Genomic DNA, 72,089 nt, shown 5'->3' with positions numbered 1-72,089 from the left:
GGAAGCAGACTAAGAAACCAGAATAAAAGTTTCTCCTGCAACCCGTTCCCTATGTGTTAGATGATCGAACGTCTCATCAGATGCTCAGTTCTGATAGATAAGTGTGTGTGAAAGAGTCCTTCAACTAGCTTGTTGGGAAGATAAAGTTTCTTTTCAGTTGCAAACTATACTCCATACATTTGTATGGGGAAGTACTAGCTCCAACTAGGTTTTACAGTGAAACTGTAGGAAATTCAAACCGGCAATAGGAAACAGACTGAGAAACCAGAGAAAATTTTCTCCTGCAACCGGTTCCCTTTGTGCTAGATGAACGAACGTCTTTCCACATGCTCAGTTCTGAGTGATAATTCTGTGAGAAAGACGTACTTCACCTAGCTTGTTGGGAACACAAAGTTTCTTTTCAGTTTGAAAACTATACTCCATACATATATATGGCCGGTACTAGCCCCAAAAATTTATTAAAATGAATACTGCAGGATCTCCATACCGGCACTACGAAGCAGAGTGAGAAACAAGAGTAATAGTTTCTCCTTCAACCCATTCTGTTTGTGCTAGATGAATGAACGTCTCTCCACATGCTCAGTTGTGAAATCCGAACTATACCTAGATTGTTGGGAACACAGAGTTTCTTTTCAGTTGCAAACTACTATCCATATATATATATGGGTTGGTACTAGATCCACCTTGGATTTAGAGTAAAAACTGCAGGAACATCTAACCAGCAGTAGGAAGCCGACTGAGAACCCAGAGTAAAATTTTCTCCAGCAACCCGTTCCCTTTGTGCTAGATGAACGAACGTCTCTCCACATGCTCAATACTGAGAGTTAAGTGTGTGTTATAGTCTTCCTTCACCTAGCTTGTTTTGAACACAAAGTTTCTTTTCAGTTGCAAACAACACTCCATAAACATTTATGGGGAGGTACAAGCTCCAATTTGGTTTTACAGATAAAACAACAGGAACATCAAACCGGCACTAGGAAGCCGACTGAGAAAGCAGAGTAAAAGTTTCTTTTGCAACCCGTTCCTTTTGCGCTAGATGAACGAACGTCTCTCCACATGCTCAGTTCTGAGATATATGTGTGTGTGAATGCTGCCCTTCACCTAGCTTGTTGGGAACCCAAAGATTCTTTTCAGTTGCAAACTACAGTCCATACATATATATTGGGAAGTACTAGCTCCAACTCTCTTTTACAGTGAAAACTGCAAGAAATTCTAACCGAAATTACTAAACACACTTCTACCCCAGAGTATAATTTCATCCTGCCACCTTTCCCTTTTTGCTAGATGAACGAACGTCTCTACACATGCTCAGTTCTGAGAGATATGTGTGTGTGAAGGCCTTCCTTCAACAAGCTTGTTGGGAACAAAGAGTTTCTTTTCAGTTGCAAACAACAATCCATACATATATATGGGTTGGTACTAGCTCCAACACGGTTTTACAGTGAAAACTGCAGGAACATCAAACCGGCACTAGGAAGCTGACTGAGAAACCAGAGTACAAGTTTCTCCTGCAACCCGTTCCCTTTGTGCGAGATGAATGAACGTCTCTCCACATGCTCAGTTCAGAGAGGTAATTGTGTGTGAAAGCCGTCATTCACCTAGCTTGTTGGGAACACTAAGTTTTACTTTTCAGTTTCAAACTACACTCCATACATATATATGGGAGGTACTAGCACCGACTCGGTTTTACAGTGAAAACTGCAGGAACTTCAACCCTGCACTAGGAAGCAGACTAAGAAACCAGAATAAAAGTTTCTCCTGCAAACCGTTCCCTATGTGTTAGATGATCGAACGTCTCTTCAGATTCTCAGTTCTGATAGATAAATGTGTGTGAAAGAGCCCTTCAACTAGCTTGTTGGGAAGATAAAGTTTCTTTTCAGTTGCAATCTATACTCCATACATTTGTATGGGGAGGTACTAGCTCCAACTAGGTTTTACAGTGAAAACTGCAGGAAATTCATACCGGCACTAGGAAACAGACTGAGAAACCAGAGAAAATTTTCTCCTGCAACCCGTTCCCTTTGTGCTAGATGAACGAACGTCTCTCCACATGCTCATTTCTGAGTGATAAGTCTGTGTGAAAGCCGTACTTCACCTAGCTTGTTGGGAACACAAAGTTTCTTTTCAGTTTGAAAACTATACTCCATACATATATATGGCCGGTAGTAGCCACAAAAAGTTATTAAAGTGAATACTGCAGGATCTCCATACCGGCACTATGAAGCAGAGTGAGAAACCAGAGTAAAAGTTTCTCCTTCAACCCATTCTGTTTGTGCTAGATGAACGAACGTCTCTCCACATATTCAGTTCTGAGAGATAAGTGTATGTGAAAGCCGTTGTTCACCTAGCTCGTTGGGAACACATAGATTTTCTTCAGTTGCAAACTACAATCCATATATATATATGGGTTGATACTAGCTCCAACACTGTTTACAATGAAAACTGCCGGAACTTCAAACCGGCACTAGAGAAGACGAATGTGAAACCAGAGTAAAAGTTTCTCCTGCAACCCGTTCCCTTTGTGCTAGATGAACGAACGTCACTCCACATGCTCTTTTCTGAGAGATAATTGTGTGTGAAATCCGTTCTTCACCATGCTTTTTGGGAACACACAGTTTCTATTAAGAGACAAATTTCACTCCATACATATATATGGGGAATTACTAGTTCCAACTCGGTTTTACAGTGAAAACTGCAGGAAATTCCAACGGGCATAAGGAAACAGACTGCTACCACAGGGTACAAGTTCATCCTGCCACCGTTCCCTTTGTGCTACATGAACGAACGTCTCTCCATATGCTCAGTTCTGAGAGATAAGTGTGTGGAAAAGACGTCCTTCACCTAGCTATGTGGGAACACAAAGTTTCTTTTAAGTTGCAAAATACCCTCCATACATATATATGGGTTGGAACCTACTCCAACTCGGTTTTACAGTGAAAACTGCAGGAACATCAAACCGGCACTCGTAAGCCGACTGAGAATGCAGAGTACAAGTATCTCCTGCAACCCTTTCCCTTTTTGTTAGATGAATGAACGTCTCTCCACATGCTCAGTTCAGAGAGATAATTGTGTGTGAAAGCCGTCATTCACCTAGCTTGTTGAGAACTCAAAGTTTTACTTTTCAGTTGCAAACTACACTCCATACATATATATGGGGGGTACTAGCAACAACTCTGTTTTACAGTGAAAACTGCAGGAACTTCAACCCTGCACTAGGAAGCAGACTAAGAAACCAGAATAAAAGTTTCTCCTGCAACCCGTTCCCTATGTGTTAGATGATCGAACGTCTCCTCAGATGCTCAGTTCTGATAGATAAGTGTGTGTGAAAGAGTACTTTCAACTAGCTTGTTGCGTACATAAAGTTTCTTTTCAGTTGAAAACTATACTCCATACATTTGTATGGGGAGGTACTAGCTCCAACTAGGTTTTACAGTGAAAACTGCAGGAAATTCAAACCGGCACTAGGAAACAGACTGAGAAACCAGAGAATATTTTCTCCTGCAACCCGTTCCCTTTGTGCTATATGAACGAACGTCTCTCCACATGCTCAGTTCTGAGTGATAAGTCTGTGTGAAAGCCGTACTTCACCTAGCTTGTTGGGAACACAAAGTTTCTTTTCAGTTTGAAAACTATACTCCATACATATATATGGCCGGTACTAGCCCCAAAAATTTATTAAAATGAATACTGCAGGATCTCCATACCGGCACTACGAAGCAGAGTGAGAAACAAGAGTAATAGTTTCTACTTCAACCCATTCTGTTTGTGCTAGATGAATGAACGTCTCTCCACATGCTCAGTTGTGAAATCCGAACTATACCTAGATTGTTGGGAACACAGAGTTTCTTTTCAGTTGCAAACTACTATCCATATATATATATGGGTTGGTACTAGATCCACCTTGGATTTAGAGTAAAAACTGCAGGAACATCTAACCAGCAGTAGGAAGCCGACTGAGAACCCAGAGTAAAATTTTCTCCAGCAATTCGTTCCCTTTGTGCTAGATGAACGAACGTCTCTCCACATGCTCAATACTGAGAGTTAAGTGTGTGTTATAGTCTTCCTTCACCTAGCTTGTTTTGAACACAAAGTTTCTTTTCAGTTGCAAACAACACTCCATAAACATTTATGGGGAGGTACAAGCTCCAATTCGGTTTTACAGATAAAACAACAGGAACATCAAACCGGCACTAGGAAGCCGACTGAGAAAGCAGAGTAAAAGTTTCTTTTGCAACCCGTTCCTTTTGCGCTAGATGAACGAACGTCTCTCCACATGCTCAGTTCTGAGATATATGTGTGTGTGAATGCTGCCCTTCACCTAGCTTGTTGGGAACCCAAAGATTCTTTTCAGTTGCAAACTACAGTCCATACATATATATTGGGAAGTACTAGCTCCAACTCTCTTTTACAGTGAAAACTGCAAGAAATTCTAACCGAAATTACTAAACACACTTCTACCCCAGAGTATAATTTCATCCTGCCACCTTTCCCTTTTTGCTAGATGAACGAACGTCTCTACACATGCTCAGTTCTGAGAGATATGTGTGTGTGAAGGCCTTCCTTCAACAAGCTTGTTGGGAACAAAGAGTTTCTTTTCAGTTGCAAACAACAATCCATACATATATATGGGTTGGTACTAGCTCCAACACGGTTTTACAGTGAAAACTGCAGGAACATCAAACCGGCACTAGGAAGCTGACTGAGAAACCAGAGTACAAGTTTCTCCTGCAACCCGTTCCCTTTGTGCGAGATGAATGAACGTCTCTCCACATGCTCAGTTCAGAGAGGTAATTGTGTGTGAAAGCCGTCATTCACCTAGCTTGTTGGGAACACTAAGTTTTACTTTTCAGTTTCAAACTACACTCCATACATATATATGGGAGGTACTAGCACCAACTCGGTTTTACAGTGAAAACTGCAGGAACTTCAACCCTGCACTAGGAAGCAGACTAAGAAACCAGAATAAAAGTTTCTCCTGCAAACCGTTCCCTATGTGTTAGATGATCGAACGTCTCTTCAGATTCTCAGTTCTGATAGATAAATGTGTGTGAAAGAGCCCTTCAACTAGCTTGTTGGGAAGATAAAGTTTCTTTTCAGTTGCAATCTATACTCCATACATTTGTATGGGGAGGTACTAGCTCCAACTAGGTTTTACAGTGAAAACTGCAGGAAATTCATACCGGCACTAGGAAACAGACTGAGAAACCAAAGAAAATTTTCTCCTGCAACCCGTTCCCTTTGTGCTAGATGAACGAACGTCTCTGCACATGCTCATTTCTGAGTGATAAGTCTGTGTGAAAGCCGTACTTCACCTAGCTTGTTGGGAACACAAAGTTTCTTTTCAGTTTGAAAACTATACTCCATACATATATATGGCCGGTAGTAGCCCCAAAAAGTTATTAAAGTGAATACTGCAGGATCTCCATACCGGCACTACGAAGCAGAGTGAGAAACCAGAGTAAAAGTTTCTCCTTCAACCCATTCTGTTTGTGCTAGATGAATGAACGTCTCTCCACATGCTCAGTTGTGAAATCCAACCTACACCTAGATTGTTGGGAACACAGAGTTTCTTTTCAGTTGCAAACTACTATCCATATATATATATGGGTTGTTACTAGATCCACTTTGGATTTAGAGTGAAAATTGCAGGAACATCTAACCAGCAGTAGGAAGCCGACTGAGAACCCAGAGTAAAATTTTCTCCAGCAACCCGTTCCCTTTGTGCTAGATGAACGAACGTCTCTCCACATGCTCAATACTGAGAGTTAAGTGTGTGTTATAGTCTTCCTTCACCTAGCTTGTTTTGAACACAAAGTTTCTTTTCAGTTGCAAAATACAGTCCATACATATATATTGGGAGGTACTAGCTCCAACTCTCTTTTACAGTGAAAACTGCAAGAAATTCTAACCGAAAATAGGAAACACACTGCTACCCCAGAATATAATTTCATCCTGCCACCTTTCCCTTTTTGCTAGATGAACGAACGTCTCTACACATGCTCAGTTCTGAGAGATATGTGTGTGTGAAGGCCTTCCTTCAACTAGCTTGTTGGGAACAAAGAGTTTCTTTTCAGTTGCAAACAACAATCCATACATATATATGGGTTGGTACTAGCTCCAACACTGTTTTACAGTGAAAACTGCAGGAACATCAACCCTGCACTAGGAAGCAGACTAAGAAACCAGAATAAAATTTCTCCTGCAAACCTTTCCCTATGTGTTAGATGATCGAACGTCTCCTCAGATGCTCAGTTCTGATAGATAAGTGTGTGTGAAAGAGTCCTTCAACTAGCTTGTTGGGAAGATAAAGTTTCTTTTCAGTTGCAAACTATACTCCATACATTTGTATGGGGAGGTACTAGCTCCAACTAGGTTTTACAGTGAAACTGTAGGAAATTGAAACCGGCACTAGGAAACAGACTGAGAAACCAGAGGAAATTTTCTCCTGCAACCGGTTCCCTTTGTGCTAGATGAACGAACGTCTCTCCACATGCTCAGTTCTGAGTGATAAGTCTGTGTGAAAGCCGTACTTCAACTAGCTTGTTGGGAACACAAAGTTTCTTTTCAGTTTGAAAACTATACTCCATACATATATATGGCCGGTACTAGCCCCAAAAAGTTATTAAAGTGAATACTGCAGGATCTCCATACCGGCACTACGAAGCAGAGTGAGAAACCAGAGTAAAAGTTTCTACTTCAACCCATTCTGTTTGTGCTAGATGAATGAACGTCTCTCCACATACTCAGTTGTGAAATCCGACCTACACCTAGATTGTTGGGAACACAGAGTTTCTTTTCAGTTGCAAACTACTATCCATATATATATATGGGTTTGTACTAGATCCACCTTGCATTTAGAGTGAAAACTGCAGGAACATCTAACCAGCAGTAGGAAGCCGACTGAGAACCCAGAGTAAAATTTTCTCCAGCAACCCGTTCCCTTTGTGCTAGATGAACGAACGTCTCTCCACATGCTCAATACTGAGAGTTAAGTGTGTGTTATAGTCTTCCTTCACCTAGCTTGTTTTGAACACAAAGTTTCTTTTCAGGTGCAAACAACACTCCATAAACATTTATGGGGAGGTACAATCTCAAATTCGGTTTTACAGACAAAAAAACAGGAACATCAAACCGGCACTAGGAAGCCGACTGAGAAAGCAGAGTAAAAGCTTCTTTTGCAACCCGTTCTCTTTGTGCTAGATGAACGAACGTCTCTCCACATGCTCAGTTCTGAGAGATATGTGTGTGTGTAAGCTGTCGTTCACCTAGCTTGTTGGAAACCCAAAGATTCTTTTCAGTTGCAAACTACAATCCATACATATATATTGGGAGGTTCTAGCTCCAACTCTCTTTACAGTGAAAACTGCAAGAAATTCTAACCGAAAACAGGAAACACACTGCTACCCCAGAGTATAATTTCATCCTGCCACCTTTCCCTTTTTGCTAGATGAACGAACGTCTCTACACATGCTCAGTTCTGAGAGATAAGTATGTGTGAAAGCCGTCCTTCACCTAGCTTGTTGGGAACCCAAGTTTCTTTTCAGTTGCAAACTACACTCCATACATATATATGGGGAGGCACTAGCTCCAACTCGGTTTTAAATTGAATACTGCAGGAACTTCAAACCGGCATTAGGAAGCTGAGTGTGAAACCAGAGTAAAAGTTTCACCTTTAACCCGTTCCTTTTGTGATAGATGAACGAACGTCTCTCCACATGCTCAGTTCTGAGAGATAAGTGTGTGTGAAATCAATCATTCAACAAGCTTGTTGGGAACACAAAGGTTCTTTCAATTGCAAACTACACTCCATACATATATATGGGGAGGTACTATTCCAACCCTGTTTTACAGTGAAAACTGCAGGAACTTCAAACCGGCAGTAGGAAACACACTGAGAAACCAGAGTATACTTTCTCCTGCAAACTGTTCCCTTTGTGCTAGATGAACGAACGTCTCTCCACATACTCAGATCTGAGAGATAAGTGTGTGTGAAAGCCGTTCTTCACCATGCTTGTTGGGAACACACTGTTTCTATTAAGTGAAAAACTTCACTCCATACATATATATGGGGAAGTACTAGTTCCAACTCTGTTTTACAGTGAAAACTGCAGGAAATTCCAAAGGGCATAAGGAAAGAGATTGCTACCACAGAGTATAAGTTCATCCTGCAACCGTTCCCATTTTGCTACATGAACGAACGTCTCTCCACATGCTCATTTCTCAGAGAAAAGTGTGTGTGAAAGCCGTCCTTCACCTAGCTATTTGGGAACACAAAGTTAATTTAAAGTTGCAAAATACCCTCCATACATATATATGGGGAGATACTAGCTCCAACTCGGTTTTACAGTGAATACTGCAGGAACTTCAAACCGGCACTAGGAAGCAGAGTGAGAAACCAGAGAAAGAGTTTCACCTGCAACCCGTTCCTTTTGTGCTAGATGAACGAAATTCTCTCCACATTCTCAGATCTGAGAGATAAGTGTGGGTGAAAGCAGTCCTTCACATAGCTTGTTGGGAACACATAGTTTCTTTCAATTGCAAACTACACTAAATACATATATATGGGGAGGTACTATTCCAACTCTGTTTTGCAGTGAAAACTTCAGGAACTTCAAACCGGCTGTCGGAAACAGACTGAGAAACCAGAGTATACTTTCTCCTGCAAACCGTTCCCTTTGTGCTAGATGAACGAATGTCTCTCCACATACTCAGTTCTGAGAGATAAGTGTGTGTGAAAGCCGTTGTTCACCTAGCTCGTTGGGAACACATAGATTTTCTTCAGTTGCAAACTACAATCCATAAATATATATGGGTTGATACTAGCTCCAACTCGGTTTTACAGTGAAAATTCCAGGAACTTTAAAACCGGCACTAAGAAGCCGAATGAGAAACCAGAGTAAAGTTTCCCTTGCAACCCGTTCCCTTTGTGCTAGATGAACGAACGTCTCTCCACATGCTCTTTTCTGAGAGATAATTGTGTGTGAAATACGTTCTTCACCATGCTTTTTGGGAACACACAGTTTCTATTAAGAGACAAATTTCACTCCATTCATATATATGGGGAAGTAGTAGTTCCAACTCGGTTTTACAGTGAAAACTGCAGGAAATTCCAACGGGCATAAGGAAACAGACTGCTACCACAGGGTATAAGTTCATCCTGCCACCGTTCCCTTTGTGCTACATGAACGAACGTCTCTCCATATGCTCAGTTCTGAGAGATAAGTGTGTGGGAAAGCCGTCCTTCACCTAGCTAATTGGGAACACAAAGTTTCTTTTAAGTTGCAAAATACCCTCCATACATATATATGGGTTGGAACCTACTCCAACACGGTTTTACAGTGAAAACTGCAGGAACATCAAACCTTCACTAGGAAGCCGACTGAGAAAGCAGAGTACAAGTTTCTCCTGCAACCCGTTCCCTTTGTGTTAGATGAATGAACGTCTCTCCACATGCTCAGTTCATAGAGATAATTTTGTGTGAAAGCCGTCATTCACCTAGCTTGTTGAGAACACAAAGTTTTACTTTTCAGTTGCAAACTACACTCCATACATATATATGGGGGGTTCTAGCACCAACTCTGTTTTACAGTGAAAACTGCAGGAACTTCAACCCTGCACTAAGAAGCAGACTAAGAAACCAGAATAAAAGTTTCTACGGCAACCCGTTCCCTATGTGTTAGATGATCGAACGTTTCCTGAGATGCTCAGTTCTGATAGGTGTGTGTGAAAGAGTTCTTCAACTAGCTTGTTGGGAACATAAATTTTCTTTTCAGTTGCAAATTATACTCCATACATTTGTATGGGGAGGTACTAGCTCCAAATAGTTTTTAAAGTGAAAACTGCAGGAAATTCAAACCGGCACTAGGAAACAGAGTGAGAAACCAGAGTAAAAGTTTCTCCTGCAACTCATTCCCTTTGTGCTAGATGAACGAACGTCTCTCCACATGCTCAGTTCAGAGTGAAAATTCTGTGTGATAGCCGTATTTCTCCTAACTTGTTGGAACACAAAGTTTCTTTTCAGTTTGCAAACTATACTCCATACATATATATGGCCGGTACTAGCCCCAAATATGTATTACAGTGAATACTGCAGGAACTCCAAACCGTGACTACGAAGCAGAGTGAGAAACCAGAGAAAAAGTTTCTCCTTCAACCCATTCTATTTTTGCTAGATGAACGAACGTCTCTCCACATGCTCAGTTGTGAGAGATAAGTGTGTGTGAAAGCCATCCTTCAACTAGCTTGTTGGGAACACAAAGATTCTTTTCAGGTGCAAACTACACTCCATACATATAGATGGGTAGGTACTAGCTCCAACTCGGTTTTACAGATAAAACAGCAGGAAAATAAAAAATGCACTAGGAAGCCGAATGAGAAACCAGAGTAAAAGTGTCTCCTGCAACCCGATCCTTTTTGCTAGATGAACGAACTTCCCACCACATGCTCAGTACTGAGAGATAAGTGTGTGTGAAAGCCATCCTTCACCTTGCTTGTTGGGAACACATAGATTCTTTTCAGTTGCAAACTATAATCCATATATTTATATGGGATGGAACTAGCTGCAACTCGGTTTTACAGTGAATACTGCAGGAGTATCAAACCAGCACTACGAAGCAGTTTGAGAAACTAGAGTAAAAGTTTCACTTTCAATCCTTTCCCTTTGTGCTAGATGAACGAAAGTCTCTCCAAATGCTCAGTTCTGAGAGATAAGTGAGTGTGAAAGCCGTCCTTCACATAGCTAGTTGGGAACCCAGTTTCTTTTCAGTTGCAAACTACACTCCATACATATATATGGTGAGGCACTAGCACCAACTCGTTTTTACAGTGAAAACTGCAGGAACTTCAAACCGGCACTACGAAGCAGAGTGAGAAACCAGAGTAACAGTTTCCCCTGCAACCCGTTCCCTTAGTGATAGATGAACGAAAGTCTCTCCACATGCTCAGATCTGAGAGATAAGTGTGTGTGAAATCCGTCATTCACCTAGCTTGTTAGGAACAAAAAGATTCTTTCCAGTTGTAAACTACAATCCATACATATATATGGGAAGGTTCTACCTCCAACTCTGTTTTACATTGAAAACTGCAGGAAATTCAAACAGGCAGTAGCAAAAAGACTGAGAAACCAGAGTAAATTTTCTCCGGCAAACCGTTCCGTTTGTGCTAGATGAACGAAAGTCTCTCCACATGATCTGTTCTGAGAGATAATTGTGTTTGAAAGCCGTCATTCACCTAGCTAGTTGGGAACACATAGATTCTTTTCAGTTGCAAACTACAATCCATAAATATGTATGGGTTGGTACTAGCTCCAACTCGGTTTTACTGTGAAAACTGCAGGTACTTGAAACCGGATCTAGGAAGCCGACTGAGAATCCAGAGTAAAAGTTTCTCATGCAACCCGTTCCCTTTGTGCAAGATGAACGAGCGTCTCCTCACATGCTCAGTTCTGAGAGATATGTGTGTGAGAAAGCCGACCTTCAACTAGATTGTTTGGAACCCAAAGTTTCTTTTCAGTTGCAAACTACACTCCATACATATATATGGGGAGGCACTATCACCAACAAGATTTTACAGTGAATACTGCAGAAACTTCAAACCTGCACTACGAAGCAGAGTGAGAAACCAGAGTAACAGTTTCCCCTGCAACCCGTTCCCTTAGTGATAGATGAACGAAAGTCTCTCCACATGCTCAGATCTGAAAGATAATTGTGTGTGAAATCTGTCCTTCGCCTCGCTTGTTGGGAACACAAAGTTTCTTGTAATTTGCAAACTACACTCCATACATATATATCGGAAGGTTCAACCTCCAACTCTGTTTTACAGCGAAAACTGCAGGAAATTCAAACCGGCAGTGTGAAACAGACAGAGAAACCAGAGCAAATTTTCTCCTGCAACCCGTTCTCTTTGTTCTAGATGAACGAACGTCTCTACACATGCTCAGTTCTGAGAGATAATTGTGTGTGAAAGCCTTCATTCACCTGGCTTTTTGGGAACACATAGATACTTTTCAGTTGCAAACTACAATCCATAAATATATATGGGTTGGTACTAGCTTCAACTCGGTTTTACAGTGAAAACTGCAGGAACTTCAAACCGTCACTAGAGAAGCCGAATGAGAAACCAGAGTAAAATTTCTCCTGCAACCCGTTAACTTTGTGCTAGATGAACGAACGTCTGTCCACATGCTCTGATTTGAGGGATAAGTGTGAGTGAAAGCAGTCCTTCACCTTGCTTGTTGGGAACACACAGTTTCTATTACGTGAAAAAATTCACTCCATATATATATTTAGGGAAGTACTAGTTCCAACTCTGTTTTACAGTGAAAACTGCAGGAAATTCGAACCGGCAATAAGAAACAGCCTTCTACCCCAGAGTATAAGTTCAACTTGCCACCGTTCACTTTGTGCTTGTTGAACGAACGTCTCTCTACATGCTCAGTTCTGAGAGATAAGTGTGTGTGAAAGCCGTCATTCACCTAGCTTGTTGGGAACACAAAGTATCTTTTCAGATGCAAACTACAATCCATACATATATATGGGTTGGTACTAGCTCCAACTCTGTTTTACAGTGATAACTGCAGGAACTTTAAACCGGCCCTAGGAATCAGACTGAGAAACCAGAGTAAAAGTTTCTCCTGCAACCCGTTCCCTTTCTGCTAGATGAATGAACGTCTCTCCACATGCTCAGTTTAGAGACATAAGTGTGTGTGAAATTCGTCCTGCACCTAGTTGTTGGGAACAAAAAGTTTCTTTTCAGTTGCAATCTACACTCCATACATATATATGGGGAGGTACCAGCTCCAATTATGTTTTACAGATAAAAAAACAGGAACATCAAACCAGCACTAGGAAGCCGACTGAAAAACCAGAGTAAAAGTTTCTCCTGCAACCAGTTCCATTTGTGCTAGATGAACGAACGTCTCCTCACATGCTGAGTTCTGAGAGATAAGTGTGTGTGAAAGTCGTCCTTCACCAAGCATTTTGGGAAGCCAAAGTTTCTTTTCACTTGCAAAGTACACTCCATAAATATATATGGGGAGGTACTAGCTTCAACTCGTTTTTACAGTGAATACTGCAGGAACTTCAAACCGGCACTGCGAAACAGATTGAGAAAGCAGAGTAACAGTTTCCCTGCAACAAGATCCCTTTGTGATAAATGAACGAAAGTCTCTCCACATGCTCAGATCTGAGAGATAAGTGTGAGTAAAAGCCGTCCTTCACCTAGCTTGTTGGGAACACAAAGTTTCTTTTCAGTTGCAAACTACACTCCATACATATATATGGGAAGGTTCTACCACCAACTCTGTTTTACAGTGAAAACTGCAGGAACTTCAAACCCGCAGTAGGAAACAGACTGAAAAACCAGAGCAAATTTTCTCCTGCAACCCGTTCCCTTTGTGCTAGATGAACGAACGTCTCTCCACATGATCAGTTCTGAGAGATAATTGTGTGCGAAAGCCGTCATCCACCTAGCTTGTTGGGAACACATAGATTCTTTCAGTTGCAAACTACAATCCATAAATATATATGGGTTAGTACTAGCTCCATCTCGGTTTTAGAGTGAAAACTGCAGGAACTTGAAACGTGCACTAGAAAGTAGAATGAGATACCAGAGTAAAAGTTTCTCCTGCAACCCGTTCCCTTTGTGCTAGATGAACGAAAGTCTCTCCACATGCTCAGTTCAGAGAGATAATTGTGTGTGAAAGCCGTCCTTCACCTAGCTTCTTGGGAACACATTTTTTCTTTTCAGTTGCAAACTACAATCCATAAATATATATGGGGAGGTACTAGCTCCTATTCAATTTTACAGTGAAAACTGTAGGAATTTCAAACCGGAACTAGGAAACAGTCTGAGAAACCAGAGTAAAACTTTCTCCTGTAACTCGTTCCCTTTGTGCTAGATGAAAGAAAGTCTCTCCTCATGCTCATTTCTGAGAGATAAGTGTGTGTGAAAGACGTTCTTCACCTTGCTTGTTGGGAACACACAGTTTCTATTAAGTAACAATCTTCAATACATACATATATATGGGGAGGTTCTAGCTCCAACTGTGCTTTACAGTGAATATTGCTGGAACTTCAAACCGGCACTACGAAGCAGAGTGAGAAACCAGAGTAAAAGTGTCTCCTGCAACCCGCTCCCTTTGTGCTAGATGAATGAACGTCTATCGACATGCTCAGTTCTGAGATATAAGTGTGTGTGAAAGCCGTCCTTCACCTAGCTTGTTGGGAACAAATTGTTTCTTTTAAGTTGCAAACTACACTCCATACATATATATGGGTTGGTACAAGCTCCAACTCTGTTTTAGTGTGAAAACTGCAGGAACTTCAATCCGGCACTAAAAAACATACTGAGAAACCAAAGTAAAAGTTTCTCCTGCAACCCGTTCCCTTTTTGCTAGATGAACGAACCTCTTCCCCCATGCTCAGTAGTGAAAGCCTTCCTTCAGCTAGCTTTTTGGGAGCCCATAATTTCTTTTCAGTTGCAAAATACAATCCATACATATATATGGGTTGGTACTAGCTCTAACTCTGTTTTACTGTGAATACAGCAGGAACATCAATCAGGCAGTAGGAAACAGCCTGAGAAACCAGAGTAAATGTGACTCCTGCAACCCGTTCCCTTTGTTCTAGATGAACGAACGTCTCTCCACATGCTCATTTCTGAGAGATAATTGTGTGTGATTGCCTTCTGTCATCTAGCTTGTTGGGAACCCAAAGTTTCTTTTCAGTTTCAAACTACAATCTATACATATATATTGGGAGGTGCTAGCTCCAAATCTGTTTTACAGTGAAAACTGCAAGAAATTCCAACCGGCAATAGGAAACAGACTGCTACCCCACAGTATAAGTTCATTCTACAAATTTTCCCTTTGTGCTAGATGAACGAACGTCTCTACAAATGCTCAGTTCTGAGAGATAAGTGTGTGTGAAAGCCGTACTTCACAAAGCTTGTTGGGAACACAAAGTTTCTTTTCAGTTGGAAACTACACTCCACACATATATATGGGGAGGTACTAAATCCAACTGTGTTTTACAGTGAAACCTGCAGGAACTTCAAACCGGCAGTAGGAAACAGACTGAGAAACCAGAGTAAATTTTCTACGGCAACCCATTCCCTTTGTGCTAGATGAACGAACGTCTCTCCACATGCTCAGTTCTGAGAAATAACTGTGTGTGAAAGCCGTCCTTCACCTTACTTGTAGGGAAAACACAGTTTCTATTAAGTTAAAAATTTCACTCCTTACTTATATATAGGGAAGTACTAGTTCCAACTCTGTTTTACAGTGAAAACTGCAGGAAATTTAAACCTGCAATAGGAAACAGACTTCTACCAAAGAGTATAAGTTCATCTTGCCACCGTTCCCTTTGTGCTTGATGAACGAACGTCTCTCCACATGCTCAGTTCAGAGTGATAAGTGTGTGTGAAATTCGTCCTGCACCTAGCTTTTTGGGAACACAAAGTTTCTTTTCAGTTGCTATCTACACTCCATACATATATATGGGGAGTTACCACCTCCAATTAAATTTTACAGATAAAACAACAGGAACATCAAACCGGCACTAGGAATCCGACTGAGAGACCAGAGTAAAAGTTTCTCCTGCAACACTTTCCCTTTGTGCTAGATGAACGAACGTCTCCTCACATGCTCAGTTCTGAGAGATAAGTGTGTGTGAAAGCCGTCCATCACCTACCTTGTTGGGAAACCAAAGTTTCCTTTCAGTTGCAAACTACACTCCATACATATATATGGGGAGGCACTAGCTAAAAACTCGTTTTTACAGTGAACACTGCAGGAACTTCAAACCGGCACTACGAAGCAGAGTGAGAAACCAGAGTAACAGTTTCCCATGCAAAACTTTCCCTTTGTGATAGATGAACGAAAGTCTCTCCAAATGCTCAGAACTGAGAGATAAGTGTGTGCGAAAGCCGTCATCCACCTAGCTTGTTGGGAACACATAGATTCTTTCAGTTGCAAACTACAATCCATAAATATATATGGGTTGTTACTAGCTCCAACTCGGTTTTAGAGTGAAAACTGCAGGAAATTGAAACGTGCACTAGAAAGTAGAATGAGATACCAGAGTAAAAGTTTCTCCTGCAACCCGTTCTATTTGTGCTAGATGAACGAAAGTCTCTCCACATGTTCAGTTCAGAGAGATAATTGTGTGTGAAAGCCTTCCTTCACCTAGCTTGTTGGGAACACATTTTTTCTTTTCAGTTGCAAACTACTCTCCAGAAATATATATGGGGAAGTACTAGCTCCTATTCGTTTTTACAGTGAAAACTGTAGGAATTTCAAACCGGAACTAGGAAACAGTCTGAGAAACCAGAGTAAAACTTTCTCCTGTAACTCGTTCCATTTGTGCTATATGAAAGAAAGTCTCTCCTCATGCTCATTTCTGAGAGATAAGTGTGTGTGAAAGCCGTTCTTCACCTTGCTTGTTGGGAACACACAGTTTCTATTAAGTAACAAACTTCACTCCATACATATATATGTGGAGGTTCTAGCTCCAACTGTGCTTTACAGTGAATATTGCAGGAACTTCAAACCGGCACTACGAAGCAGAGTGCGAAACCAGAGTAAAAGTGTATCCTGCAACACGCTCCCTTTGTGCTAGATGAATGAACGTCTATCGACATGCTCAGTTCTGAGATATAAGTGTGTGTGAAAGCCGTCCTTAAACTAGCTTGTTGGGAACAAATAGTTTCTTTTAAGTTGCAAACTACATTCCATACATATATATGGGTTGGTACAAGCTCCAACTCGGTTTTAGTGTGAAAACTGCAGGAACTTCAATCCGGCACTAATAAACATACTGAGAAACCAAAGTAAAAGTTCCTCCTGCAACCCGTTCCCTTTTTGCTAGATGAACGAACCTCTCCCCCCATGCTCAGTAGTGAAAGCCCTCCTTCAGCTAGCTTTTTGGGAACCCATAATTTCTTTTCAGTTGCAAAATACAATCCATACATATATATGGGTTGGTACTAGCTTTAACTCTGTTTTACTGTGAAAACAGCAGGAACATCAATCAGGCAGTAGGAAACAGCCTGAGAAGCCAGAGAAAAAGTGACTCCTGCAACCCGTTCCCTTTGTTCTAGATGAACGAACGTCTCTCCACATGCTCAATTCTGAGAGATAAGTGTGTGAGAATGCCATAATTCAACTAGCTTGTTTGGAACAAAGAGATTCTTTTCAGTTGCAAACTACAATCCATACAAATTTATGGGTTGGTACTAGCTCCAACTCGGTTGTACAGTGAAAACTGAAGGAACATCAAACCGGCACTACGAAGCCGACTGAGAAACAAGAGTACAAGTTTTTCCTGCAACCCGTTCCATTTGTGCTAGATGAATGAACGTCTCTCAACATGCTCAGTTCAGAGAGATAATTGTGTGTGAAAGCCGTCATTCACCTAGCTTGTTGGGAACACAAAGTATCTTTTCAGATGCAAACTACAATCCATACATATATATGGGTTGGTACTAGCTCCAACTCTGTTTTACAGTGATAACTGCAGGAACTTTAAACCGGCCCTAGGAATCAGACTGAGAAACCAGAGTAAAAGTTTCTCCTGCAACCCGTTCCCTTTCTGCTAGATGAATGAACGTCTCTCCACATGCTCAGTTTAGAGACATAAGTGTGTGTGAAATTCGTCCTGCACCTAGTTGTTGGGAACAAAAAGTTTCTTTTCAGTTGCAATCTACACTCCATACATATATATGGGGAGGTACCAGCTCCAATTATGTTTTACAGATAAAAAAACAGGAACATCAAACCAGCACTAGGAAGCCGACTGAAAAACCAGAGTAAAAGTTTCTCCTGCAACCAGTTCCATTTGTGCTAGATGAACGAACGTCTCCTCACATGCTGAGTTCTGAGAGATAAGTGTGTGTGAAAGTCGTCCTTCACCAAGCATTTTGGGAAGCCAAAGTTTCTTTTCACTTGCAAAGTACACTCCATAAATATATATGGGGAGGTACTAGCTTCAACTCGTTTTTACAGTGAATACTGCAGGAACTTCAAACCGGCACTGCGAAACAGATTGAGAAAGCAGAGTAACAGTTTCCCTGCAACAAGATCCCTTTGTGATAAATGAACGAAAGTCTCTCCACATGCTCAGATCTGAGAGATAAGTGTGAGTAAAAGCCGTCCTTCACCTAGCTTGTTGGGAACACAAAGTTTCTTTTCAGTTGCAAACTACACTCCATACATATATATGGGAAGGTTCTACCACCAACTCTGTTTTACAGTGAAAACTGCAGGAACTTCAAACCCGCAGTAGGAAACAGACTGAAAAACCAGAGCAAATTTTCTCCTGCAACCCGTTCCCTTTGTGCTAGATGAACGAACGTCTCTCCACATGATCAGTTCTGAGAGATAATTGTGTGCGAAAGCCGTCATCCACCTAGCTTGTTGGGAACACATAGATTCTTTCAGTTGCAAACTACAATCCATAAATATATATGGGTTAGTACTAGCTCCAACTCGGTTTTAGAGTGAAAACTGCAGGAACTTGAAACGTGCACTAGAAAGTAGAATGAGATACCAGAGTAAAAGTTTCTCCTGCAACCCGTTCCCTTTGTGCTAGATGAACGAAAGTCTCTCCACATGCTCAGTTCAGAGAGATAATTGTGTGTGAAAGCCGTCCTTCACCTAGCTTCTTGGGAACACATTTTTTCTTTTCAGTTGCAAACTACAATCCATAAATATATATGGGGAGGTACTAGCTCCTATTCAATTTTACAGTGAAAACTGTAGGAATTTCAAACCGGAACTAGGAAACAGTCTGAGAAACCAGAGTAAAACTTTCTCCTGTAACTCGTTCCCTTTGTGCTAGATGAAAGAAAGTCTCTCCTCATGCTCATTTCTGAGAGATAAGTGTGTGTGAAAGACGTTCTTCACCTTGCTTGTTGGGAACACACAGTTTCTATTAAGTAACAATCTTCAATACATACATATATATGGGGAGGTTCTAGCTCCAACTGTGCTTTACAGTGAATATTGCTGGAACTTCAAACCGGCACTACGAAGCAGAGTGAGAAACCAGAGTAAAAGTGTCTCCTGCAACCCGCTCCCTTTGTGCTAGATGAATGAACGTCTATCGACATGCTCAGTTCTGAGATATAAGTGTGTGTGAAAGCCGTCCTTCACCTAGCTTGTTGGGAACAAATTGTTTCTTTTAAGTTGCAAACTACACTCCATACATATATATGGGTTGGTACAAGCTCCAACTCTGTTTTAGTGTGAAAACTGCAGGAACTTCAATCCGGCACTAAAAAACATACTGAGAAACCAAAGTAAAAGTTTCTCCTGCAACCCGTTCCCTTTTTGCTAGATGAACGAACCTCTTCCCCCATGCTCAGTAGTGAAAGCCTTCCTTCAGCTAGCTTTTTGGGAGCCCATAATTTCTTTTCAGTTGCAAAATACAATCCATACATATATATGGGTTGGTACTAGCTCTAACTCTGTTTTACTGTGAATACAGCAGGAACATCAATCAGGCAGTAGGAAACAGCCTGAGAAACCAGAGTAAATGTGACTCCTGCAACCCGTTCCCTTTGTTCTAGATGAACGAACGTCTCTCCACATGCTCATTTCTGAGAGATAATTGTGTGTGATTGCCTTCTGTCATCTAGCTTGTTGGGAACCCAAAGTTTCTTTTCAGTTTCAAACTACAATCTATACATATATATTGGGAGGTGCTAGCTCCAAATCTGTTTTACAGTGAAAACTGCAAGAAATTCCAACCGGCAATAGGAAACAGACTGCTACCCCACAGTATAAGTTCATTCTACAAATTTTCCCTTTGTGCTAGATGAACGAACGTCTCTACAAATGCTCAGTTCTGAGAGATAAGTGTGTGTGAAAGCCGTACTTCACAAAGCTTGTTGGGAACACAAAGTTTCTTTTCAGTTGGAAACTACACTCCACACATATATATGGGGAGGTACTAAATCCAACTGTGTTTTACAGTGAAACCTGCAGGAACTTCAAACCGGCAGTAGGAAACAGACTGAGAAACCAGAGTAAATTTTCTACGGCAACCCATTCCCTTTGTGCTAGATGAACGAACGTCTCTCCACATGCTCAGTTCTGAGAAATAACTGTGTGTGAAAGCCGTCCTTCACCTTACTTGTAGGGAAAACACAGTTTCTATTAAGTTAAAAATTTCACTCCTTACTTATATATAGGGAAGTACTAGTTCCAACTCTGTTTTACAGTGAAAACTGCAGGAAATTTAAACCTGCAATAGGAAACAGACTTCTACCAAAGAGTATAAGTTCATCTTGCCACCGTTCCCTTTGTGCTTGATGAACGAACGTCTCTCCACATGCTCAGTTCAGAGTGATAAGTGTGTGTGAAATTCGTCCTGCACCTAGCTTTTTGGGAACACAAAGTTTCTTTTCAGTTGCTATCTACACTCCATACATATATATGGGGAGTTACCACCTCCAATTAAATTTTACAGATAAAACAACAGGAACATCAAACCGGCACTAGGAATCCGACTGAGAGACCAGAGTAAAAGTTTCTCCTGCAACACTTTCCCTTTGTGCTAGATGAACGAACGTCTCCTCACATGCTCAGTTCTGAGAGATAAGTGTGTGTGAAAGCCGTCCATCACCTACCTTGTTGGGAAACCAAAGTTTCCTTTCAGTTGCAAACTACACTCCATACATATATATGGGGAGGCACTAGCTAAAAACTCGTTTTTACAGTGAACACTGCAGGAACTTCAAACCGGCACTACGAAGCAGAGTGAGAAACCAGAGTAACAGTTTCCCATGCAAAACTTTCCCTTTGTGATAGATGAACGAAAGTCTCTCCAAATGCTCAGAACTGAGAGATAAGTGTGTGCGAAAGCCGTCATCCACCTAGCTTGTTGGGAACACATAGATTCTTTCAGTTGCAAACTACAATCCATAAATATATATGGGTTGTTACTAGCTCCAACTCGGTTTTAGAGTGAAAACTGCAGGAAATTGAAACGTGCACTAGAAAGTAGAATGAGATACCAGAGTAAAAGTTTCTCCTGCAACCCGTTCTATTTGTGCTAGATGAACGAAAGTCTCTCCACATGTTCAGTTCAGAGAGATAATTGTGTGTGAAAGCCTTCCTTCACCTAGCTTGTTGGGAACACATTTTTTCTTTTCAGTTGCAAACTACTCTCCAGAAATATATATGGGGAAGTACTAGCTCCTATTCGTTTTTACAGTGAAAACTGTAGGAATTTCAAACCGGAACTAGGAAACAGTCTGAGAAACCAGAGTAAAACTTTCTCCTGTAACTCGTTCCATTTGTGCTATATGAAAGAAAGTCTCTCCTCATGCTCATTTCTGAGAGATAAGTGTGTGTGAAAGCCGTTCTTCACCTTGCTTGTTGGGAACACACAGTTTCTATTAAGTAACAAACTTCACTCCATACATATATATGGGGAGGTTCTAGCTCCAACTGTGCTTTACAGTGAATATTGCAGGAACTTCAAACCGGCACTACGAAGCAGAGTGCGAAACCAGAGTAAAAGTGTATCCTGCAACACGCTCCCTTTGTGCTAGATGAATGAACGTCTATCGACATGCTCAGTTCTGAGATATAAGTGTGTGTGAAAGCCGTCCTTAAACTAGCTTGTTGGGAACAAATAGTTTCTTTTAAGTTGCAAACTACATTCCATACATATATATGGGTTGGTACAAGCTCCAACTCGGTTTTAGTGTGAAAACTGCAGGAACTTCAATCCGGCACTAATAAACATACTGAGAAACCAAAGTAAAAGTTCCTCCTGCAACCCGTTCCCTTTTTGCTAGATGAACGAACCTCTCCCCCCATGCTCAGTAGTGAAAGCCCTCCTTCAGCTAGCTTTTTGGGAACCCATAATTTCTTTTCAGTTGCAAAATACAATCCATACATATATATGGGTTGGTACTAGCTTTAACTCTGTTTTACTGTGAAAACAGCAGGAACATCAATCAGGCAGTAGGAAACAGCCTGAGAAGCCAGAGTAAAAGTGACTCCTGCAACCCGTTCCCTTTGTTCTAGATGAACGAACGTCTCTCCACATGCTCAATTCTGAGAGATAAGTGTGTGAGAATGCCGTAATTCAACTAGCTTGTTTGGAACAAAGAGATTCTTTTCAGTTGCAAACTACAATCCATACAAATTTATGGGTTGGTACTAGCTCCAACTCGGTTGTACAGTGAAAACTGAAGGAACATCAAACCGGCACTACGAAGCCGACTGAGAAACCAGAGTACAAGTTTTTCCTGCAACCCGTTCCCTTTGTGCTAGATGAATGAACGTCTCTCAACATGCTCAGTTCAGAGAGATAATTGTGTGTGAAAGCCGTCATTCACCTAGCTTGTTGGGAACACAAAGTTTTACTTTTCAGTTGCAAACTACACTCCATACATATATATGGGAGGTACTAACACCAACTCGGTTTTACAGTGAAAATTGCAGGAACTTCAACCCGGTACTAGGAAGTAGACTAAGAAACCAGAATAAAAGTTTCTCCTGCAACTCGTTCCCTATGTGCTAGATGAACGAACGTCTCCTCACATGCTCAGTTCTGAGAGATACGTGTGTGTGAAAGCCGTCATTCACCTAGCTTGATGGGAACACAAAGTTTTACTTTTCAGTTGCAAAATACACTCCATACATGTATATGGGGAGGTACTAGCTCCAAATAGGTTTTACAGTGAAAAGTGTAGGAACTTCAAACTGGCACTAGGAAACAGACTGAGAAACAAGAGTAATAGTTTATCCTGCAACCTGTTCTCTTTGTGCTAGATGAACGAACTTCCCTCCACTTGCTCAGTACTGAGAGATAATTGTGTGTGAAATCCGTCCTTCACCTAGCTTGTTGGGAACACAAAGTTTCTTTTCAGTTGCAAACTACAATCCATACATATATATGTGTTCGTAATAGCTCCATCTCCTGTTTACAGTGAAAACTGCAGGAATATCAATCTGGCACTAGGAAGCCGACTGAGAAACCAGAGTACAAGTTTCCCCTGCAAGCCACTCCCTTTGTTCTAGATGAACGAACGTCTCTCCTAATGGTCAGTTGTGAAAGCCGACCTTCACCTAGATTGTTGGGAACACATAGTTTCTATTCATTTGCAAACTACAATCCATATATATATATGGGTTGGTACTAGATCCAACTCGGTTTTAGAGTGAAAACTGCAGGAACAACTAACCGGCAGTAGGAAGCCGACTGAGAACCCACAGAAAAATTTTTTCCAGCAACCCGTTCCGTTTGTGCTAGATGAACGAACGTCTCTCCACATGCTCAGTTCTGGGAGATATGTGTGTGTGAAAGCCGTCTTTCACCTAGCTTGTTTGGAACCCAAAGATTCTATTCAGTTGCAAACTACAATCCATACATATATATTGGGAGGTACTAGCTCCAACTCCCTTTTAAAGTGAAATCGGCATGAAATTCTAACCGGCAATAGGAAACACACTGCTACTCCAGAGTATAAGTTAATCCTGCCACGTTTCCCTTTTTGCTAGATGATCGAAAGTGTCTACACATGCTCAGTTCTGAGAGATAAGTGTGTGTGAAAGCCGTCCTTCACCTAGCTTGTTGGGAACCCAAGTTTCTTTTCAGTTGCAAACTACAATCCATACATATATATGGGGAGGCACTAGCTCCAACTCGGTATTACAGTGAATACTGCAGGAACTTCAAACCGGCACTAGGAAGCAGAGTGAGAAACCAGAGTAACAGTTTCACCTGCAAACCGTTCCCTTTGTGCTAGATGAATGAACGTCTCTCCACATGCTCAGTTCAGAGTGATAATTGTGTGTGAAAGACGTCATTCACCTAGCTTTTGGGAACACAAAGTTTTACTTTTCAGTTGCTAACTACACTCCATACAAATATATGAGTGGTACTAGCACCAACTCGGTTTTACAGTGAAAATTGCAGGAACTTCAACCCTGTACTAGGAAGCAGACTAAGAAACCAGAATAAAAGTTTCCCCTGCAACCCGTTCCCTTTGTGCTAGATGAACGAACGTCTCTCCACATGCTCAGTTCTGCAAGATAAGTTTGTGTGAATTCAATCATTCATCTAGCTTGTTTGGAACACAAAGTTTCTTTCAATTGCAAACTACACTCCATACATATATATGGCGAGGTACTCTTCCAACTCTGTTTTACAGTGAAAACTGCAGGAACTTCACACCGGCAGTATGAAACACACTGAGAAACCAGAGTAAACATTCTCCTGCAAACTGTTCCCTTTGTGCTAGATGAACGAACGTCTCTCCACATACTCAGTTCTGAGAGATAAGTGTGTGTGAAAGCCGTACTTCACCTAACTCGTTGGGAACGCATAGATTTTCTTCAGTTGCAAACTACAATCCATAAATATATATGGGTTGGTTCTAGCTCCAACTCGGATTTACAGTGAAAACTGCAGGAATTTCAAACCGGCACTAAGAAGCCGAATGAGAAATAAGAGTAAAAGTTTCTCCTGCAACCCATTCCCTTTGTGCTAGATGAACGAACGTCTCTCCACATGCTCTGTTCTGAGAGATAAGTGTGTGTGAAAGCCGTTCTTCACCATGCTTGTTGGGAACACACTGTTTCTATTAAGTGACAATCTTCACTCCATACATATATATGGGGAAGTACTAGTTCCAACTCTGTTTTACATTGAAAACTGCAGGAAATTCCAACGGGCATAAGGAAACTGACTGCTACCACAGAGTATAAGTTCATCCTACCACCGTTCCATTTGTGCTACATGAACAAACGTCTCTCCACATGCTCAGTTCTGAGAGATATGTGTGTGTGAAAGCCGTCCTTCACCTAGCTATTTGGGAACACAAAGTTTCTTTTAAGTTGCAAAGTACCCTCCATACTTATATATGGGGAGATACTAGCTCCAATTCGGTTTTACAGTGAATACTGCATTAACTTGAATCCGGCACTACGAAGCAGAGTAAGAAACCAGAATAAAATTGTCTCCTGCATCCCTCTCCCTTTGTGCTAGATAAACCAACGTCTCTCCACATGCTCAATTCTGAGAAATAATTGTGTGTGAAAGCCGTCATTCACCTAGCTTGTTGGTAACACAAAATTTTACTTTTCAGTTGCAAACTAAACTCCATACATATATATGGGAGGTACTAGCACCAACTCGGTTTTACAGTGAAAATTGCAGGAACTTCAACACTGTACTAAGGAGCAGACTAAGAAACCAGAATAAAAGTTTCTTCTGCAATTCGTTCCCTATGTGCTAAATGAACGAACATCTCCTCACATGCTAAGTTCTGAGAGATAAGTGTGTGTGAAAGCCGTCCTTCACCTAGGTTGTTGGGAACACAAAGACACTTTTCAGTTGCAAACTACACTCCATTCATATATATGGGGAGGTACTAGCTCCACTCGGTTTTACAGATAAAATATCAGGAACATCAAACCGTCAGTAGGAAGCCGAATGTGAAACCAGAGTAAAAGTGTCAACTGCATCCCGTTCCCATTGTGCTAGATGAACGAACGTCTCTCCACGTGCTCAGTTCTGAGAGATAAGTGTGTGTGAAAGCCGTCCTTCACCAAGCTTGTTGGGCACACAAAGTTTCTTTTCAGTTGCAAACTACAATCCATAACTATATATGGGTTGGTACTAGCTCCAACTCGGTTTTACAGTTAAAACTGCAGGAACATCTATCCGGCACTAGGAAGCCGAATGAGAAACCAGAGTACAAGTTTCCGCTGCAACCCTTTCCCTTTGTGCTAGATGAACAAACGTCTCTCCACATGCTCAGTTGTGAAAGCCGTCCTTCACCTAGCTTGTTGGGAACACAAGTTTCTTTTCAGTTTCAAACTATACACCATAAATATATATGGCAGGTACTAGCACCAAATAGTTATTACAGGGAATACTGCAAGAATTCCATACCGGCACTACGAAGCAGAGTGAGAAACCAGATTAAAAGTTTCACTTTCAACCCATTCTTTTTGTGCTAGATGAACGAACGTCTCTCCACATGCTCAGTTTTGAGAGATAAGGGTGTGTGAAAGCCATCCTTCATTTAGCTTGTTGGGAACACAAAGTTTCTTTTCAGTTGCTAACTACACTCCATAAATATAGATGGGGAGGTACTAGCTCCAAAACTCTTTTACAGATAAAACAGCAGGAACATCAAACATGCACTAGGAAGCCGAATTAGAAACCAGAGTAAAAGTGTCCCTGCAACCCGTTCCCTTTGTACTAGATGAACGAACTTCCATCCTCATGCTCAGTACTGAGAGATAAGTGTGTGTGAAAGCCGTCCTTCATCTAGCTTGTTGGGAACACATAGATTCTTTTCAGTTGCAAACTATAATCCATAAATATATATGGGATTGTATTAGCTCCAACTCTGCTTTACAGTGAAATCTGCAGGAACATCAAACCGGCACTAGGAAACAGACTGGGAAACCAGAGTAAAAGTTTATTCTGCAAACTTTTCCCATTGTGCTAGATGAACGAACGTCTCTCCACATGCTCAGTTCTGAGAGATAAGTGTGTGTGAAAGCCGTCCTTCAACTAGCTTTTTGGGAACACAAACTTTCTTTTTAGTTGCAAAATACACTCCATACATATATATTGGGAAGTACTAGCTCCAAATCTGTTTTACAGTGAAACTGCAGGAACTTAAAGCCAGCACTAGGAAACAGACTGTGAAACCAGAGAAAAGTTTCTCCTGCAATCCGTTCCCTTTTTGCTACATGAACGAACGTCTGTCCACATGATCAGTTCTGAGAGATAAGTGTGTGTGAAAGTCGTCCTGCATCTAGCTTTTTGGGAGCACAAAGTTTCTTTTCAGTTGGAAACTACAGTCCATACATATATATATGGGGAGGTATCAGCTCCAATTCGGTTTTATAAATAAAATAACAGGAACATCAAGCCGGCACTTGGAAGCCGACTGAGAAACCGGAGTAAAAGTTTCTCCTGCAACCCGTTCCCTTTGTGCTAGATGAACGAACCTCTCTCCATATGCTCAGTTCGGAGAGATAAGTGTGTGTGAAAGCCGTTCTTCACCTTGCTTGTTGGGAATGAGTAGTTAATTTAAGTTGCAAACTACACTCCATAAATATATATGGGTTAGTACAAGCTCCAACTTGGATTTACAGTGAAAACTGCAGAAACTTCAAACAGGCACTAATAAACAGACTGAGAAACAAAAGTAATAATTTCTCCTGCAACCCGTTCCCTTTGTGCTAGATGAACGAAAGTCTCTCCACATGTTCTGTAGTGAAAACCGTCCTCCACCTAGCTTGTTGGGAACCCATAGTTTCTTTTCAGTTGCAAACTACAATCCATAAATATATATGGGTTGGTACTAGCTCCAAATCAGTTTTACTGTGAAAACTGCAGGAACATCAATCCGGCAGTAGGAGACAGCCTGAGAAACCAGAGTAAAAGTTTCCCCTGCATCTCGTTCCACTTGTGCTAGATGAACGAACTTCTCTCCACATGCTCAGTTCAGAGAGATAAGTGTGTGTGAAAGCCTTCCATCACCTATCTTGTTGGGATCACAAAGTTTTTCTTTTCAGTTACAAACTACACTGAATACATATTTATGGGTATGTACAAACTCCAACTCGGTTTTACAGATAAAACAGCAGGAATATCAAACCGGCACTAGGAAGCCGAATGAGAAACCAGAGTAAATGTTTCTCCTGCAACCCGTTCCCTTTGTGCTAGATGAACGAACGTCTGTCCACATGATCAGTTCTGAGAGATAAGTGTGTGTGAAAGTCGTCCTGCACCTAGCTTGTTGGGAACACAAAGGTTCTTTTCACTTGTAAACTACACTCCATAAATATATATATGGGGAAGTATCAGCTCCAATTCGGTTTTATAAATAAAACAACAGGGACATCAAACCGGCACTAGGAAGCCGACTGAGAATCCAGAGTAAAAATTTCCCCTGCAACTCGTTCCCTTTGCGCTAGATGAACGAACGTCTCTCCACATGCTCATTTCTGAGAGATAAGTGTGTGTTAATGCCTTCCGTCACCTAGCTTGTTGGGAACCCGAAGTTTGTTTTCAGTTGCAAACTACACTCCATACATATATATTGGGACGTACTAGCTCCAACTGTGTTTTACAGTGAAAATTGCAAGAATTTCCAACCGGCAATAGGAAACAGACAGCTAACACAGAGTATAAGTTCATTCTGCCACTTTTCCCTTTGTGCTAGATGAACGAACGTCTCTACACATGCTCAGTTCTGAGAGAGAAGAGGGTGTGAAAGCCGTCCTTCAACTAGCTTTTTGGGAACACACAGTTTCTATTAAGTTACAAACTTCACTCCATACATATATAATGGGAGGTACTAGTTCCAAATCTGTTTTACAGTGAAAACTGCAGGAAATTAAAACCGGCAATAGGAAACAGACTGCTACCCCAGAGTATAAGTTCATCCTGCCAGCGTTCCCTTTGTGCTAGATGAACGAAAGTCTCTACACATGCTCAGTTCTGAGAGAGAATTGTGTGTGAAAGCCGTCCTACACCTAGCTTGTAGGGAACAAAATGTTTCTTTTCAGTTGCAAACTACAATCCATATATATATATGAGTTGGTACTAGCTTCAACTCGGTTTTACAGTGAAAACTGCAGGAACATCAAACCGGTACTAGGAAGCCGACTGAGAAACCAGAGAACAAGTTTCTCCTGCAACCCGTTCACTTTGTGCTAGATGAACTAACGTCTCTCCACATGCTCAATTGTGAAAGCCGTTCTTCACCTATCTTGTTGGGAACACATAGGTTCTTTTCAGTTGCAAACTACAATCCATACATATATATGGGTTGGTACAAGCTCCAAATCGGTTTTACAGAGAAAACTGCAGGAAGATCAAACCGGCAGTAGGAAACAGCCTGAGAAACCAGAGTAAAATTGTCTCCTGCAACCCGTTCTTTTTTTGCTAGATGAGCGAACGTCTCTCCACATGCTCAGTTCAGAGAGATTAGTGTGAGTGAAAGCCGTTCTTCACATATCTTGTTGGGATAACAAAGTTTTTCTTTTTAGTTACAAACTACACTCCATACATATATATGGGGAGGTACTAGATCCAACTCGGTTTTACACTGAAAACTTCAGGAACTTCATACCGGCTCTAGGAAACAGACTGAGAGACCAGAGTAAAAGTTTCTCTTGCCAATCGTTCCATTTGTGCTAGATGAATGAACCTCTCTTCACATGCTCAGTTCTGAGAGATAAGTGTGTGTGAAAGTCGTCCTTCACCTTGCTTGTTGGGAACACACAGTTTCGATTAAGATAGAAACTTCACTCCATACATATATATGGGGAAGTACTAGTTCCAACTCTGTTTTACAGTGAAAACGGCAGGAATTTCCAACCGGCAATAGGAAACAAACTTCTACCACAGAGTATAAGTTCATCTTGCCACCTTTCCTTTTGTGCTAGATGAACGAAAGTCTCTCCTCATGCTCAGTTCTGAGAGATAAGTGTGTGTGAAAGCCGTCCTTCACCTAGCTTGTTGGGAATACAAAGTTCCTTTTCAGTTGCAAACTACAATCCATAAATATATATATGGGGAGTTACCAGGTCCAGTTCAGTTTTATAATTAAACGAACAGGAACATCAAACCGTCACTAGGAAGCTGACTGAGAAACCAGAGTAAAAGTTTCTCCTCCAACCCGTTCCCTTTGTGCTAGACGAACGAAAGTCTCTACACAAGCTCAGTTCTGAGAGATAAGACTGTGTGAAAGCTGACCATCACCTAGCATGTTGGGAACACAAAGCTTCTTATCAGTTGCAAACTACACTCCATATATATATATGGGTTGGTGCTAGCTCCAACTCGTTTTTACAGTGAAAACTGCAGGAATTTCAAACCGGCACTAGAGAATCCGAATGAGAAACCAGAGCAAAATTTTCTCCTGCAACCCGTTCCCTTTGTGCTAGATGAACGAACGTCTCTCCACATGCTCAGTTCTGAGAGATAACTGTGTGTTAAAGCCGTCCTTCACATTACTTGTTGGGAAAACACAGTTTGTATTAAGATAAAAAATTCACTCCTTACATATATATAGGGAAGAACTAGTTCCAACTCTGTTTTACAGTGAAAACTGCAGGAAATTCCAACCGGCAATAGGAAACAGACTTCTACCAAATAGTATAAGTTCATCTTGCCACCGTTCCCTTTGTGCTTGAAGAACGAACGTCTCTACACATGCTCAGTTCTAAGAGATAAGTGTGTGTGAAAGCCATCCTTCACAAAGTTTTTTGGAAACACAAAGTTTCTTTTCAGTTGGAAACTACAATCCACACATATATATGCGGAGGTACTAACTCCAACACTGTTTTACAGTGAAAACTGCAGGAACTTAAAACCGGCACTAGGAAACAGACTGAGAATCCAGAGTAAATATTTCTCCTGCAACCTGTTCCATTTGTGCTAGATGAACGAACGTCTCTCCACATGCTCAATTCAGAGAGATAAGTGTGTGTGAAATTCGTCCTGCACCTTGCTTTTTGGGAACACAAAATTTCTATTCAGTTGCCATCTACACTCCATACATATATATGGGGAGGTACCAGCTCCAATTATATTTTACAGATAAAACAACAGGAACATCAAACCGGCACTAGGAAGCCGACTGAGAAACCAGAGTAAAAGTTTCTCCTGCAACCCGTTCCATTTGTGCTAGATGAGCGAACTTCTCCTCACATGCTCAGTTCTAAGAGATAAGTGTGTGCGAAAGCCGTAATCACCTAGCTTGTTGGGAACCCAAAGTTTCTTTTTAGTTGCAAACTACACTTCATAAATATATATGGGGAGGCACTAGTTCAAACACGTTTTTACTGTGAATACTGCAGGAATTTCAAACCGGCACTACGAAGCAGAGTGAGAAACCAGAGTAACAGTTTCCCCTGCAACCCGTTCCCCTTGTGATAGATGAACGAAAGTCTCTCCACATGCTCAGATCTGAGAGATAATTGTGTGTGAAATCCGTCATTCACCTAGCTTGTTAGGAACACAAAGATTCTTTTCAGTTGCAAACTACAATCCATACATATATATGGGAAGGTTCTACCTCCAACTCTGTTTTACACTGAAAACTGGAGGAACTTCAAACAGGCAGTAGGAAATAGACTGGGAATCCAGAGTAAATTTTTTTCTGCAACCCGTTCCGTTTGTGCTAGATGAACGAAAGTTTCTCCACATGATCTGTTCTGAGAGATAATTGTGTTTGAAAGCCGTCATTCACCTAGCTTGTTGGGAACACACAGATTCTTTTCAGTAGCAAACTACAATCCATACATATATATGGGTTTGTACTAGCTCCAACTCGTTTTTACAGTGAAAACTGCAGGAAATTGAAACCAGCACTAGGAAGCCGACTGAGAAACCAGAGTAAAAGTTTCTCCTGCAACCCTTTCCATCTGTGCTAGATGAACGAACGTCTCCTCACATGCTCAGTTCTGAGAGATAAGTGAGTGTGAAAGCCGTCCTTCACATAGCTAGTTGGGAACCCAGTTTCTTTTCAGTTGCAAACTACACTCCATACATATATATGGTGAGGCACTAGCACCAACTCGTTTTTACAGTGAAAACTGCAGGAACTTCAAACCGGCACTACGAAGCAGAGTGAGAAACCAGAGTAACAGTTTCCCCTGCAACCCGTTCCCTTAGTGATAGATGAACGAAAGTCTCTCCACATGCTCAGATCTGAGAGATAAGTGTGTGTGAAATCCGTCATTCACCTAGCTTGTTAGGAACAAAAAGATTCTTTCCAGTTGTAAACTACAATCCATACATATATATGGGAAGGTTCTACCTCCAACTCTGTTTTACATTGAAAACTGCAGGAAATTCAAACAGGCAGTAGCAAAAAGACTGAGAAACCAGAGTAAATTTTCTCCGGCAAACCGTTCCGTTTGTGCTAGATGAACGAAAGTCTCTCCACATGATCTGTTCTGAGAGATAATTGTGTTTGAAAGCCGTCATTCACCTAGCTAGTTGGGAACACATAGATTCTTTTCAGTTGCAAACTACAATCCATAAATATATATGGGTTGGTACTAGCTCCAACTCGGTTTTACTGTGAAAACTGCAGGTACTTGAAACCGGATCTAGGAAGCCGACTGAGAATCCAGAGTAAAAGTTTCTCATGCAACCCGTTCCCTTTGTGCAAGATGAACGAGCGTCTCCTCACATGCTCAGTTCTGAGAGATATGTGTGTGAGAAAGCCGACCTTCAACTAGATTGTTTGGAACCCAAAGTTTCTTTTCAGTTGCAAACTACACTCCATACATATATATGGGGAGGCACTATCACCAACAAGATTTTACAGTGAATACTGCAGAAACTTCAAACCTGCACTACGAAGCAGAGTGAGAAACCAGAGTAACAGTTTCCCCTGCAACCCGTTCCCTTAGTGATAGATGAACGAAAGTCTCTCCACATGCTCAGATCTGAAAGATAATTGTGTGTGAAATCTGTCCTTCGCCTCGCTTGTTGGGAACACAAAGTTTCTTGTAATTTGCAAACTACACTCCATACATATATATCGGAAGGTTCAACCTCCAACTCTGTTTTACAGTGAAAACTGCAGGAAATTCAAACCGGCAGTGTGAAACAGACAGAGAAACCAGAGCAAATTTTCTCCTGCAACCCGTTCTCTTTGTTCTAGATGAACGAACGTCTCTACACATGCTCAGTTCTGAGAGATAATTGTGTGTGAAAGCCTTCATTCACCTGGCTTTTTGGGAACACATAGATACTTTTCAGTTGCAAACTACAATCCATAAATATATATGGGTTGGTACTAGCTTCAACTCGGTTTTACAGTGAAAACTGCAGGAACTTCAAACCGTCACTAGAGAAGCCGAATGAGAAACCAGAGTAAAATTTCTCCTGCAACCCGTTAACTTTGTGCTAGATGAACGAACGTCTGTCCACATGCTCTGATTTGAGGGATAAGTGTGAGTGAAAGCAGTCCTTCACCTTGCTTGTTGGGAACACACAGTTTCTATTACGTGAAAAAATTCACTCCATATATATATTTAGGGAAGTACTAGTTCCAACTCTGTTTTACAGTGAAAACTGCAGGAAATTCGAACCGGCAATAAGAAACAGCCTTCTACCCCAGAGTATAAGTTCAACTTGCCACCGTTCACTTTGTGCTTGTTGAACGAACGTCTCTCTACATGCTCAGTTCTGAGAGATAAGTGTGTGTGAAAGAAGTCCTTCACCTAGCTTGTTGGGAACACAAAGTATCTTTTCAGATGCAAACTACAATCCATACATATATATGGGTTGGTACTAGCTCCAACTCTGTTTTACAGTGATAACTGCAGGAACTTTAAACCGGCCCTAGGAATCAGACTGAGAAACCAGAGTAAAAGTTTCTCCTGCAACCCGTTCCCTTTCTGCTAGATGAATGAACGTCTCTCCACATGCTCAGTTTAGAGACATAAGTGTGTGTGAAATTCGTCCTGCACCTAGTTGTTGGGAACAAAAAGTTTCTTTTCAGTTGCAATCTACACTCCATACATATATATGGGGAGGTACCAGCTCCAATTATGTTTTACAGATAAAAAAACAGGAACATCAAACCAGCACTAGGAAGCCGACTGAAAAACCAGAGTAAAAGTTTCTCCTGCAACCAGTTCCATTTGTGCTAGATGAACGAACGTCTCCTCACATGCTGAGTTCTGAGAGATAAGTGTGTGTGAAAGTCGTCCTTCACCAAGCATTTTGGGAAGCCAAAGTTTCTTTTCACTTGCAAAGTACACTCCATAAATATATATGGGGAGGTACTAGCTTCAACTCGTTTTTACAGTGAATACTGCAGGAACTTCAAACCGGCACTGCGAAACAGATTGAGAAAGCAGAGTAACAGTTTCCCTGCAACAAGATCCCTTTGTGATAAATGAACGAAAGTCTCTCCACATGCTCAGATCTGAGAGATAAGTGTGAGTAAAAGCCGTCCTTCACCTAGCTTGTTGGGAACACAAAGTTTCTTTTCAGTTGCAAACTACACTCCATACATATATATGGGAAGGTTCTACCACCAACTCTGTTTTACAGTGAAAACTGCAGGAACTTCAAACCCGCAGTAGGAAACAGACTGAAAAACCAGAGCAAATTTTCTCCTGCAACCCGTTCCCTTTGTGCTAGATGAACGAACGTCTCTCCACATGATCAGTTCTGAGAGATAATTGTGTGCGAAAGCCGTCATCCACCTAGCTTGTTGGGAACACATAGATTCTTTCAGTTGCAAACTACAATCCATAAATATATGGGTTAGTACTAGCTCCAACTCGGTTTTAGAGTGAAAACTGCAGGAACTTGAAACGTGCACTAGAAAGTAGAATGAGATACCAGAGTAAAAGTTTCTCCTGCAACCCGTTCCCTTTGTGCTAGATGAACAAAAGTCTCTCCACATGCTCAGTTCAGAGAGATAATTGTGTGTGAAAGCCGTCCTTCACCTAGCTTCTTGGGAACACATTTTTTCTTTTCAGTTGCAAACTACAATCCATAAATATATATGGGGAGGTACTAGCTCCTATTCAATTTTACAGTGAAAACTGTAGGAATTTCAAACCGGAACTAGGAAACAGTCTGAGAAACCAGAGTAAAACTTTCTCCTGTAACTCGTTCCCTTTGTGCTAGATGAAAGAAAGTCTCTCCTCATGCTCATTTCTGAGAGATAAGTGTGTGTGAAAGACGTTCTTCACCTTGCTTGTTGGGAACACACAGTTTCTATTAAGTAACAATCTTCAATACATACATATATATGGGGAGGTTCTAGCTCCAACTGTGCTTTACAGTGAATATTGCTGGAACTTCAAACCGGCACTACGAAGCAGAGTGAGAAACCAGAGTAAAAGTGTCTCCTGCAACCCGCTCCCTTTGTGCTAGATGAATGAACGTCTATCGACATGCTCAGTTCTGAGATATAAGTGTGTGTGAAAGCCGTCCTTCACCTAGCTTGTTGGGAACAAATTGTTTCTTTTAAGTTGCAAACTACACTCCATACATATATATGGGTTGGTACAAGCTCCAACTCTGTTTTAGTGTGAAAACTGCAGGAACTTCAATCCGGCACTAAAAAACATACTGAGAAACCAAAGTAAAAGTTTCTCCTGCAACCCGTTCCCTTTTTGCTAGATGAACGAACCTCTTCCCCCATGCTCAGTAGTGAAAGCCTTCCTTCAGCTAGCTTTTTGTGAGCTCATAATTTCTTTTCAGTTGCAAAATACAATCCATACATATATATGGGTTGGTACTAGCTCTAACTCTGTTTTACTGTGAATACAGCAGGAACATCAATCAGGCAGTAGGAAACAGCCTGAGAAACCAGAGTAAAAGTGACTCCTGCAACCCGTTCCCTTTGTTCTAGATGAACGAACGTCTCTCCACATGCTCATTTCTGAGAGATAATTGTGTGTGATTGCCTTCTGTCATCTAGCTTGTTGGGAACCCAAAGTTTCTTTTCAGTTTCAAACTACAATCTATACATATATATTGGGAGGTGCTAGCTCCAAATCTGTTTTACAGTGAAAACTGCAAGAAATTCCAACCGGCAATAGGAAACAGACTGCTACCCCACAGTATAAGTTCATTCTACAAATTTTCCCTTTGTGCTAGATGAACGAACGTCTCTACAAATGCTCAGTTCTGAGAGATAAGTGTGTGTGAAAGCCGTACTTCACAAAACTTGTTGGGAACACAAAGTTTCTTTTCAGTTGGAAACTACACTCCACACATATATATGGGGAGGTACTAAATCCAACTGTGTTTTACAGTGAAACCTGCAGGAACTTCAAACCGGCAGTAGGAAACAGACTGAGAAACCAGAGTAAATTTTCTACGGCAACCCATTCCCTTTGTGCTAGATGAACGAACGTCTCTCCACATGCTCAGTTCTGAGAAATAACTGTGTGTGAAAGCCGTCCTTCACCTTACTTGTAGGGAAAACACAGTTTCTATTAAGTTAAAAATTTCACTCCTTACTTATATATAGGGAAGTACTAGTTCCAACTCTGTTTTACAGTGAAAACTGCAGGAAATTTAAACCTGCAATAGGAAACAGACTTCTACCAAAGAGTATAAGTTCATCTTGCCACCGTTCCCTTTGTGCTTGATGAACGAACGTCTCTCCACATGCTCAGTTCAGAGTGATAAGTGTGTGTGAAATTCGTCCTGCACCTAGCTTTTTGGGAACACAAAGTTTCTTTTCAGTTGCTATCTACACTCCATACATATATATGGGGAGTTACCACCTCCAATTAAATTTTACAGATAAAACAACAGGAACATCAAACCGGCACTAGGAATCCGACTGAGAGACCAGAGTAAAAGTTTCTCCTGCAACACTTTCCCTTTGTGCTAGATGAACGAACGTCTCCTCACATGCTCAGTTCTGAGAGATAAGTGTGTGTGAAAGCCGTCCATCACCTACCTTGTTGGGAAACCAAAGTTTCCTTTCAGTTGCAAACTACACTCCATACATATATATGGGGAGGCACTAGCTAAAAACTCGTTTTTACAGTGAACACTGCAGGAACTTCAAACCGGCACTACGAAGCAGAGTGAGAAACCAGAGTAACAGTTTCCCATGCAAAACTTTCCCTTTGTGATAGATGAACGAAAGTCTCTCCAAATGCTCAGAACTGAGAGATAAGTGTGTGCGAAAGCCGTCATCCACCTAGCTTGTTGGGAACACATAGATTCTTTCAGTTGCAAACTACAATCCATAAATATATATGGGTTGTTACTAGCTCCAACTCGGTTTTAGAGTGAAAACTGCAGGAAATTGAAACGTGCACTAGAAAGTAGAATGAGATACCAGAGTAAAAGTTTCTCCTGCAACCCGTTCTATTTGTGCTAGATGAACGAAAGTCTCTCCACATGTTCAGTTCAGAGAGATAATTGTGTGTGAAAGCCTTCCTTCACCTAGCTTGTTGGGAACACATTTTTTCTTTTCAGTTGCAAACTACTCTCCAGAAATATATATGGGGAAGTACTAGCTCCTATTCGTTTTTACAGAGAAAACTGTAGGAATTTCAAACCGGAACTAGGAAACAGTCTGAGAAACCAGAGTAAAACTTTCTCCTGTAACTCGTTCCATTTGTGCTATATGAAAGAAAGTCTCTCCTCATGCTCATTTCTGAGAGATAAGTGTGTGTGAAAGCCGTTCTTCACCTTGCTTGTTGGGAACACACAGTTTCTATTAAGTAACAAACTTCACTCCATACATATATATGGGGAGGTTCTAGCTCCAACTGTGCTTTACAGTGAATATTGCAGGAACTTCAAACCGGCACTACGAAGCAGAGTGCGAAACCAGAGTAAAAGTGTATCCTGCAACACGCTCCCTTTGTGCTAGATGAATGAACGTCTATCGACATGCTCAGTTCTGAGATATAAGTGTGTGTGAAAGCCGTCCTTAAACTAGCTTGTTGGGAACAAATAGTTTCTTTTAAGTTGCAAACTATATTCCATACATATATATGGGTTGGTACAAGCTCCAACTCGGTTTTAGTGTGAAAACTGCAGGAACTTCAATCCGGCACTAATAAACATACTGAGAAACCAAAGTAAAAGTTCCTCCTGCAACCCGTTCCCTTTTTGCTAGATGAACGAACCTCTCCCCCCATGCTCAGTAGTGAAAGCCCTCCTTCAGCTAGCTTTTTGGGAACCCATAATTTCTTTTCAGTTGCAAAATACAATCCATACATATATATGGGTTGGTACTAGCTTTAACTCTGTTTTACTGTGAAAACAGCAGGAACATCAATCAGGCAGTAGGAAACAGCCTGAGAAGCCAGAGTAAAAGTGACTCCTGCAACCCGTTCCCTTTGTTCTAGATGAACGAACGTCTCTCCACATGCTCAATTCTGAGAGATAAGTGTGTGAGAATGCCATAATTCAACTAGCTTGTTTGGAACAAAGAGATTCTTTTCAGTTGCAAACTACAATCCATACAAATTTATGGGTTGGTACTAGCTCCAACTCGGTTGTACAGTGAAAACTGAAGGAACATCAAACCGGCACTACGAAGCCGACTGAGAAACCAGAGTACAAGTTTTTCCTGCAACCCGTTCCCTTTGTGCTAGATGAATGAACGTCTCTCAACATGCTCAGTTCAGAGAGATAATTGTGTGTGAAAGCCGTCATTCACCTAGCTTGTTGGGAACACAAAGTTTTACTTTTCAGTTGCAAACTACACTCCATACATATATATGGGAGGTACTAACACCAACTCGGTTTTACAGTGAAAATTGCAGGAACTTCAACCCGGTACTAGGAAGTAGACTAAGAAACCAGAATAAAAGTTTCTCCTGCAACTCGTTCCCTATGTGCTAGATGAACGAACGTCTCCTCACATGCTCAGTTCTGAGAGATACGTGTGTGTGAAAGCCGTCATTCACCTAGCTTGATGGGAACACAAAGTTTTACTTTTCAGTTGCAAAATACACTCCATACATGTATATGGGGAGGTACTAGCTCCAAATAGGTTTTACAGTGAAAAGTGTAGGAACTTCAAACCGGCACTAGGAAACAGACTGAGAAACAAGAGTAATAGTTTATCCTGCAACCTGTTCTCTTTGTGCTAGATGAACGAACTTCCCTCCACTTGCTCAGTACTGAGAGATAATTGTGTGTGAAATCCGTCCTTCACCTAGCTTGTTGGGAACACAAAGTTTCTTTTCAGTTGCAAACTACAATCCATACATATATATGTGTTCGTAATAGCTCCATCTCCTGTTTACAGTGAAAACTGCAGGAATATCAATCTGGCACTAGGAAGCCGACTGAGAAACCAGAGTACAAGTTTCCCCTGCAAGCCACTCCCTTTGTTCTAGATGAACGAACGTCTCTCCTAATGGTCAGTTGTGAAAGCCGACCTTCACCTAGATTGTTGGGAACACATAGTTTCTATTCATTTGCAAACTACAATCCATAAATATATATGGGTTGGTACTAGATCCAACTCGGTTTTAGAGTGAAAACTGCAGGAACAACTAACCGGCAGTAGGAAGCCGACTGAGAACCCACAGAAAAATTTTTTCCAGCAACCCGTTCCGTTTGTGCTAGATGAACGAACGTCTCTCCACATGCTCAGTTCTGGGAGATATGTGTGTGTGAAAGCCGTCCTTCACCTAGCTTGTTTGGAACCCAAAGATTCTATTCAGTTGCAAACTACAATCCATACATATATATTGGGAGGTACTAGCTCCAACTCCCTTTTAAAGTGAAATCGGCATGAAATTCTAACCGGCAATAGGAAACACACTGCTACTCCAGAGTATAAGTTAATCCTGCCACGTTTCCCTTTTTGCTAGATGATCGAAAGTCTCTACACATGCTCAGTTCTGAGAGATAAGTGTGTGTGAAAGCCGTCCTTCACCTAGCTTGTTGGGAACCCAAGATTCTTTTCAGTTGCAAACTACAATCCATACATATATATGGGGAGGCACTAGCTCCAACTCGGTATTACAGTGAATACTGCAGGAACTTCAAACCGGCACTAGGAAGCAGAGTGAGAAACCAGAGTAACAGTTTCACCTGCAAACCGTTCCCTTTGTGCTAGATGAATGAACGTCTCTCCACATGCTCAGTTCAGAGTGATAATTGTGTGTGAAAGACGTCATTCACCTAGCTTTTGGGAACACAAAGTTTTACTTTTCAGTTGCTAACTACACTCCATACAAATATATGAGTGGTACTAGCACCAACTCGGTTTTACAGTGAAAATTGCAGGAACTTCAACCCTGTACTAGGAAGCAGACTAAGAAACCAGAATAAAAGTTTCCCCTGCAACCCGTTCCCTTTGTGCTAGATGAACGAACGTCTCTCCACATGCTCAGTTCTGCAAGATAAGTTTGTGTGAATTCAATCATTCATCTAGCTTGTTTGGAACACAAAGTTTCTTTCAATTGCAAACTACACTCCATACATATATATGGCGAGGTACTCTTCCAACTCTGTTTTACAGTGAAAACTGCAGGAACTTCAAACCGGCAGTATGAAACACACTGAGAAACCAGAGTAAACATTCTCCTGCAAACTGTTCCCTTTGTGCTAGATGAACGAACGTCTCTCCACATACTCAGTTCTGAGAGATAAGTGTGTGTGAAAGCCGTACTTCACCTAACTCGTTGGGAACGCATAGATTTTCTTCAGTTGCAAACTACAATCCATAAATATATATGGGTTGGTTCTAGCTCCAACTCGGATTTACAGTGAAAACTGCAGGAATTTCAAACCGGCACTAAGAAGCCGAATGAGAAATAAGAGTAAAAGTTTCTCCTGCAACCCATTCCCTTTGTGCTAGATGAACGAACGTCTCTCCACATGCTCTGTTCTGAGAGATAAGTGTGTGTGAAAGCCGTTCTTCACCATGCTTGTTGGGAACACACTGTTTCTATTAAGTGACAATCTTCACTCCATACATATATATGGGGAAGTACTAGTTCCAACTCTGTTTTACATTGAAAACTGCAGGAAATTCCAACGGGCATAAGGAAACTGACTGCTACCACAGAGTATAAGTTCATCCTACCACCGTTCCATTTGTGCTACATGAACAAACGTCTCTCCACATGCTCAGTTCTGAGAGATATGTGTGTGTGAAAGCCGTCCTTCACCTAGCTATTTGGGAACACAAAGTTTCTTTTAAGTTGCAAAGTACCCTCCATACTTATATATGGGGAGATACTAGCTCCAATTCGGTTTTACAGTGAATACTGCATTAACTTGAATCCGGCACTACGAAGCAGAGTAAGAAACCAGAATAAAATTGTCTCCTGCATCCCTCTCCCTTTGTGCTAGATAAACCAACGTCTCTCCACATGCTCAATTCTGAGAAATAATTGTGTGTGAAAGCCGTCATTCACCTAGCTTGTTGGTAACACAAAATTTTACTTTTCAGTTGCAAACTAAACTCCATACATATATATGGGAGGTACTAGCACCAACTCGGTTTTACAGTGAAAATTGCAGGAACTTCAACACTGTACTAAGGAGCAGACTAAGAAACCAGAATAAAAGTTTCTTCTGCAATTCGTTCCCTATGTGCTAAATGAACGAACATCTCCTCACATGCTAAGTTCTGAGAGATAAGTGTGTGTGAAAGCCGTCCTTCACCTAGGTTGTTGGGAACACAAAGACACTTTTCAGTTGCAAACTACACTCCATTCATATATATGGGGAGGTACTAGCTCCACTCGGTTTTACAGATAAAATATCAGGAACATCAAACCGTCAGTAGGAAGCCGAATGTGAAACCAGAGTAAAAGTGTCAACTGCATCCCGTTCCCATTGTGCTAGATGAACGAACGTCTCTCCACGTGCTCAGTTCTGAGAGATAAGTGTGTGTGAAAGCCGTCCTTCACCAAGCTTGTTGGGCACACAAAATTTCTTTTCAGTTGCAAACTACAATCCATAACTATATATGGGTTGGTACTAGCTCCAACTCGGTTTTACAGTTAAAACTGCAGGAACATCTATCCGGCACTAGGAAGCCGAATGAGAAACCAGAGTACAAGTTTCCGCTGCAACCCTTTCCCTTTGTGCTAGATGAACAAACGTCTCTCCACATGCTCAGTTGTGAAAGCCGTCCTTCACCTAGCTTGTTGGGAACACAAGTTTCTTTTCAGTTTCAAACTATACACCATAAATATATATGGCAGGTACTAGCACCAAATAGTTATTACAGGGAATACTGCAAGAATTCCATACCGGCACTACGAAGCAGAGTGAGAAACCAGATTAAAAGTTTCACTTTCAACCCATTCTTTTTGTGCTAGATGAACGAACGTCTCTCCACATGCTCAGTTTTGAGAGATAAGGGTGTGTGAAAGCCATCCTTCATTTAGCTTGTTGGGAACACAAAGTTTCTTTTCAGTTGCTAACTACACTCCATAAATATAGATGGGGAGGTACTAGCTCCAAAACTCTTTTACAGATAAAACAGCAGGAACATCAAACATGCACTAGGAAGCCGAATTAGAAACCAGAGTAAAAGTGTCCCTGCAACCCGTTCCCTTTGTACTAGATGAACGAACTTCCATCCTCATGCTCAGTACTGAGAGATAAGTGTGTGTGAAAGCCGTCCTTCATCTAGCTTGTTGGGAACACATAGATTCTTTTCAGTTGCAAACTATAATCCATAAATATATATGGGATTGTATTAGCTCCAACTCTGCTTTACAGTGAAATCTGCAGGAACATCAAACCGGCACTAGGAAACAGACTGGGAAACCAGAGTAAAAGTTTATTCTGCAAACTTTTCCCATTGTGCTAGATGAACGAACGTCTCTCCACATGCTCAGTTCTGAGAGATAAGTGTGTGTGAAAGCCGTCCTTCAACTAGCTTTTTGGGAACACAAACTTTCTTTTTAGTTGCAAAATACACTCCATACATATATATTGGGAAGTACTAGCTCCAAATCTGTTTTAGAGTGAAACTGCAGGAACTTAAAGCCAGCACTAGGAAACAGACTGTGAAACCAGAGAAAAGTTTCTCCTGCAATCCGTTCCCTTTTTGCTACATGAACGAACGTCTGTCCACATGATCAGTTCTGAGAGATAAGTGTGTGTGAAAGTCGTCCTGCATCTAGCTTTTTGGGAGCACAAAGTTTCTTTTCAGTTGGAAACTACAGTCCATACATATATATATGGGGAGGTATCAGCTCCAATTCGGTTTTATAAATAAAATAACAGGAACATCAAGCCGGCACTTGGAAGCCGACTGAGAAACCGGAGTAAAAGTTTCTCCTGCAACCCGTTCCCTTTGTGCTAGATGAACGAACCTCTCTCCATATGCTCAGTTCGGAGAGATAAGTGTGTGTGAAAGCCGTTCTTCACCTTGCTTGTTGGGAATGAGTAGTTAATTTAAGTTGCAAACTACACTCCATAAATATATATGGGTTAGTACAAGCTCCAACTTGGATTTACAGTGAAAACTGCAGAAACTTCAAACAGGCACTAATAAACAGACTGAGAAACAAAAGTAATAATTTCTCCTGCAACCCGTTCCCTTTGTGCTAGATGAACGAAAGTCTCTCCACATGTTCTGTAGTGAAAACCGTCCTCCACCTAGCTTGTTGGGAACCCATAGTTTCTTTTCAGTTGCAAACTACAATCCATAAATATATATGGGTTGGTACTAGCTCCAAATCAGTTTTACTGTGAAAACTGCAGGAACATCAATCCGGCAGTAGGAGACAGCCTGAGAAACCAGAGTAAAAGTTTCCCCTGCATCTCGTTCCACTTGTGCTAGATGAACGAACTTCTCTCCACATGCTCAGTTCAGAGAGATAAGTGTGTGTGAAAGCCTTCCATCACCTATCTTGTTGGGATCACAAAGTTTTTCTTTTCAGTTACAAACTACACTGAATACATATTTATGGGTATGTACAAACTCCAACTCGGTTTTACAGATAAAACAGCAGGAATATCAAACCGGCACTAGGAAGCCGAATGAGAAACCAGAGTAAATGTTTCTCCTGCAACCCGTTCCCTTTGTGCTAGATGAACGAACGTCTGTCCACATGATCAGTTCTGAGAGATAAGTGTGTGTGAAAGTCGTCCTGCACCTAGCTTGTTGGGAACACAAAGGTTCTTTTCACTTGTAAACTACACTCCATAAATATATATATGGGGAAGTATCAGCTCCAATTCGGTTTTATAAATAAAACAACAGGGACATCAAACCGGCACTAGGAAGCCGACTGAGAATCCAGAGTAAAAATTTCCCCTGCAACTCGTTCCCTTTGCGCTAGATGAACGAACGTCTCTCCACATGCTCATTTCTGAGAGATAAGTGTGTGTTAATGCCTTCCGTCACCTAGCTTGTTGGGAACCCGAAGTTTGTTTTCAGTTGCAAACTACACTCCATACATATATATTGGGACGTACTAGCTCCAACTGTGTTTTACAGTGAAAATTGCAAGAATTTCCAACCGGCAATAGGAAACAGACAGCTAACACAGAGTATAAGTTCATTCTGCCACTTTTCCCTTTGTGCTAGATGAACGAACGTCTCTACACATGCTCAGTTCTGAGAGAGAAGAGGGTGTGAAAGCCGTCCTTCAACTAGCTTTTTGGGAACACACAGTTTCTATTAAGTTACAAACTTCACTCCATACATATATAATGGGAGGTACTAGTTCCAAATCTGTTTTACAGTGAAAACTGCAGGAAATTAAAACCGGCAATAGGAAACAGACTGCTACCCCAGAGTATAAGTTCATCCTGCCAGCGTTCCCTTTGTGCTAGATGAACGAAAGTCTCTACACATGCTCAGTTCTGAGAGAGAATTGTGTGTGAAAGCCGTCCTACACCTAGCTTGTAGGGAACAAAATGTTTCTTTTCAGTTGCAAACTACAATCCATATATATATATGAGTTGGTACTAGCTTCAACTCGGTTTTACAGTGAAAACTGCAGGAACATCAAACCGGTACTAGGAAGCCGACTGAGAAACCAGAGAACAAGTTTCTCCTGCAACCCGTTCACTTTGTGCTAGATGAACTAACGTCTCTCCACATGCTCAATTGTGAAAGCCGTTCTTCACCTATCTTGTTGGGAACACATAGGTTCTTTTCAGTTGCAAACTACAATCCATACATATATATGGGTTGGTACAAGCTCCAAATCGGTTTTACAGAGAAAACTGCAGGAAGATCAAACCGGCAGTAGGAAACAGCCTGAGAAACCAGAGTAAAATTGTCTCCTGCAACCCGTTCTTTTTTTGCTAGATGAGCGAACGTCTCTCCACATGCTCAGTTCAGAGAGATTAGTGTGAGTGAAAGCCGTTCTTCACATATCTTGTTGGGATAACAAAGTTTTTCTTTTTAGTTACAAACTACACTCCATACATATATATGGGGAGGTACTAGATCCAACTCGGTTTTACACTGAAAACTTCAGGAACTTCATACCGGCTCTAGGAAACAGACTGAGAGACCAGAGTAAAAGTTTCTCTTGCCAATCGTTCCATTTGTGCTAGATGAATGAACCTCTCTTCACATGCTCAGTTCTGAGAGATAAGTGTGTGTGAAAGTCGTCCTTCACCTTGCTTGTTGGGAACACACAGTTTCGATTAAGATAGAAACTTCACTCCATACATATATATGGGGAAGTACTAGTTCCAACTCTGTTTTACAGTGAAAACGGCAGGAATTTCCAACCGGCAATAGGAAACAAACTTCTACCACAGAGTATAAGTTCATCTTGCCACCTTTCCTTTTGTGCTAGATGAACGAAAGTCTCTCCTCATGCTCAGTTCTGAGAGATAAGTGTGTGTGAAAGCCGTCCTTCACCTAGCTTGTTGGGAATACAAAGTTCCTTTTCAGTTGCAAACTACAATCCATAAATATATATATGGGGAGTTACCAGGTCCAGTTCAGTTTTATAATTAAACGAACAGGAACATCAAACCGTCACTAGGAAGCTGACTGAGAAACCAGAGTAAAAGTTTCTCCTCCAACCCGTTCCCTTTGTGCTAGACGAACGAAAGTCTCTACACAAGCTCAGTTCTGAGAGATAAGACTGTGTGAAAGCTGACCATCACCTAGCATGTTGGGAACACAAAGCTTCTTATCAGTTGCAAACTACACTCCATATATATATATGGGTTGGTACTAGCTCCAACTCGTTTTTACAGTGAAAACTGCAGGAATTTCAAACCGGCACTAGAGAATCCGAATGAGAAACCAGAGCAAAATTTTCTCCTGCAACCCGTTCCCTTTGTGCTAGATGAACGAACGTCTCTCCACATGCTCAGTTCTGAGAGATAACTGTGTGTTAAAGCCGTCCTTCACATTACTTGTTGGGAAAACACAGTTTGTATTAAGATAAAAAATTCACTCCTTACATATATATAGGGAAGAACTAGTTCCAACTCTGTTTTACAGTGAAAACTGCAGGAAATTCCAACCGGCAATAGGAAACAGACTTCTACCAAATAGTATAAGTTCATCTTGCCACCGTTCCCTTTGTGCTTGATGAACGAACGTCTCTACACATGCTCAGTTCTGAGAGATAAGTGTGTGTGAAAGCCATCCTTCACAAAGTTTTTTGGAAACACAAAGTTTCTTTTCAGTTGGAAACTACAATCCACACATATATATGGGGAGGTACTAACTCCAACACTGTTTTACAGTGAAAACTGCAGGAACTTAAAACCGGCACTAGGAAACAGACTGAGAATCCAGAGTAAATGTTTCTCCTGCAACCTGTTCCATTTGTGCTAGATGAACGAACGTCTCTCCACATGCTCAATTCAGAGAGATAAGTGTGTGTGAAATTCGTCCTGCACCTTGCTTTTTGGGAACACAAAATTTCTATTCAGTTGCCATCTACACTCCATACATATATATGGGGAGGTACCAGCTCCAATTATATTTTACAGATAAAACAACAGGAACATCAAACCGGCACTAGGAAGCCGACTGAGAAACCAGAGTAAAAGTTTCTCCTGCAACCCGTTCCATTTGTGCTAGATGAGCGAACTTCTCCTCACATGCTCAGTTCTAAGAGATAAGTGTGTGCGAAAGCCGTAATTCACCTAGCTTGTTGGGAACCCAAAGTTTCTTTTTAGTTGCAAACTACACTTCATAAATATATATGGGGAGGCACTAGTTCAAACACGTTTTTACTGTGAATACTGCAGGAATTTCAAACCGGCACTACGAAGCAGAGTGAGAAACCAGAGTAACAGTTTCCCCTGCAACCCGTTCCCCTTGTGATAGATGAACGAAAGTCTCTCCACATGCTCAGATCTGAGAGATAATTGTGTGTGAAATCCGTCATTCACCTAGCTTGTTAGGAACACAAAGATTCTTTTCAGTTGCAAACTACAATCCATACATATATATGGGAAGGTTCTACCTCCAACTCTGTTTTACACTGAAAACTGGAGGAACTTCAAACAGGCAGTAGGAAATAGACTGGGAATCCAGAGTAAATTTTTTTCTGCAACCCGTTCCGTTTGTGCTAGATGAACGAAAGTTTCTCCACATGATCTGTTCTGAGAGATAATTGTGTTTGAAAGCCGTCATTCACCTAGCTTGTTGGGAACACACAGATTCTTTTCAGTAGCAAACTACAATCCATACATATATATGGGTTTGTACTAGCTCCAACTCGTTTTTACAGTGAAAACTGCAGGAAATTGAAACCAGCACTAGGAAGCCGACTGAGAAACCAGAGTAAAAGTTTCTCCTGCAACCCTTTCCATCTGTGCTAGATGAACGAACGTCTCCTCACATGCTCAGTTCTGAGAGATAAGTGAGTGTGAAAGCCGTCCTTCACATAGCTAGTTGGGAACCCAGTTTCTTTTCAGTTGCAAACTACACTCCATACATATATATGGTGAGGCACTAGCACCAACTCGTTTTTACAGTGAAAACTGCAGGAACTTCAAACCGGCACTACGAAGCAGAGTGAGAAACCAGAGTAACAGTTTCCCCTGCAACCCGTTCCCTTAGTGATAGATGAACGAAAGTCTCTCCACATGCTCAGATCTGAGAGATAAGTGTGTGTGAAATCCGTCATTCACCTAGCTTGTTAGGAACAAAAAGATTCTTTCCAGTTGTAAACTACAATCCATACATATATATGGGAAGGTTCTACCTCCAACTCTGTTTTACATTGAAAACTGCAGGAAATTCAAACAAGCAGTAGCAAAAAGACTGAGAAACCAGAGTAAATTTTCTCCGGCAAACCGTTCCGTTTGTGCTAGATGAACGAAAGTCTCTCCACATGATCTGTTCTGAGAGATAATTGTGTTTGAAAGCCGTCATTCACCTAGCTAGTTGGGAACACATAGATTCTTTTCAGTTGCAAACTACAATCCATAAATATATATGGGTTGGTACTAGCTCCAACTCGGTTTTACTGTGAAAACTGCAGGTACTTGAAACCGGATGTAGGAAGCCGACTGAGAATCCAGAGTAAAAGTTTCTCATGCAACCCGTTCCCTTTGTGCAAGATGAACGATCGTCTCCTCACATGCTCAGTTCTGAGAGATATGTGTGTGAGAAAGCCGACCTTCAACTAGATTGTTTGGAACCCAAAGTTTCTTTTCAGTTGCAAACTACACTCCATACATATATATGGGGAGGCACTATCACCAACAAGATTTTACAGTGAATACTGCAGAAACTTCAAACCTGCACTACGAAGCAGAGTGAGAAACCAGAGTAACAGTTTCCCCTGCAACCCGTTCCCTTAGTGATAGATGAACGAAAGTCTCTCCACATGCTCAGATCTGAAAGATAATTGTGTGTGAAATCTGTCCTTCGCCTCGCTTGTTGGGAACACAAAGTTTCTTGTAATTTGCAAACTACACTCCATACATATATATCGGAAGGTTCAACCTCCAACTCTGTTTTACAGTGAAAACTGCAGGAAATTCAAACCGGCAGTGTGAAACAGACAGAGAAACCAGAGCAAATTTTCTCCTGCAACCCGTTCTCTTTGTTCTAGATGAACGAACGTCTCTACACATGCTCAGTTCTGAGAGATAATTGTGTGTGAAAGCCTTCATTCACCTGGCTTTTTGGGAACACATAGATACTTTTCAGTTGCAAACTACAATCCATAAATATATATGGGTTGGTACTAGCTTCAACTCGGTTTTACAGTGAAAACTGCAGGAACTTCAAACCGTCACTAGAGAAGCCGAATGAGAAACCAGAGTAAAATTTCTCCTGCAACCCGTTAACTTTGTGCTAGATGAACGAACGTCTGTCCACATGCTCTGATTTGAGGGATAAGTGTGAGTGAAAGCAGTCCTTCACCTTGCTTGTTGGGAACACACAGTTTCTATTACGTGAAAAAATTCACTCCATATATATATTTAGGGAAGTACTAGTTCCAACTCTGTTTTACAGTGAAAACTGCAGGAAATTCGAACCGGCAATAAGAAACAGCCTTCTACCCCAGAGTATAAGTTCAACTTGCCACCGTTCACTTTGTGCTTGTTGAACGAACGTCTCTCTACATGCTCAGTTCTGAGAGATAAGTGTGTGTGAAAGAAGTCCTTCACCTAGCTTGTTGGGAACACAAAGTATCTTTTCAGATGCAAACTACAATCCATACATATATATGGGTTGGTACTAGCTCCAACTCTGTTTTACAGTGATAACTGCAGGAACTTTAAACCGGCCCTAGGAATCAGACTGAGAAACCAGAGTAAAAGTTTCTCCTGCAACCCGTTCCCTTTCTGCTAGATGAATGAACGTCTCTCCACATGCTCAGTTTAGAGACATAAGTGTGTGTGAAATTCGTCCTGCACCTAGTTGTTGGGAACAAAAAGTTTCTTTTCAGCTGCAATCTACACTCCATACATATATATGGGGAGGTACCAGCTCCAATTATGTTTTACAGATAAAAAAACAGGAACATCAAACCAGCACTAGGAAGCCGACTGAAAAACCAGAGTAAAAGTTTCTCCTGCAACCAGTTCCATTTGTGCTAGATGAACGAACGTCTCCTCACATGCTGAGTTCTGAGAGATAAGTGTGTGTGAAAGTCGTCCTTCACCAAGCATTTTGGGAAGCCAAAGTTTCTTTTCACTTGCAAAGTACACTCCATAAATATATATGGGGAGGTACTAGCTTCAACTCGTTTTTACAGTGAATACTGCAGGAACTTCAAACCGGCACTGCGAAACAGATTGAGAAAGCAGAGTAACAGTTTCCCTGCAACAAGATCCCTTTGTGATAAATGAACGAAAGTCTCTCCACATGCTCAGATCTGAGAGATAAGTGTGAGTAAAAGCCGTCCTTCACCTAGCTTGTTGGGAACACAAAGTTTCTTTTCAGTTGCAAACTACACTCCATACATATATATGGGAAGGTTCTACCACCAACTCTGTTTTACAGTGAAAACTGCAGGAACTTCAAACCCGCAGTAGGAAACAGACTGAAAAACCAGAGCAAATTTTCTCCTGCAACCCGTTCCCTTTGTGCTAGATGAACGAACGTCTCTCCACATGATCAGTTCTGAGAGATAATTGTGTGCGAAAGCCGTCATCCACCTAGCTTGTTGGGAACACATAGATTCTTTCAGTTGCAAACTACAATCCATAAATATATATGGGTTAGTACTAGCTCCAACTCGGTTTTAGAGTGAAAACTGCAGGAACTTGAAACGTGCACTAGAAAGTAGAATGAGATACCAGAGTAAAAGTTTCTCCTGCAACCCATTCCCTTTGTGCTAGATGAACAAAAGTCTCTCCACATGCTCAGTTCAGAGAGATAATTGTGTGTGAAAGCCGTCCTTCACCTAGCTTCTTGGGAACACATTTTTTCTTTTCAGTTGCAAACTACAATCCATAAATATATATGGGGAGGTACTAGCTCCTATTCAATTTTACAGTGAAAACTGTAGGAATTTCAAACCGGAACTAGGAAACAGTCTGAGAAACCAGAGTAAAACTTTCTCCTGTAACTCGTTCCCTTTGTGCTAGATGAAAGAAAGTCTCTCCTCATGCTCATTTCTGAGAGATAAGTGTGTGTGAAAGACGTTCTTCACCTTGCTTGTTGGGAACACACAGTTTCTATTAAGTAACAATCTTCAATACATACATATATATGGGGAGGTTCTAGCTCCAACTGTGCTTTACAGTGAATATTGCTGGAACTTCAAACCGGCACTACGAAGCAGAGTGAGAAACCAGAGTAAAAGTGTCTCCTGCAACCCGCTCCCTTTGTGCTAGATGAATGAACGTCTATCGACATGCTCAGTTCTGAGATATAAGTGTGTGTGAAAGCCGTCCTTCACCTAGCTTGTTGGGAACAAATTGTTTCTTTTAAGTTGCAAACTACACTCCATACATATATATGGGTTGGTACAAGCTCCAACTCTGTTTTAGTGTGAAAACTGCAGGAACTTCAATCCGGCACTAAAAAACATACTGAGAAACCAAAGTAAAAGTTTCTCCTGCAACCCGTTCCCTTTTTGCTAGATGAACGAACCTCTTCCCCCATGCTCAGTAGTGAAAGCCTTCCTTCAGCTAGCTTTTTGGGAGCCCATAATTTCTTTTCAGTTGCAAAATACAATCCATACATATATATGGGTTGGTACTAGCTCTAACTCTGTTTTACTGTGAATACAGCAGGAACATCAATCAGGCAGTAGGAAACAGCCTGAGAAACCAGAGTAAAAGTGACTCCTGCAACCCGTTCCCTTTGTTCTAGATGAACGAACGTCTCTCCACATGCTCATTTCTGAGAGATAATTGTGTGTGATTGCCTTCTGTCATCTAGCTTGTTGGGAACCCAAAGTTTCTTTTCAGTTTCAAACTACAATCTATACATATATATTGGGAGGTGCTAGCTCCAAATCTGTTTTACAGTGAAAACTGCAAGAAATTCCAACCGGCAATAGGAAACAGACTGCTACCCCACAGTATAAGTTCATTCTACAAATTTTCCCTTTGTGCTAGATGAACGAACGTCTCTACAAATGCTCAGTTCTGAGAGATAAGTGTGTGTGAAAGCCGTACTTCACAAAGCTTGTTGGGAACACAAAGTTTCTTTTCAGTTGGAAACTACACTCCACACATATATATGGGGAGGTACTAAATCCAACTGTGTTTTACAGTGAAACCTGCAGGAACTTCAAACCGGCAGTAGGAAACAGACTGAGAAACCAGAGTAAATTTTCTACGGCAACCCATTCCCTTTGTGCTAGATGAACGAACGTCTCTCCACATGCTCAGTTCTGAGAAATAACTGTGTGTGAAAGCCGTCCTTCACCTTACTTGTAGGGAAAACACAGTTTCTATTAAGTTAAAAATTTCACTCCTTACTTATATATAGGGAAGTACTAGTTCCAACTCTGTTTTACAGTGAAAACTGCAGGAAATTTAAACCTGCAATAGGAAACAGACTTCTACCAAAGAGTATAAGTTCATCTTGCCACCGTTCCCTTTGTGCTTGATGAACGAACGTCTCTCCACATGCTCAGTTCAGAGTGATAAGTGTGTGTGAAATTCGTCCTGCACCTAGCTTTTTGGGAACACAAAGTTTCTTTTCAGTTGCTATCTACACTCCATACATATATATGGGGAGTTACCACCTCCAATTAAATTTTACAGATAAAACAACAGGAACATCAAACCGGCACTAGGAATCCGACTGAGAGACCAGAGTAAAAGTTTCTCCTGCAACACTTTCCCTTTGTGCTAGATGAACGAACGTCTCCTCACATGCTCAGTTCTGAGAGATAAGTGTGTGTGAAAGCCGTCCATCACCTACCTTGTTGGGAAACCAAAGTTTCCTTTCAGTTGCAAACTACACTCCATACATATATATGGGGAGGCACTAGCTAAAAACTCGTTTTTACAGTGAACACTGCAGGAACTTCAAACCGGCACTACGAAGCAGAGTGAGAAACCAGAGTAACAGTTTCCCATGCAAAACTTTCCCTTTGTGATAGATGAACGAAAGTCTCTCCAAATGCTCAGAACTGAGAGATAAGTGTGTGCGAAAGCCGTCATCCACCTAGCTTGTTGGGAACACATAGATTCTTTCAGTTGCAAACTACAATCCATAAATATATATGGGTTGTTACTAGCTCCAACTCGGTTTTAGAGTGAAAACTGCAGGAAATTGAAACGTGCACTAGAAAGTAGAATGAGATACCAGAGTAAAAGTTTCTCCTGCAACCCGTTCTATTTGTGCTAGATGAACGAAAGTCTCTCCACATGTTCAGTTCAGAGAGATAATTGTGTGTGAAAGCCTTCCTTCACCTAGCTTGTTGGGAACACATTTTTTCTTTTCAGTTGCAAACTACTCTCCAGAAATATATATGGGGAAGTACTAGCTCCTATTCGTTTTTACAGTGAAAACTGTAGGAATTTCAAACCGGAACTAGGAAACAGTCTGAGAAACCAGAGTAAAACTTTCTCCTGTAACTCGTTCCATTTGTGCTATATGAAAGAAAGTCTCTCCTCATGCTCATTTCTGAGAGATAAGTGTGTGTGAAAGCCGTTCTTCACCTTGCTTGTTGGGAACACACAGTTTCTATTAAGTAACAAACTTCACTCCATACATATATATGGGGAGGTTCTAGCTCCAACTGTGCTTTACAGTGAATATTGCAGGAACTTCAAACCGGCACTACGAAGCAGAGTGCGAAACCAGAGTAAAAGTGTATCCTGCAACACGCTCCCTTTGTGCTAGATGAATGAACGTCTATCGACATGCTCAGTTCTGAGATATAAGTGTGTGTGAAAGCCGTCCTTAAACTAGCTTGTTGGGAACAAATAGTTTCTTTTAAGTTGCAAACTACATTCCATACATATATATGGGTTGGTACAAGCTCCAACTCGGTTTTAGTGTGAAAACTGCAGGAACTTCAATCCGGCACTAATACATACTGAGAAACCAAAGTAAAAGTTCCTCCTGCAACCCGTTCCCTTTTTGCTAGATGAACGAACCTCTCCCCTCATGCTCAGTAGTGAAAGCCCTCCTTCAGCTAGCTTTTTGGGAACCCATAATTTCTTTTCAGTTGCAAAATACAATCCATACATATATATGGGTTGGTACTAGCTTTAACTCTGTTTTACTGTGAAAACAGCAGGAACATCAATCAGGCAGTAGGAAACAGCCTGAGAAGCCAGAGTAAAAGTGACTCCTGCAACCCGTTCCCTTTGTTCTAGATGAACGAACGTCTCTCCACATGCTCAATTCTGAGAGATAAGTGTGTGAGAATGCCATAATTCAACTAGTTTGTTTGGAACAAAGAGATTCTTTTCAGTTGCAAACTACAATCCATACAAATTTATGGGTTGGTACTAGCTCCAACTCGGTTGTACAGTGAAAACTGAAGGAACATCAAACCGGCACTACGAAGCCGACTGAGAAACCAGAGTACAAGTTTTTCCTGCAACCCGTTCCCTTTGTGCTAGATGAATGAACGTCTCTCAACATGCTCAGTTCAGAGAGATAATTGTGTGTGAAAGCCGTCATTTACCTAGCTTGTTGGGAACACAAAGTTTTACTATTCAGTTGCAAACTACACTCCATACATATATATGGGAGGTACTAACACCAACTCGGTTTTACAGTGAAAATTGCAGGAACTTCAACCCGGTACTAGGAAGTAGACTAAGAAACCAGAATAAAAGTTTCTCCTGCAACTCGTTCCCTATGTGCTAGATGAACGAACGTCTCCTCACATGCTCAGTTCTGAGAGATACGTGTGTGTGAAAGCCGTCATTCACCTAGCTTGATGGGAACACAAAGTTTTACTTTTCAGTTGCAAAATACACTCCATACATGTATATGGGGAGGTACTAGCTCCAAATAGGTTTTACAGTGAAAAGTGTAGGAACTTCAAACCGGCACTAGGAAACAGACTGAGAAACAAGAGTAATAGTTTATCCTGCAACCTGTTCTCTTTGTGCTAGATGAACGAACTTCCCTCCACTTGCTCAGTACTGAGAGATAATTGTGTGTGAAATCCGTCCTTCACCTAGCTTGTTGGGAACACAAAGTTTCTTTTCAGTTGCAAACTACAATCCATACATATATATGTGTTCGTAATAGCTCCATCTCCTGTTTACAGTGAAAACTGCAGGAATATCAATCTGGCACTAGGAAGCCGACTGAGAAACCAGAGTACAAGTTTCCCCTGCAAGCCACTCCCTTTGTTCTAGATGAACGAACGTCTCTCCTAATGGTCAGTTGTGAAAGCCGACCTTCACCTAGATTGTTGGGAACACATAGTTTCTATTCATTTGCAAACTACAATCCATAAATATATATGGGTTGGTACTAGATCCAACTCGGTTTTAGAGTGAAAACTGCAGGAACAACTAACCGGCAGTAGGAAGCCGACTGAGAACCCACAGAAAAATTTTTTCCAGCAACCCGTTCCGTTTGTGCTAGATGAACGAACGTCTCTCCACATGCTCAGTTCTGGGAGATATGTGTGTGTGAAAGCCGTCCTTCACCTAGCTTGTTTGGAACCCAAAGATTCTATTCAGTTGCAAACTACAATCCATACATATATATTGGGAGGTACTAGCTCCAACTCCCTTTTAAAGTGAAATCGGCATGAAATTCTAACCGGCAATAGGAAACACACTGCTACTCCAGAGTATAAGTTAATCCTGCCACGTTTCCTTTTTTGCTAGATGATCGAAAGTCTCTCCACATGCTCAGTTCTGGGAGATATGTGTGTGTGAAAGCCGTCCTTCACCTAGCTTGTTTGGAACCCAAAGATTCTATTCAGTTGCAAACTACAATCCATACATATATATTGGGAGGTACTAGCTCCAACTCCCTTTTAAAGTGAAAACGGCATGAAATTCTAACCGGCAATAGGAAACACACTGCTACTCCAGAGTATAAGTTAATCCTGCCACGTTTCCCTTTTTGCTAGATGATCGAAAGTCTCTACACATGCTCAGTTCTGAGAGATAAGTGTGTGTGAAAGCCGTCCTTCACCTAGCTTGTTGGGAACCCAAGTTTCTTTTCAGTTGCAAACTACAATCCATACATATATATGGGGAGGCACTAGCTCCAACTCGGTATTACAGTGAATACTGCAGGAACTTCAAACCGGCACTAGGAAGCAGAGTGAGAAACCAGAGTAACAGTTTCACCTGCAAACCGTTCCCTTTGTGCTAGATGAATGAACGTCTCTCCACATGCTCAGTTCAGAGTGATAATTGTGTGTGAAAGACGTCATTCACCTAGCTTTTGGGAACACAAAGTTTTACTTTTCAGTTGCTAACTACACTCCATACAAATATATGAGTGGTACTAGCACCAACTCGGTTTTACAGTGAAAATTGCAGGAACTTCAACCCTGTACTAGGAAGCAGACTAAGAAACCAGAATAAAAGTTTCCCCTGCAACCCGTTCCCTTTGTGCTAGATGAACGAACGTCTCTCCACATGCTCAGTTTTGCAAGATAAGTTTGTGTGAATTCAATCATTCATCTAGCTTGTTTGGAACACAAAGTTTCTTTCAATTGCAAACTACACTCCATACATATATATGGCGAGGTACTCTTCCAACTCTGTTTTACAGTGAAAACTGCAGGAACTTCAAACCGGCAGTATGAAACACACTGAGAAACCAGAGTAAACATTCTCCTGCAAACTGTTCCCTTTGTGCTAGATGAACGAACGTCTCTCCACATACTCAGTTCTGAGAGATAAGTGTGTGTGAAAGCCGTACTTCACCTAACTCGTTGGGAACGCATAGATTTTCTTCAGTTGCAAACTACAATCCATAAATATATATGGGTTGGTTCTAGCTCCAACTCGGATTTACAGTGAAAACTGCAGGAATTTCAAACCGGCACTAAGAAGCCGAATGAGAAATAAGAGTAAAAGTTTCTCCTGCAACCCATTCCCTTTGTGCTAGATGAACGAACGTCTCTCCACATGCTCTGTTCTGAGAGATAAGTGTGTGTGAAAGCCGTTCTTCACCATGCTTGTTGGGAACACACTGTTTCTATTAAGTGACAATCTTCACTCCATACATATATATGGGGAAGTACTAGTTCCAACTCTGTTTTACATTGAAAACTGCAGGAAATTCCAACGGGCATAAGGAAACTGACTGCTACCACAGAGTATAAGTTCATCCTACCACCGTTCCATTTGTGCTACATGAACAAACGTCTCTCCACATGCTCAGTTCTGAGAGATATGTGTGTGTGAAAGCCGTCCTTCACCTAGCTATTTGGGAACACAAAGTTTCTTTTAAGTTGCAAAGTACCCTCCATACTTATATATGGGGAGATACTAGCTCCAATTCGGTTTTACAGTGAATACTGCATTAACTTGAATCCGGCACTACGAAGCAGAGTAAGAAACCAGAATAAAATTGTCTCCTGCATCCCTCTCCCTTTGTGCTAGATAAACCAACGTCTCTCCACATGCTCAATTCTGAGAAATAATTGTGTGTGAAAGCCGTCATTCACCTAGCTTGTTGGTAACACAAAATTTTACTTTTCAGTTGCAAACTAAACTCCATACATATATATGGGAGGTACTAGCACCAACTCGGTTTTACAGTGAAAATTGCAGGAACTTCAACACTGTACTAAGGAGCAGACTAAGAAACCAGAATAAAAGTTTCTTCTGCAATTCGTTCCCTATGTGCTAAATGAACGAACATCTCCTCACATGCTAAGTTCTGAGAGATAAGTGTGTGTGAAAGCCGTCCTTCACCTAGGTTGTTGGGAACACAAAGACACTTTTCAGTTGCAAACTACACTCCATTCATATATATGGGGAGGTACTAGCTCCACTCGGTTTTACAGATAAAATATCAGGAACATCAAACCGTCAGTAGGAAGCCGAATGTGAAACCAGAGTAAAAGTGTCAACTGCATCCCGTTCCCATTGTGCTAGATGAACGAACGTCTCTCCACGTGCTCAGTTCTGAGAGATAAGTGTGTGTGAAAGCCGTCCTTCACCAAGCTTGTTGGGCACACAAAGTTTCTTTTCAGTTGCAAACTACAATCCATAACTATATATGGGTTGGTACTAGCTCCAACTCGGTTTTACAGTTAAAACTGCAGGAACATCTATCCGGCACTAGGAAGCCGAATGAGAAACCAGAGTACAAGTTTCCGCTGCAACCCTTTCCCTTTGTGCTAGATGAACAAACGTCTCTCCACATGCTCAGTTGTGAAAGCCGTCCTTCACCTAGCTTGTTGGGAACACAAGTTTCTTTTCAGTTTCAAACTATACACCATAAATATATATGGCAGGTACTAGCACCAAATAGTTATTACAGGGAATACTGCAAGAATTCCATACCGGCACTACGAAGCAGAGTGAGAAACCAGATTAAAAGTTTCACTTTCAACCCATTCTTTTTGTGCTAGATGAACGAACGTCTCTCCACATGCTCAGTTTTGAGAGATAAGGGTGTGTGAAAGCCATCCTTCATTTAGCTTGTTGGGAACACAAAGTTTCTTTTCAGTTGCTAACTACACTCCATAAATATAGATGGGGAGGTACTAGCTCCAAAACTCTTTTACAGATAAAACAGCAGGAACATCAAACATGCACTAGGAAGCCGAATTAGAAACCAGAGTAAAAGTGTCCCTGCAACCCGTTCCCTTTGTACTAGATGAACGAACTTCCATCCTCATGCTCAGTACTGAGAGATAAGTGTGTGTGAAAGCCGTCCTTCATCTAGCTTGTTGGGAACACATAGATTCTTTTCAGTTGCAAACTATAATCCATAAATATATATGGGATTGTATTAGCTCCAACTCTGCTTTACAGTGAAATCTGCAGGAACATCAAACCGGCACTAGGAAACAGACTGGGAAACCAGAGTAAAAGTTTATTCTGCAAACTTTTCCCATTGTGCTAGATGAACGAACGTCTCTCCACATGCTCAGTTCTGAGAGATAAGTGTGTGTGAAAGCCGTCCTTCAACTAGCTTTTTGGGAACACAAACTTTCTTTTTAGTTGCAAAATACACTCCATACATATATATTGGGAAGTACTAGCTCCAAATCTGTTTTACAGTGAAACTGCAGGAACTTAAAGCCAGCACTAGGAAACAGACTGTGAAACCAGAGAAAAGTTTCTCCTGCAATCCGTTCCCTTTTTGCTACATGAACGAACGTCTGTCCACATGATCAGTTCTGAGAGATAAGTGTGCGTGAAAGTCGTCCTGCATCTAGCTTTTTGGGAGCACAAAGTTTCTTTTCAGTTGGAAACTACAATCCATACATATATATATGGGGAGGTATCAGCTCCAATTCGGTTTTATAAATAAAATAACAGGAACATCAAGCCGGCACTTGGAAGCCGACTGAGAAACCGGAGTAAAAGTTTCTCCTGCAACCCGTTCCCTTTGTGCTAGATGAATGAACCTCTCTCCATATGCTCAGTTCGGAGAGATAAGTGTGTGTGAAAGCCGTTCTTCACCTTGCTTGTTGGGAATGAGTAGTTAATTTAAGTTGCAAACTACACTCCATAAATATATATGGGTTAGTACAAGCTCCAACTTGGATTTACAGTGAAAACTGCAGAAACTTCAAACAGGCACTAATAAACAGACTGAGAAACAAAAGTAATAATTTCTCCTGCAACCCGTTCCCTTTGTGCTAGATGAACGAAAGTCTCTCCACATGTTCTGTAGTGAAAACCGTCCTCCACCTAGCTTGTTGGGAACCCATAGTTTCTTTTCAGTTGCAAACTACAATCCATAAATATATATGGGTTGGTACTAGCTCCAAATCAGTTTTACTGTGAAAACTGCAGGAACATCAATCCGGCAGTAGGAGACAGCCTGAGAAACCAGAGTAAAAGTTTCCCCTGCATCTCGTTCCACTTGTGCTAGATGAACGAACTTCTCTCCACATGCTCAGTTCAGAGAGATAAGTGTGTGTGAAAGCCTTCCATCACCTATCTTGTTGGGATCACAAAGTTTTTCTTTTCAGTTACAAACTACACTGAATACATATTTATGGGTATGTACAAACTCCAACTCGGTTTTACAGATAAAACAGCAGGAATATCAAACCGGCACTAGGAAGCCGAATGAGAAACCAGAGTAAATGTTTCTCCTGCAACCCGTTCCCTTTGTGCTAGATGAACGAACGTCTGTCCACATGATCAGTTCTGAGAGATAAGTGTGTGTGAAAGTCGTCCTGCACCTAGCTTGTTGGGAACACAAAGGTTCTTTTCACTTGTAAACTACACTCCATAAATATATATATGGGGAAGTATCAGCTCCAATTCGGTTTTATAAATAAAACAACAGGGACATCAAACCGGCACTAGGAAGCCGACTGAGAATCCAGAGTAAAAATTTCCCCTGCAACTCGTTCCCTTTGCGCTAGATGAACGAACGTCTCTCCACATGCTCATTTCTGAGAGATAAGTGTGTGTTAATGCCTTCCGTCACCTAGCTTGTTGGGAACCCGAAGTTTGTTTTCAGTTGCAAACTACACTCCATACATATATATTGGGACGTACTAGCTCCAACTGTGTTTTACAGTGAAAATTGCAAGAATTTCCAACCGGCAATAGGAAACAGACAGCTAACACAGAGTATAAGTTCATTCTGCCACTTTTCCCTTTGTGCTAGATGAACGAACGTCTCTACACATGCTCAGTTCTGAGAGAGAAGAGGGTGTGAAAGCCGTCCTTCAACTAGCTTTTTGGGAACACACAGTTTCTATTAAGTTACAAACTTCACTCCATACATATATAATGGGAGGTACTAGTTCCAAATCTGTTTTACAGTGAAAACTGCAGGAAATTAAAACCGGCAATAGGAAACAGACTGCTACCCCAGAGTATAAGTTCATCCTGCCAGCGTTCCCTTTGTGCTAGATGAACGAAAGTCTCTACACATGCTCAGTTCTGAGAGAGAATTGTGTGTGAAAGCCGTCCTTCACCTAGGTTGTTGGGAACACAAAGACACTTTTCAGTTGCAAACTACACTCCATTCATATATATGGGGAGGTACTAGCTCCACTCGGTTTTACAGATAAAATATCAGGAACATCAAACCGTCAGTAGGAAGCCGAATGTGAAACCAGAGTAAAAGTGTCAACTGCATCCCGTTCCCATTGTGCTAGATGAACGAACGTCTCTCCACGTGCTCAGTTCTGAGAGATAAGTGTGTGTGAAAGCCGTCCTTCACCAAGCTTGTTGGGCACACAAAGTTTCTTTTCAGTTGCAAACTACAATCCATAACTATATATGGGTTGGTACAAGCTCCAACTCGGTTTTACAGTTAAAACTGCAGGAACATCTATCCGGCACTAGGAAGCCGAATGAGAAACCAGAGTACAAGTTTCCGCTGCAACCCTTTCCCTTTGTGCTAGATGAACAAACGTCTCTCCACATGCTCAGTTGTGAAAGCCGTCCTTCACCTAGCTTGTTGGGAACACAAGTTTCTTTTCAGTTTCAAACTATACACCATAAATATATATGGCAGGTACTAGCACCAAATAGTTATTACAGGGAATACTGCAAGAATTCCATACTGGCACTACGAAGCAGAGTGAGAAACCAGATTAAAAGTTTCACTTTCAACCCATTCTTTTTGTGCTAGATGAACGAACGTCTCTCCACATGCTCAGTTTTGAGAGATAAGGGTGTGTGAAAGCCATCCTTCATTTAGCTTGTTGGGAACACAAAGTTTCTTTTCAGTTGCTAACTACACTCCATAAATATAGATGGGGAGGTACTAGCTCCAAAACTCTTTTACAGATAAAACAGCAGGAACATCAAACATGCACTAGGAAGCCGAATTAGAAACCAGAGTAAAAGTGTCCCTGCAACCCGTTCCCTTTGTACTAGATGAACGAACTTCCATCCTCATGCTCAGTACTGAGAGATAAGTGTGTGTGAAAGCCGTCCTTCATCTAGCTTGTTGGGAACACGTAGATTCTTTTCAGTTGCAAACTATAATCCATAAATATATATGGGATTGTATTAGCTCCAACTCTGCTTTACAGTGAAATCTGCAGGAACATCAAACCGGCACTAGGAAACAGACTGGGAAACCAGAGTAAAAGTTTATTCTGCAAACTTTTCCCATTGTGCTAGATGAACGAACGTCTCTCCACATGCTCAGTTCTGAGAGATAAGTGTGTGTGAAAGCCGTCCTTCAACTAGCTTTTTGGGAACACAAACTTTCTTTTTAGTTGCAAAATACACTCCATACATATATATTGGGAAGTACTAGCTCCAAATCTGTTTTACAGTGAAACTGCAGGAACTTAAAGCCAGCACTAGGAAACAGACTGTGAAACCAGAGAAAAGTTTCTCCTGCAATCCGTTCCCTTTTTGCTACATGAACGAACGTCTGTCCACATGATCAGTTCTGAGAGATAAGTGTGTGTGAAAGTCGTCCTGCATCTAGCTTTTTGGGAGCACAAAGTTTCTTTTCAGTTGGAAACTACAATCCATACATATATATATGGGGAGGTATCAGCTCCAATTCGGTTTTATAAATAAAATAACAGGAACATCAAGCCGGCACTTGGAAGCCGACTGAGAAACCGGAGTAAAAGTTTCTCCTGCAACCCGTTCCCTTTGTGCTAGATGAATGAACCTCTCTCCATATGCTCAGTTCGGAGAGATAAGTGTGTGTGAAAGCCGTTCTTCACCTTGCTTGTTGGGAATGAGTAGTTAATTTAAGTTGCAAACTACACTCCATAAATATATATGGGTTAGTACAAGCTCCAACTTGGATTTACAGTGAAAACTGCAGAAACTTCAAACAGGCACTAATAAACAGACTGAGAAACAAAAGTAATAATTTCTCCTGCAACCCGTTCCCTTTGTGCTAGATGAACGAAAGTCTCTCCACATGTTCTGTAGTGAAAACCGTCCTCCACCTAGCTTGTTGGGAACCCATAGTTTCTTTTCAGTTGCAAACTACAATCCATAAATATATATGGGTTGGTACTAGCTCCAAATCAGTTTTACTGTGAAAACTGCAGGAACATCAATCCGGCAGTAGGAGACAGCCTGAGAAACCAGAGTAAAAGTTTCCCCTGCATCTCGTTCCACTTGTGCTAGATGAACGAACTTCTCTCCACATGCTCAGTTCAGAGAGATAAGTGTGTGTGAAAGCCTTCCATCACCTATCTTGTTGGGATCACAAAGTTTTTCTTTTCAGTTACAAACTACACTGAATACATATTTATGGGTATGTACAAACTCCAACTCGGTTTTACAGATAAAACAGCAGGAATATCAAACCGGCACTAGGAAGCCGAATGAGAAACCAGAGTAAATGTTTCTCCTGCAACCCGTTCCCTTTGTGCTAGATGAACGAACGTCTGTCCACATGATCAGTTCTGAGAGATAAGTGTGTGTGAAAGTCGTCCTGCACCTAGCTTGTTGGGAACACAAAGGTTCTTTTCACTTGTAAACTACACTCCATAAATATATATATGGGGAAGTATCAGCTCCAATTCGGTTTTATAAATAAAACAACAGGGACATCAAACCGGCACTAGGAAGCCGACTGAGAATCCAGAGTAAAAATTTCCCCTGCAACTCGTTCCCTTTGCGCTAGATGAACGAACGTCTCTCCACATGCTCATTTCTGAGAGATAAGTGTGTGTTAATGCCTTCCGTCACCTAGCTTGTTGGGAACCCGAAGTTTGTTTTCAGTTGCAAACTACACTCCATACATATATATTGGGACGTACTAGCTCCAACTGTGTTTTACAGTGAAAATTGCAAGAATTTCCAACCGGCAATAGGAAACAGACAGCTAACACAGAGTATAAGTTCATTCTGCCACTTTTCCCTTTGTGCTAGATGAACGAACGTCTCTACACATGCTCAGTTCTGAGAGAGAAGAGGGTGTGAAAGCCGTCCTTCAACTAGCTTTTTGGGAACACACAGTTTCTATTAAGTTACAAACTTCACTCCATACATATATAATGGGAGGTACTAGTTCCAAATCTGTTTTACAGTGAAAACTGCAGGAAATTAAAACCGGCAATAGGAAACAGACTGCTACCCCAGAGTATAAGTTCATCCTGCCAGCGTTCCCTTTGTGCTAGATGAACGAAAGTCTCTACACATGCTCAGTTCTGAGAGAGAATTGTGTGTGAAAGCCGTCCTACACCTAGCTTGTAGGGAACAAAATGTTTCTTTTCAGTTGCAAACTACAATCCATATATATATATGAGTTGGTACTAGCTTCAACTCGGTTTTACAGTGAAAACTGCAGGAACATCAAGCCGGTACTAGGAAGCCGACTGAGAAACCAGAGAACAAGTTTCTCCTGCAACCCGTTCACTTTGTGCTAGATGAACTAACGTCTCTCCACATGCTCAATTGTGAAAGCCGTTCTTCACCTATCTTGTTGGGAACACATAGGTTCTTTTCAGTTGCAAACTACAATCCATACATATATATGGGTTGGTACAAGCTCCAAATCGGTTTTACAGAGAAAACTGCAGGAAGATCAAACCGGCAGTAGGAAACAGCCTGAGAAACCAGAGTAAAATTGTCTCCTGCAACCCGTTCTTTTTTTGCTAGATGAGCGAACGTCTCTCCACATGCTCAGTTCAGAGAGATTAGTGTGAGTGAAAGCCGTTCTTCACATATCTTGTTGGGATAACAAAGTTTTTCTTTTTAGTTACAAACTACACTCCATACATATATATGGGGAGGTACTAGATCCAACTCGGTTTTACACTGAAAACTTCAGGAACTTCATACCGGCTCTAGGAAACAGACTGAGAGACCAGAGTAAAAGTTTCTCTTGCCAATCGTTCCATTTGTGCTAGATGAATGAACCTCTCTTCACATGCTCAGTTCTGAGAGATAAGTGTGTGTGAAAGTCGTCCTTCACCTTGCTTGTTGGGAACACACAGTTTCGATTAAGATAGAAACTTCACTCCATACATATATATGGGGAAGTACTAGTTCCAACTCTGTTTTACAGTGAAAACGGCAGGAATTTCCAACCGGCAATAGGAAACAAACTTCTACCACAGAGTATAAGTTCATCTTGCCACCTTTCCTTTTGTGCTAGATGAACGAAAGTCTCTCCTCATGCTCAGTTCTGAGAGATAAGTGTGTGTGAAAGCCGTCCTTCACCTAGCTTGTTGGGAATACAAAGTTCCTTTTCAGTTGCAAACTACAATCCATAAATATATATATGGGGAGTTACCAGGTCCAGTTCAGTTTTATAATTAAACGAACAGGAACATCAAACCGTCACTAGGAAGCTGACTGAGAAACCAGAGTAAAAGTTTCTCCTCCAACCCGTTCCCTTTGTGCTAGACGAACGAAAGTCTCTACACAAGCTCAGTTCTGAGAGATAAGACTGTGTGAAAGCTGACCATCACCTAGCATGTTGGGAACACAAAGCTTCTTATCAGTTGCAAAGTACACTCCATATATATATATGGGTTGGTACTAGCTCCAACTCGTTTTTACAGTGAAAACTGCAGGAATTTCAAACCGGCACTAGAGAATCCGAATGAGAAACCAGAGCAAAATTTTCTCCTGCAACCCGTTCCCTTTGTGCTAGATGAACGAACGTCTCTCCACATGCTCAGTTCTGAGAGATAACTGTGTGTTAAAGCCGTCCTTCACATTACTTGTTGGGAAAACACAGTTTGTATTAAGATAAAAAATTCACTCCTTACATATATATAGGGAAGAACTAGTTCCAACTCTGTTTTACAGTGAAAACTGCAGGAAATTCCAACCGGCAATAGGAAACAGACTTCTACCAAATAGTATAAGTTCATCTTGCCACCGTTCCCTTTGTGCTTGATGAACGAACGTCTCTACACATGCTCAGTTCTGAGAGATAAGTGTGTGTGAAAGCCATCCTTCACAAAGTTTTTTGGAAACACAAAGTTTCTTTTCAGTTGGAAACTACAATCCACACATATATATGGGGAGGTACTAACTCCAACACTGTTTTACAGTGAAAACTGCAGGAACTTAAAACCGGCACTAGGAAACAGACTGAGAATCCAGAGTAAATGTTTCTCCTGCAACCTGTTCCATTTGTGCTAGATGAACGAACGTCTCTCCACATGCTCCATTCAGAGAGATAAGTGTGTGTGAAATTCGTCCTGCACCTTGCTTTTTGGGAACACAAAATTTCTATTCAGTTGCCATCTACACTCCATACATATATATGGGGAGGTACCAGCTCCAATTATATTTTACAGATAAAACAACAGGAACATCAAACCGGCACTAGGAAGCCGACTGAGAAACCAGAGTAAAAGTTTCTCCTGCAACCCGTTCCATTTGTGCTAGATGAGCGAACTTCTCCTCACATGCTCAGTTCTAAGAGATAAGTGTGTGCGAAAGCCGTAATTCACCTAGCTTGTTGGGAACCCAAAGTTTCTTTTTAGTTGCAAACTACACTTCATAAATATATATGGGGAGGCACTAGTTCAAACTCGTTTTTACTGTGAATACTGCAGGAATTTCAAACCGGCACTACGAAGCAGAGTGAGAAACCAGAGTAACAGTTTCCCCTGCAACCCGTTCCCCTTGTGATAGATGAACGAAAGTCTCTCCACATGCTCAGATCTGAGAGATAATTGTGTGTGAAATCCGTCATTCACCTAGCTTGTTAGGAACACAAAGATTCTTTTCAGTTGCAAACTACAATCCATACATATATATGGGAAGGTTCTACCTCCAACTCTGTTTTACACTGAAAACTGGAGGAACTTCAAAAAGGCAGTAGGAAATAGACTGGGAATCCAGAGTAAATTTTTTTCTGCAACCCGTTCCTTTTGTGCTAGATGAACGAAAGTTCCTCCACATGATCTGTTCTGAGAGATAATTGTGATTGAAAGCCGTCATTCACCTAGCTTGTTGGGAACACACAGATTCTTTTCAGTAGCAAACTACACTCCATACATATATATGGTGAGGCACTAGCACCAACTCGTTTTTACAGTGAAAACTGCAGGAACTTCAAACCGGCACTACGAAGCAGAGTGAGAAACCAGAGTAACAGTTTCCCCTGCAACCCGTTCCCTTAGTGATAGATGAACGAAAGTCTCTCCACATGCTCAGATCTGAGAGATAAGTGTGTGTGAAATCCGTCATTCACCTAGCTTGTTAGGAACAAAAAGATTCTTTCCAGTTGTAAACTACAATCCATACATATATATGGGAAGGTTCTACCTCCAACTCTGTTTTACATTGAAAACTGCAGGAAATTCAAACAAGCAGTAGCAAAAAGACTGAGAAACCAGAGTAAATTTTCTCCGGCAAACCGTTCCGTTTGTGCTAGATGAACGAAAGTCTCTCCACATGATCTGTTCTGAGAGATAATTGTGTTTGAAAGCCGTCATTCACCTAGCTAGTTGGGAACACATAGATTCTTTTCAGTTGCAAACTACAATCCATAAATATATATGGGTTGGTACTAGCTCCAACTCGGTTTTACTGTGAAAACTGCAGGTACTTGAAACCGGATGTAGGAAGCCGACTGAGAATCCAGAGTAAAAGTTTCTCATGCAACCCGTTCCCTTTGTGCAAGATGAACGAGCGTCTCCTCACATGCTCAGTTCTGAGAGATATGTGTGTGAGAAAGCCGACCTTCAACTAGATTGTTTGGAACCCAAAGTTTCTTTTCAGTTGCAAACTACACTCCATACATATATATGGGGAGGCACTATCACCAACAAGATTTTACAGTGAATACTGCAGAAACTTCAAACCTGCACTACGAAGCAGAGTGAGAAACCAGAGTAACAGTTTCCCCTGCAACCCGTTCCCTTAGTGATAGATGAACGAAAGTCTCTCCACATGCTCAGATCTGAAAGATAATTGTGTGTGAAATCTGTCCTTCGCCTCGCTTGTTGGGAACACAAAGTTTCTTGTAATTTGCAAACTACACTCCATACATATATATCGGAAGGTTCAACCTCCAACTCTGTTTTACAGTGAAAACTGCAGGAAATTCAAACCGGCAGTGTGAAACAGACAGAGAAACCAGAGCAAATTTTCTCCTGCAACCCGTTCTCTTTGTTCTAGATGAACGAACGTCTCTACACATGCTCAGTTCTGAGAGATAATTGTGTGTGAAAGCCTTCATTCACCTGGCTTTTTGGGAACACATAGATACTTTTCAGTTGCAAACTACAATCCATAAATATATATGGGTTGGTACTAGCTTCAACTCGGTTTTACAGTGAAAACTGCAGGAACTTCAAACCGTCACTAGAGAAGCCGAATGAGAAACCAGAGTAAAATTTCTCCTGCAACCCGTTAACTTTGTGCTAGATGAACGAACGTCTGTCCACATGCTCTGATTTGAGGGATAAGTGTGAGTGAAAGCAGTCCTTCACCTTGCTTGTTGGGAACACACAGTTTCTATTACGTGAAAAAATTCACTCCATATATATATTTAGGGAAGTACTAGTTCCAACTCTGTTTTACAGTGAAAACTGCAGGAAATTCGAACCGGCAATAAGAAACAGCCTTCTACCCCAGAGTATAAGTTCAACTTGCCACCGTTCACTTTGTGCTTGTTGAACGAACGTCTCTCTACATGCTCAGTTCTGAGAGATAAGTGTGTGTGAAAGAAGTCCTTCACCTAGCTTGTTGGGAACACAAAGTATCTTTTCAGATGCAAACTACAATCCATACATATATATGGGTTGGTACTAGCTCCAACTCTGTTTTACAGTGATAACTGCAGGAACTTTAAACCGGCCCTAGGAATCAGACTGAGAAACCAGAGTAAAAGTTTCTCCTGCAACCCGTTCCCTTTCTGCTAGATGAATGAACGTCTCTCCACATGCTCAGTTTAGAGACATAAGTGTGTGTGAAATTCGTCCTGAACCTAGTTGTTGGGAACAAAAAGTTTCTTTTCAGTTGCAATCTACACTCCATACATATATATGGGGAGGTACCAGCTCCAATTATGTTTTACAGATAAAAAAACAGGAACATCAAACCAGCACTAGGAAGCCGACTGAAAAACCAGAGTAAAAGTTTCTCCTGCAACCAGTTCCATTTGTGCTAGATGAACGAACGTCTCCTCACATGCTGAGTTCTGAGAGATAAGTGTGTGTGAAAGTCGTCCTTCACCAAGCATTTTGGGAAGCCAAAGTTTCTTTTCACTTGCAAAGTACACTCCATAAATATATATGGGGAGGTACTAGCTTCAACTCGTTTTTACAGTGAATACTGCAGGAACTTCAAACCGGCACTGCGAAACAGATTGAGAAAGCAGAGTAACAGTTTCCCTGCAACAAGATCCCTTTGTGATAAATGAACGAAAGTCTCTCCACATGCTCAGATCTGAGAGATAAGTGTGAGTAAAAGCCGTCCTTCACCTAGCTTGTTGGGAACACAAAGTTTCTTTTCAGTTGCAAACTACACTCCATACATATATATGGGAAGGTTCTACCACCAACTCTGTTTTACAGTGAAAACTGCAGGAACTTCAAACCCGCAGTAGGAGACAGACTGAAAAACCAGAGCAAATTTTCTCCTGCAACCCGTTCCCTTTGTGCTAGATGAACGAACGTCTCTCCACATGATCAGTTCTGAGAGATAATTGTGTGCGAAAGCCGTCATCCACCTAGCTTGTTGGGAACACATAGATTCTTTCAGTTGCAAACTACAATCCATAAATATATATGGGTTAGTACTAGCTCCAACTCGGTTTTAGAGTGAAAACTGCAGGAACTTGAAACGTGCACTAGAAAGTAGAATGAGATACCAGAGTAAAAGTTTCTCCTGCAACCCGTTCGCTTTGTGCTAGATGAACGAAAGTCTCTCCACATGCTCAGTTCAGAGAGATAATTGTGTGTGAAAGCCGTCCTTCACCTAGCTTCTTGGGAACACATTTTTTCTTTTCAGTTGCAAACTACAATCCATAAATATATATGGGGAGGTACTAGCTCCTATTCAATTTTACAGTGAAAACTGTAGGAATTTCAAACCGGAACTAGGAAACAGTCTGAGAAACCAGAGTAAAACTTTCTCCTGTAACTCGTTCCCTTTGTGCTAGACGAACGAAAGTCTCTACACAAGCTCAGTTCTGAGAGATAAGACTGTGTGAAAGCTGACCATCACCTAGCATGTTGGGAACACAAAGCTTCTTATCAGTTGCAAACTACACTCCATATATATATATGGGTTGGTACTAGCTCCAACTCGTTTTTACAGTGAAAACTGCAGGAACATCAAACCGGCACTAGGAAGCCGACTGAGAAACCAGAGTAAAATTTTCTCCTGCAACCCGTTCCCTTTGTGCTAGATGAACGAACGTCTCTCCACATGCTCAGTTCTGAGAGATAACTGTGTGTTAAAGCCGTCCTTCACATTACTTGTTGGGAAAACACAGTTTGTATTAAGATAAAAAATTCACTCCTTACATATATATAGGGAAGAACTAGTTCCAACTCTGTTTTACAGTGAAAACTGCAGGAAATTCCAACCGGCAATAGGAAACAGACTTCTACCAAATAGTATAAGTTCATCTTGCCACCGTTCCCTTTGTGCTTGATGAACGAACGTCTCTACACATGCTCAGTTCTGAGAGATAAGTGTGTGTGAAAGCCATCCTTCACAAAGTTTTTTGGAAACACAAAGTTTCTTTTCAGTTGGAAACTACAATCCACACATATATATGGGGAGGTACTAACTCCAACACTGTTTTACAGTGAAAACTGCAGGAACTTAAAACCGGCACTAGGAAACAGACTGAGAATCCAGAGTAAATGTTTCTCCTGCAACCTGTTCCATTTGTGCTAGATGAACGAACGTCTCTCCACATGCTCAATTCAGAGAGATAAGTGTGTGTGAAATTCGTCCTGCACCTTGCTTTTTGGGAACACAAAATTTCTATTCAGTTGCCATCTACACTCCATACATATATATGGGGAGGTACCAGCTCCAATTATATTTTACAGATAAAACAACAGGAACATCAAACCGGCACTAGGAAGCCGACTGAGAAACCAGAGTAAAAGTTTCTCCTGCAACCCGTTCCATTTGTGCTAGATGAGCGAACTTCTCCTCACATGCTCAGTTCTAAGAGATAAGTGTGTGTTAAAGCCGTCCTTCACATTACTTGTTGGGAAAACACAGTTTGTATTAAGATAAAAAATTCACTCCTTACATATATATAGGGAAGAACTAGTTCCAACTCTGTTTTACAGTGAAAACTGCAGGAAATTCCAACCGGCAATAGGAAACAGACTTCTACCAAATAGTATAAGTTCATCTTGCCACCGTTCCCTTTGTGCTTGATGAACGAACGTCTCTACACATGCTCAGTTCTGAGAGATAAGTGTGTGTGAAAGCCATCCTTCACAAAGTTTTTTGGAAACACAAAGTTTCTTTTCAGTTGGAAACTACAATCCACACATATATATGGGGAGGTACTAACTCCAACACTGTTTTACAGTGAAAACTGCAGGAACTTAAAACCGGCACTAGGAAACAGACTGAGAATCCAGAGTAAATGTTTCTCCTGCAACCTGTTCCATTTGTGCTAGATGAACGAACGTCTCTCCACATGCTCCATTCAGAGAGATAAGTGTGTGTGAAATTCGTCCTGCACCTTGCTTTTTGGGAACACAAAATTTCTATTCAGTTGCCATCTACACTCCATACATATATATGGGGAGGTACCAGCTCCAATTATATTTTACAGATAAAACAACAGGAACATCAAACCGGCACTAGGAAGCCGACTGAGAAACCAGAGTAAAAGTTTCTCCTGCAACCCGTTCCATTTGTGCTAGATGAGCGAACTTCTCCTCACATGCTCAGTTCTAAGAGATAAGTGTGTGCGAAAGCCGTAATTCACCTAGCTTGTTGGGAACCCAAAGTTTCTTTTTAGTTGCAAACTACACTTCATAAATATATATGGGGAGGCACTAGTTCAAACTCGTTTTTACTGTGAATACTGCAGGAATTTCAAACCGGCACTACGAAGCAGAGTGAGAAACCAGAGTAACAGTTTCCCCTGCAACCCGTTCCCCTTGTGATAGATGAACGAAAGTCTCTCCACATGCTCAGATCTGAGAGATAATTGTGTGTGAAATCCGTCATTCACCTAGCTTGTTAGGAACACAAAGATTCTTTTCAGTTGCAAACTACAATCCATACATATATATGGGAAGGTTCTACCTCCAACTCTGTTTTACACTGAAAACTGGAGGAACTTCAAACAGGCAGTAGGAAATAGACTGGGAATCCAGAGTAAATTTTTTTCTGCAACCCGTTCCTTTTGTGCTAGATGAACGAAAGTTTCTCCACATGATCTGTTCTGAGAGATAATTGTGATTGAAAGCCGTCATTCACTTAGCTTGTTGGGAACACACAGATTCTTTTCAGTAGCAAACTACAATCCATACATATATATGGGTTTGTACTAGCTCCAACTCGTTTTTACAATGAAAACTGCAGGAAATTGAAACCAGCACTAGGAAGCCGACTGAGAAACCAGAGTAAAAGTTTCTCCTGCAACCCTTTCCATCTGTGCTAGATGAACGAACGTCTCCTCACATGCTCAGTTCTGAGAGATAAGTGAGTGTGAAAGCCATCCTTCACATAGCTAGTTGGGAACCCAGTTTCTTTTCAGTTGCAAACTACACTCCA

This window comes from Camelus bactrianus, chromosome 19 (assembly GCF_048773025.1).
Source record: "Camelus bactrianus isolate YW-2024 breed Bactrian camel chromosome 19, ASM4877302v1, whole genome shotgun sequence".
In the NCBI taxonomy this organism is placed as follows: Eukaryota; Metazoa; Chordata; class Mammalia; order Artiodactyla; family Camelidae; genus Camelus; species Camelus bactrianus.
The sequence above is the reverse complement of the archived record's forward strand: the minus strand, read 5'-3'. Positions refer to the sequence as shown.